Source organism: Carettochelys insculpta, chromosome 5 (assembly GCF_033958435.1).
Source record: "Carettochelys insculpta isolate YL-2023 chromosome 5, ASM3395843v1, whole genome shotgun sequence".
Taxonomy (NCBI): domain Eukaryota; kingdom Metazoa; phylum Chordata; order Testudines; family Carettochelyidae; genus Carettochelys; species Carettochelys insculpta.
Genome location: NC_134141.1, coordinates 121042136 through 121114224, shown reverse-complemented (window position 1 = coordinate 121114224; position 72089 = coordinate 121042136). Strand labels below are relative to the sequence as shown.

Sequence of the window (72089 nt, the reverse complement as noted above, 5' to 3'; positions counted from 1 at the left end):
CTTGCTATCTGTCCAGGCTGTAAATCATATAAAAGGTGATTATTAAACAAAGGTTCAAAATAGCACAGGTATCAGCTAAGAAGAGTTAGGTGAATTGAGCTAGTTTGCTTGGCAGATTTGTTGGCACAAAAATTTATTTTCTTGCTTATTCACAATTTGAATAATAACTTCCACTACTGCTTGTCACCTTTGGACAACACAAGATACCACTCAATATATCAGGGTGGAGAGCTTATGGTTTTAGGCAGGTTCTGGCCCATGGGGCTCTGGGCTCAGCCCCTGCACAGCTGGCAAGGGTGTGAGCTGGTGCTGGTGCTTCAACCACATGGTGGGTGTCATGGCTAGAGAACCTGAGCCAGATGGCTCACACGGCTGCAGAGGGGAGGAAGCCCCAAGTCTCACAGGCCCTGTCCAGGCAAGCCATTGCCAGATCCAGCACATGGGCTCTGCGTGGAAGGTGGAGAAGTGTCTCCCGCGCTACAGGGAAGACCTCCATGCTGGCACTGCTCCCTACCATCTCTCATCGCTCCCACTGGACAAATCATGACCAATGAGAGAGGCACATGGCAGTGCCGGTGAGGGCACCTCCTTCTGTACCTTCCCACGTGCTGCTCCTATAGCCCTCTTCCAGGGCTAGGAGGAAGGGACCTTCAGAGTTTATCAAGTCCAGTCCCCTGCCTTCACAGCAGGACCTATCACTGTCCCTGACAGTTTTTTTGTTTGTTTGTTTTGTTCTTGGCCATGTCCACAGGATGAATGATGGAAGGATTCCAAAAGACATCCTGTATGGTGAGCTAGCCTCTGGCAAAAGACCTCCCGGACGCCCCCAGTTGCGCTACAAAGATGTCTGCAAGAGGGACCTCAGAGAAGTAGATATCGAGCTGGACAACTGGGAAGAACTAGCAGACGACCTCAGCAGATGGAGGCAGGGGTTACACAAGGGCCTTCAGAAGGGTGAGATGAAGATCAGACAGCTAGCAGAGGAGAAGCGAGCGCACAGAAAGCACAATAAGGACTTGCCAGACACCCACTACATCTGCAAGAGATGCAGCAAGGACTGTCACTCTCATGTGGGTCTTCATAGTCACAATAGACGCTGTAAATGAAGTCCTCAATTGAAACTTTAAAGGGCGCGATCCATAGTCTATGCGGACTGAAGGATGCCTACTACTACCCAGAACCCTAAATAGCCCTTTAAAGGAATGGGTTTAGCAGGCCAATGCTCAAAACACTGAGCTATCCCTCCCCACTAAAACTCAGCCTCCCCACCCCCAGTGTGCTCCAGTGTCCCCTTCCAGACCTCAAGACCCACTCCTAGGCTGCTTCTACACCCTCCCACAGACCCCACACCCTCACTCTCAGCACACTCCTGCTCAGATTCCCCATTCCCAGCCCACTCCTGCACCCTACCTCCTGTCTAGAGCCCACATCCCCAGCAGCCCCCTCCTGTGCACTGAACTCATTTTTGACCTCACTCAGAGCCAAGGGAAAGTCCCCAAAATCTGCAAGTCTCTGTCCACCTAGGCTTTTGGGAGGAGCTTGAGGGTATATTTCCTATTTCTTCTTCTCAGTTGAGAGCCACATCTGTGAAGTTTTTTTGTTTGTTTGGTTTGTTTTGGTTTGGTTTGGTTTTGGTTTGTTTTTTGCTTCTCATTTGCATATAACCCTTAACTGATTTTTCTGTATATTAATGGCCCCCAGCCCAAAAGCCAACCCCCCAGCTGTATATGGAGCTAAAATGTACCAAAAAATGTTTGCTTAAAATTAGGTTTCCTGAATCCATAATCAGGAACTTATATAAAATCGCCCTTATCAGAAGTATTGAGCAGCCACAAAAGCCAATGACATCTGTGACAGCTTCAGATGCTCAGAAGTTTGCAAACCGGCTTTATTGTTCGTTTTGGCTCTTAAATCTGTATTGAGTCACCTAACCTTAGGTACCTGGTTTGAAAATGTGCCAGAATAGAAGTTTGCCATTTCAGCTGAACAGCGGGATGATCACAGTACCTGCAAACACTGCATTGTGTTTTTGAAACCAAATTAAAAATATAATGATGCGAGATCAAACAAGCAACATTTGGCTTTTTTATTTTCTTTTTTTTGTAAAGCCACAAAAAACATGGATTGATTTCAGGACCCGTAGTCTTCAACACCTGTCCTGTGCGTCTGTATGCATAAAACCTGCTTGCATATAGATTTTCCCTCCAGGGAAGCATATAAGACTCATTTACTATGTACTCTGAGTGAATTCTTTCCTTGGGGCTGACTCTTTCTCCCATTGAAATCAATGGGAGTTTTATGTTCTATTTCAGAGTACGAGTGGTCTGATCTATAATGGTATTTTATGGAATTGATCAAGAGTTAGCTGTGAAGATTTTAAGCAAAACCTTTGCTTATAAGTATAAATAATGTCTGCATTCATGTTAAGGCCTAGTTCAATTGCAGCCAGTGGAAAGATTCCAAGTGGCTTCAATGGACTTTGGCTCAGGGCCCTTAAGGAAGAGCTTTCATACTGGGAAATCATATTAGGTTAAACATTTACATTGCATACCTATTATTATTGTTTCTGTATCCAAAACCCTGATCCTGAAAAATTTTACATAGTCTTTCCTCATGCACTTGGCTCCATTGACTTCATGAGTCAGGTCTGCAAGGTATGGGCCATGTGTACACTAGCCAAAAACTTCGAAATGGCCATGCAAATGGCCATTTCAAAGTTTACTAATGAAGCGCTGAAATACATATTCAGTGCTTCATTAGTATGCGGACAGCCGTGGCGCTTCGAAATTGACGCGGCTCGCAGCCGCGCGGCTTGTCCAGATGTGGCTCCTTTTTGAAAGGACCCCAGCTACTTCGAAGTCCTCTTATTCCCATCGGCTCATAATATGTATTTCAGCACTTCATTAGTAAACTTCAAAATGGCCATTTGCATGGCCATTTCGAAGTTTTTGGCTAGTGTAGACGTAGCCATGGCCATGTGGTTGCTAGATGCAAAAAATACTTATTTTAATATTTAAAGCTATTTTTGTCTTCTTTAAAGTCCCTTTCCACTTTTTCTTAACATGGTTAGTAGGAGGAGGGATAGAAAAACTCTTCTTTACCTCTGAGGATAGGACAAGAAGAATTGCAGTAAGAGAGGTTTTGCTTGGATATTAACTATCAGGGTAACTAAGGATTGAAATAAATTGCCCAGGAAGGTTGTGGAATCACTGTCACTGGAGACTTTAACAGCAGTTTAGACAAAGGTTATGGAATCACAACCACTGGAAACTTTAAAAGCAGGCTAGACAAACACCTATCAGGGATGGTCTAGGTGGTGCTTAGTCCTTACATGAGTTCAAGGCACTAGACTTGATGACTTGACAAGGTGCCTTCCAGGCCTAGGAGTTGTTCCTCCAGGGAAGTGACAACTGTGATTGTGAACAGCTCCAAACTTTACATCAGAATAGTATTCATTAAGTATAAGGTAACCTGTACAAAATGCAGAGAAAGAGAAGGTTCTTTCCCTAAGGATTTTATAGTTTAAGGCCCAGACTCTGCAGTTTTATGCACATGCATAAATTCATGGATGCTGAGTCTCATTGTGTACATTTCTGCAAGACCAGGATTTAACACATGGAGCCCCTCCCCATGGCGCATTCATCCATCTGTGTTGGAGTCTTCTTTAGTGCTTCCTGTGAACTGCAAGTGCTTTGTTGGAGCCTAAGCAATAATAATATTCATTCAAAGGTTATTTACCCATCCCAATCCAAAATGCAAGAGAGGGATGTGGGGGGCAGTGCTGTGGGTGGAGTGTGGTGGGGTGGGGAGACCCACAGCCCTGCAGCTGGAAGCCAGCTGGGCAGCACCCAGCCAGCAGACCCAGCTGTGGGTCCCTGGTTGGGGGCAGGGAGACACACAGGTCCATGGGTGGAAGCTGGCTGGGCAGTTCCTGGCTGGCACAGCCAGCTGCAGGGTTCCCTAGCTGGGTGGCTGGGACACTGCTGGGCTCCAAGCCCAGGCCCCACTGGCAGCCCCAGATAAGGCTGCCACTTGGTTCTGTTCTCCTCGCTGCTTGTGGGGACCCGTGAGACTGACCAGCTCATGACTGGTCAGCTTCCCGGGTCCCACCATCACAGGGGAGCTGGGAACAAGGCTACTGCTTGGTTCCCAGCTCCCCACCTCTTGCGGGGCCTGGGAAACTGATCAGCCATGAACTGGTCAGTTTCCCAGGTCCTGCAAATGGCAGGAGACTGCAATTAGGCTGCCTCCTGGTTCCCAGCTTCCTGTCACTCTGGGAGCCAGAAAACTGACCAACCCACAAGGGCTGGTTAGTTTTCCGGGTCCTGCAAACCCAGGGGAGCTGGGAACCAGGCTGAAGCCTGGTTCCCATCAACCCTTGATTTGTGCAAAAATTTGAGTGATGTAGGGGTTGCAGGAATGCAAACCCCATGTAACTTTACAGTTTATGTATAGGTATAGATATATATCTCACAAGCCGTGTCTACACGTGCACGCTACTTTGAAGTAGCAGCACTAACTTCGAAATAGTGCCCGTCACGGCTACACGTGTTGGGCACTATTTCGATGTTAACATCAACGTTAGGCGGTGAGACGTCGAAGCCGCTAACCCCATGAGGGGATGGGAATAGCGCCGTACTTCGACGTTCAACGTCGAAGTAGGGACCTTGTAGTCGTTGCGCGTCCCGCAACTTCGAAATAGTGGGGTCCGCCATGGCGGCCATCAGCTGAGGGGTTGAGAGACGCTCTCTCTCCAGCCCCTGCGGGGCTCTATGGTCACAGTGTGCAGCAGCCCTTAGCCCAGGGCTTCTGGCTGCTGCTGCTGCAGCTGGGGATCCATGCTGCATGCACAGGGTCTGCAACCAGTTGTCGGCTCTGTGGATCTTGTGTTGTTTAGTGCAACTGTGTCTGTGAGGGGCCCTTTAAGGGAGCGGCTTGCTGTTGAGTCCGCCCTGTGACCCTGTCTGCAGCTGTGCCTGGCACCCTTATTTCGATGTGTGCTACTTTGGCGTGTAGACGTTCCCTCGCAGCGCCTATTTCGATGTGGTGCTGCGCAACGTCGATGTTGAACATCGACGTTGCCAGCCCTGGAGGACATGTAGATGTTATTCATCGAAATAGCCTATTTCGACGTCGCCACATCAAAATAGGCTACTTCGATGTAGGCTTCACGTGTAGACGTAGCCACACAGCCCCACATACACAGATTTCAGCATCTGATTAACTTCCTTCATCTCAAAGTTCCAGATAGGTTCAGTCATTGAGAAAGGGGACAGTTCAAAAATCAGATAATATTAATGTAAATTTGTTCTGAAAAAGAGAGAGAATGAGACAGAGAGAGCAAGACAGAGAGAGTGACAGATTTTAGGATGGTTCTGTTCTCTGAGCATAAGAGCTTTTTTCAGTTTCATACTCAAGTGTCCAGCTAACAATAAGGGATAGTTTCTCAGCGAATGGGCCTTTTTTTTTTGTATTTGACCTACTAAAAATAAAAATAAAGTGGGAGTAAGAAAAAAAAACAACTTCATTGCTGAGATGCTTCTGTTTTCTTCCATTTCTACTGATAAGAGCTCTCAATGTGTTCTGGATAAGAAGATATACTTTGTCTCCTGCAAAGATATGAGAGCGGGGTGTGGGGGGGGGGGAGAACAATGCCTTTTGTTAGAAAGGAAACTAGCTGCAATTTGAGGAGTGATGGTAATACACAGTTTTGCTGAAGGCAAACAGAAACTAAAAAGTAAGCTCTTTAGAATATTATCCTTCCTTAACATGTTGATAAAGTTCCTGAAAATGGAGCCAGTTTTGCCTGCGCTGCAGTTTAATTTCCTATAATCATCTCTGATGGAACAGATGATACACACAGTTACCCCAGGTATTGTTTAAGTGGGGACTGAATTACTTTTATACTATCACTAAATGGCAAAAAGAGGAACATTTTCAACATTGTTTTGCTGCCGCTCTGCAAGCCAGGCATAGGAACGTTCCTTCTAATCCTGTTTAAACTGCATTCCAGAAGTATTCAGGAGTCGATTTTTTTTTTAAAGCTGTTAGAAAGAATTTGAAGGCGACATGGGGCGGAAAGCAGAGGCAACGTTCATTATCAGCCCTAGAAGAAAGAGACTTTTTGAAGAAAAAAAAAAACACAAACTGCAAGACTTTGAGGAATTTCTTAGTTATCTTTTCCACTTCAGTGACTTTAGGCTTCGCCACCAGATTGAAACACCATTTTCTGAACAATAATATAGTACATTCTTTGACACCACAAAAGAATGCTTTTAAGGCATAAAAATGCATTTCCCTTATGTAATCAAAAACAAAAACTATATAAATTATAATGCAATGTACAGTCCAATTCCTCCATTCAGTGCATTTAAATGGTAGGCGCTGATTAAGCTCTTAGTCATCTATGTTAAATGTCTAAAGAAAAGCCTTTGAATTTGGTTTAACCCATATTAAATGCCCTAGTGGTGCCCCTGGAATTAAAAGAGAAGAAGAAAATTAATCCTATTCTTTGTTCCCTTTATACATTTTAATAAATTATACTGCATCTTCCTAATGCATTTATGTCTCAGACAAAATGCCAAATGGTTTGATCCTTTCAACAAAAAAAACAAAGAACAAATCTGCACATTAAAATGTTGAGCAATTCAACAATTCAAGGCACAGTGTTTTCCAGAAGGAGACGATGTGTTTTCAATGTTTCTTAATAACTCTGCATGATGATTTCTGCTTTGCATGAAGTAGATGCTACTGAAAGTTTGAAAAGTTTTTTTTTGTTTTTTCTCACACTGTACAAAACAAATGGGACTTTCAAAATGTGATAGATCTTGATTCAGAATGCAAGAACTTAACTGAGATGGAAGATGATCAGATGGACAAAATAAATGTTCTGTTAACAAGTGCATCCACTTTATATTTTGTTTCCAAGCACAGGAAGAAGGCCTCATTTTGGGAAGAATAGAATCTTTCAGAATAGATTTAGGTCTCCCAGGACTCTTTCTTCAAACATTCATAATACATAACATAATACAGCTGTTGACTCTGGCTCTGAGGGATGGAGAAGTTACTCCAAGCCAGTGGTCACTGACCAGTATATTGGGATATACTGGTAGATCCTGACTGGTTTGGCTGGGAGGCTATCAAACGCCGGCACTTCAGCTACCCCCCTCCATTGTGCTGCTCCTATCCTCTGCCTTGGAGCTGCCCCCCTGCAACCTCCTGGTTGCTGAGCAAGGTGGGAAAGACAGAAGAGGGAGGTTCGGATGTCAGGATGCCCCCATCTCCCCAGAGACGGGCATAACAGAGCCGTGGATGGAGGGAACTTGCTGAAACCTACTCCTGTGTCTGAACATGCTCAGTGTACTTAAAGAGGCAGTGTGAACCTCTATCACTCTGATATGGTGTGTGTCCGTGTCCCTGTCACTCACACAGAAACACTCTGCCTTTGACACTCATCCTCTGCCCGCACGCATACTTGTATTGCTGTTGTTCTTACTTCTTCTAGGACTTTCTAAATGTGCCATTTTAAGTTTAAAAGTGGTCTGTGCGGTTCACAATTTTTTATTTCTCTGTAATGCTTAGATTTAATTCTGTGGGTAGTGAGTTCTAAAATGCCTAACCTGTCATGACTGGAGTAATTATTGCGTGGTTATTTTTAAATGTGTGTGTGTGTGTGTGTGTGTGTGTGTGTGTGTGTGTGTGTGTGTGTGTGTGTGTGTGCTTGGTTTTCTATTGGTGGTGCACATCTGCACATTACTTCAGTGCTGGTGCACGTAAAAAAATTCATTCCCTTTAATTATTTCCACCCACTAGCCAGGAATCTCCTGGAACTGGGCTCAATCTCCTGGAGGCTCCTGTAGCTAAACTGGGAGATCAACTGTTAACTCTCCCTCTGTTCTGGCCTTGCGCTGCCCCTGGAACCTTCTCATGTGTCCCTGCAACACCTGGGAGAGGCTGAGCAGCACATCCCCACAGGCTGCTTGTGCCTGCAGGCATCATTCCCCCAGCTCCCACTGGCCAGGAATGGGGAACAATGGCCAATGGGAGCGGTGGGGGTGGTGTCTGTTGATGTGGGGCAGTACGCAGAGCCACCTGCCTCTCCCTCCAGACCAGGAGCTGCTGCCAGACATGTTGGCTGCTTTCAGGAGCAGCCCAGGGCAGGGTAGAGGAGAGCCATCCTCAGCCCCACTGGCATCACTACTTGAGGTTAGCAGTGTCCAGCCAGAGTCTGAACCTGCAACGCCTGCCCCTAATCTGAGTCTGTCCTGCGCTCAAACTCCCTCCTGGAGCTTTCATACTGAACCCCCTGACAAAGGCCTAGCCCAGGGCTCCTTCAGCCCAAGACCAGAGCCTGCATCCTCCTCACACTACAACCACTTGCTCCATCCTGGTGAAAATCAGTGATGGTGGGGGAGGGAAGAGAAGTGAACAGGGCATGGCCTCAGAAAAGGAGTAGGTCAGGGTCTCAAGAGAAGGGGCAGAGAAGGAGGTGGGGTGAGGGTATTTGTGCATGAGGTAGATCCTAGAGTGCATTTAACTTCAAAAGGTGGTTTTGTGCTTAAAAATGTTGTAGACCACTGCTCTACACTGACATCCTAACATGCGCTGTACTGAAGGTACCTCCTTAAATGACAGTGGAGCTCAGGCTCTGGTTTTCAGCCATTCCACAAACCACTTAGACCCCAGCTTTGGTCTAAACATTTTACACACACTACAGTGTTTTGTTAAACCCTCCACACTGTAAAAAGTACACCGAGCCCCCAACCTTGTATTGGTGATAAACTTACCTGGCCGAAGGCAAAGTCCACGGCAATGAATAGGAGCCTTTCTGCTAACACCCCTGAACTTTGGATCAAAGTTTTTTGTCACGTGTGTCTGGGAAAACACTATTTGGCTACGTCTACACGTGCAGCCAACATCGAAATAGTCTATTTCGATGAATAACGTCTACAAGTCCTCCAGGGCCAGCAACGTCGATGTTCAACTTCGATGTTGCTCAGCCCAACATCGAAATAGGTGCAGCGAGGGAACGTCTACACGTCAAAGTAGCACACATCAAAATAGGGATGCCAGGCACAGCTGCAGACAGGGTCACAGGGCGGACTCAACAGCCAGCCGCTCCCTTAAAGGGCCCCTCCCAGACACAGTTGCACTAAACAACACAAGATCCACAGAGCTGACAACTGGTTGCAGACCCTGTGCCTGCAGCATAGATCCCCAGCTGCCGCAGAAGCAGCCAGAAGCCCTGGGCTAAGGGCTGCTGCCCACGGTGACCACAGAGCCCCGCAGGGGCTGGAGAGAGAGCACCTCTCAACCCCCAGCTGATGGCCGCCATGGAGGACCCAGCAATTTCAACGTTGCGGGACGCGGATCGTCTACACGGTCTCTACTTCGACGTTGAACGTCGAAGTAGGGCGCTATTCCTATCTCCTCATGAGGTTAGCGACTTCGACGTCTCGCCGCCTAACGTCAAAGTTAACTTCGAAATAGCGCCCGACGCATGTAGACGCGACGGGCGCTATTTCGAAGTTGGTGCCGCTACTTCGAAGTAGCGTGCACGTGTAGACGCAGCTTTTAAGTCCAATGGGATTTCTATAGGATTTTACTCATGAACATGACAAAAAACAAAAACGGTGTATAAAAACCTACTAGAATGAACTGGTGGGTTGTGGGGATTAAGGATCCATGAATAGAGTGACCAACTTTAAAAATGTTATGTGTGTGAGCCATGCCCACACTAGTTGGGTGCGGCTACGCTACATTCCCCTTTCAGAAGGGGAATGCAAATGTGGCCTATTGGAAATGCAAATTAGGTGCTAATTTACATATAGTGTGCCTCATTTGCAAAATGGTGGCCACTCGCTCTTCCGGAAGTGCTGTTTTCAGAAAAAAGAAAAAAAACAAACAGTGTTGACGGGTTTCCTTCAAAAACAAACACAATTTAAAAAAAAAACCCTTCTTCCTGAAAAATATGAGGTAGAAGGGTGCTTTTGAAAGTGGAGTTTGTTTTCAAATGAAGCCCGTCTATCCCGCTTATTTTTTTTTCTCTGAAAAGAGCGCTTCTGGAACAGTGAGAGGCCACCATTTTGCAAATGAGGCACACAATATGTAAATTGGTGTCTCATTTGCATTTCCAATCCACAATATTTGCATTCCCCTTCTGAAAGGGGAATGTACTGTAGCCACAGGTTCTATGTCTACATAGCAACGTTATTTTGGAATGAGCTATTCTGGAAGGATGTTTCTACACTGGCCCCTCACTTCTGGAGGGGCAAGGTAATCAGCTGAGCAAAGATGCAAATGAGGTGTGGATTAAAATATCTCATGCCTCATTTGCATATTCCTGCAAGATTTCATTTCTGGTAATCCCCTTTTGGAAGCAAAAGCAGCCATGTAGATGGGTCTCCTTTGGAAGGAAATGGCGACTCTGCTGAGAGTAATCCCCTTTCTGGCAGTTCCTTCTTCCAAAAACATTTGCAGAAGAATATTCTTCTGGAAGGGGGATTTCCTTCGGAAGGACCCCCATTTCATTCTGAAGGGGCCCCATCTACACAGCAGCATTTGCTTCCAGAAAGGGAGCTTCCAGAAACAAGATCTCATGGGAATATGCAAATAAGTCATGGGATATTTTAATCCATGCCTCATTTGCATATTTTGCTCTACTCATTACCATGCCCCTTCTGGAAGCCAGGGAGGGAGGTGGAGTAGATGTGGTCAAATAGATCTGGAGTATCTTATTTCAAAATAGCTTGTCTACACCCAAAATGCACATTCAAATAATGTACAACTATTTTGAAATAGAGCCTCTACACTGATTGGCCAGCAGGGCACCCTTGGTGGGGCTGGAGGCACCCTATTTTGAAATAACCCCTACTCCCTGTCTCTACAGCCCTATTCAGAAATATCTATTTCAAAAGAGGTGCTATTCTTTGTAGAATGGGGTTACAGTATTCGAAATAAGCCATCTGCTAGTTTGAAATTATTTCAGAATTATTTTGAGATAGGCTTTGGTCTGTGTAGGTGTTTGCAAGGTTATTTCAGAATAGCAGAAGTTATTCTGAAATAAATGTGCTGTGTAGACACAACCGCAGTGTGATGTTTTGTGGTGTACATAAGCTGATGATTCTAGTAGACTAAGCTCTTGAGATCCAGTGTTTGATCCTTGCTAATGACAGCCCCCAGAGCTGCCAGGATAAGAGGTACTTGACTTGTTGGCTATGTTTACACAGGGAATGTTCAGATTCCCAAGGCATTATGTTGACAGTAAACCGGCAGAATGCGGCACTTTTGTCAACAGCATTCTGCCATTCCCCCATGCAGCAAAACCCTTCTGTTGACAGGGCTTCAGGGAGACCAGGCAGCCTCGTCTGCTGTGCTTCCGGTCAGCCATTTTCTTCAGAGAGTAGCAAGGCAGTGCAGCCGCTCTCTGTCGACAGAGCGGATCGCTTTTTTTAATCCATTTTGCAGTCTGCCTGTGATCTGCCAACAGAAGTTTAGTTGGAAGATCTCTTCTGACAGTAACTTCTGTTGACAGATTGCCCTAGTGTAGACGCAGCCTTTTAGCTTAATTCAAAAGAGATACACTCTCCTTAAAGATTTACTTGCTTAAAAACCCATTTCTTCTCCTGGGTGGTTTCTCTTGGCAGCTGTATTTGTTCAACCCAGATCCTCACCAAGCTGGTGGCTAATGCCTATTGAAAATCAGCAGGGGTAAGGTTCCTAAATACTTTGGGTGTGTCTACACTAGGAACTAACTTTGAAGTTAACTTCAAAGTTAAGCAGTGCTTTGAAGTAGCCACCAGAGTCTACACACATTTTGCCTTACTTTGAAGTGAACTTTGAAGTAGGGAGCTGAACTTTGAAGTCCTTACTCCATTCCTGGGAATGGAGTACTGCCCTACTTTGAAGTTTAACTCCAAAGTAAGGTGTGTGTAGAAGCTCAACTTCAAAGTTGCTTCCTTCAAAGTTCTACTTCAAAGTTATTTTTGTAGTGTAGACACAGTCTTTGAGTATCTGGGACTTAATGTGAAAGAATGATGGGTAGCCTGCAGGGCAAAAAAAAGACAAAAGGAGAAATGGGTTTGCTCCAAACATTTCAGCTCTGGACCCAAAGTCCTGCAATGAAACATAAAGCTGAACCACTAAGCATAGATTCAGAGTGAGGAACGACCACACGAAAAGGAATGTCCTTAATTTAAGCTTCTACAATACCAACGTCTAGTGGTAGAGGAATATAGCTTTAGCCCCTAATGTTGCAGGTTCAGTTTCACTTGCCAATAACCTGGGTCCATTGAGTTGACTGCTGGGAGGTCTCAGAAGCTTATAATGAGTTTCCTCAGTTGAGGAAAGTATGTAACCTGAGAGGTACTGAGATGACTGACAAGGGAGAGTGAAGTCGGCTCTACAGCCTTGGCTGAGAGCCAGCTGGCTCATGCAAGAACGTCACATGGCTTTAGCCCCTAAAGTTGTAGGTTAATTCTCTCCTGCTGATGAACAAGGTTCTTTAGCCTTTCACGTCTATGAAAAAAATCCCAAATGCTGCTGTAGATCCCAGAGGTCTGGTATTCCTGGCCCAAAATATGGATCCACATGAAAAACAGGAAATGCTGTAGACTAAAAAGCAGTCCAGTAGCACTGTAAGGACTAACAAAATAATTTAATAGGTGATGAGCTTTCGTGGGACTGACCCACTTCTTGAAGTGGATCTGTCCCACGAAAGCTCATCACCTAATAAACTATTTTGTTAGCCTTTAAAGCGTTACTGAACTGCTTTTTTTGTTTTGATAGAATATAGACTGACACGGCTATCTCTCTGTTGTTGTTGTAGACTGTGAGGCTCATTGCAACCTGCCCTCACTGGAGCAAAAAGCAGACTGGGATTCAGGAAAGGATTTAAGTGGATAAGAAGGACATGAAGGGTTATTAAAAATCTGTCATTTAGAAAAAATGTACAAAAACAAAAACAAAACAAAAAAAAGAAGAGTTTTGTATCTCCTGCTATAAACCCTCAAGCTTCAGCCAACCACTAATTCTTTCAGGATAGGAAAACTTTCCTCAGTGCAGGTTAGGTCTTCCCTGGCTGCTGAAGGCTTTCTTCCACTTTCCACCAAAACATGTGGTATTGTCAGGGACAGTAAACCAGCCCAGATTATACCCCCTTCCCAAAACCATTTTCTGGGATAACATGCATCTCCCTGTACCTCGTCTCCATCCAATGTGGGGAGAGGCCTGAACAATTCTGTACCCCACAGCTGACATCACCAGGACAGAGAGATCTGCACGTAGACTGCAGAGGTTAGCGAGACAGGTAAGTAAGTCTTGCCAAAACTGACTGACTTCCTAAAGGGCACACAGAGGAGAAGCATTGTGCATAAGGCCCAGGAAGACCTGACTCCCAGTATGGGGCTGTACCCAATGCAGCATACTCCCTCCCTCAGCAATTCTTCTTGAAGCTAGTGTGATTCCTTCCCCATCTGATTAGTGCACAGTATTGAGACCAAACACTAAGATTTACTCCCCAGAGCCATGAGCCAACCACATTCTGCAATGACAGGGGCTTTTATTTCTACTTCTCCCCATGAAATGAAATATTTGAATCTTACAGACCTGAATGATTTTCCCTTGCTCTTAATTAGATAATTAAACCCTGGGTTCAGATCATAACATGTCATGTTAACGATAGCTCTTTAATCAAAACGTCCATTTGTTTTCATTACATTAAGTTTAGTAAGAATATTTAAGTGCATTTCATGTTAATTGCTTATTTTTTGTTTGCTTTGTCCCTGTGAATTATATATAAATGCACAGCAAGAGCAGACCATGATAAGACCTGTCCAATTTCAGAGTAACATAACAAATTGGATCTTTTTATTGGACATCTTATGAAACATGAACAATTTGTATCCATGGTATAGAAAGCCATAGGATTGTTTTAAAAATTAAAATCTGTAATACTTCTCTATTAATATATATGATCAGGATTTTCACAAGTGGCTCGTTTCGCAAGTTTTCGGGGGGGTCCATTTATGGCCCCACAATTTAGCATACCTTTAAAAACCGCAGTTTGAGAAACCACTGAGCACCTAGCCTCTGAACATTGTGTCCCTTCCAAATCCAGCCAGGTGGGCACCCAGAAGTTAGGTATCTGAAGTCACTGGTCATATCTGAAAATCCTGCCCTCTAGGCTTGTAAATTCCACAGCACTATGTGCAACTTTTGTAGGAGTCTATAAGACTTTCCCAGGAAGGTTTTAAGACAATAGGTAATAAATTCTGGATGGCGGCAGTTGAAGCCAACTTGCTTTCAGCCACCAAGCATTTCCCACCCAATGCAGGACACTGGCAGTAATTCTTAATTTCTCAGCAGATAAAACTGAAAATGATGCACCCAAGTATGACACTAAAAGCACAGAGAAAATGAATAGCTACCCAGCCTCTGCCTTTCCTTTAAACAGGATTCCCTGCCCTTGCCAGAATGTTGGCAGATAATCATCCTTTACAATGACAACTTCATTAATTAATGCTTTGGCCCTTTCCCTTACCGAGGCATAGCAGGTGGCTTCTCTGACTGAATACCAAGCATACAGGCTCTTTTGTTCCATTGACACAACATAGGGGATTTTCTGCAGCCTCGTGCTAAATTAGGAGTGACACCAAAGCCTTGTGGAATGAAACAGAAATTCAGTATATGAGGAGCATTATCTGAGTGCCCTTAAAGTGCTTGTGGAGCCCTTAAAGAAAGTAAGGGCCTGTCAAGACACGGCAAATATCAATGTGATGCAGTTAGGCTGAGGCAAAACTGTAAAGAAGACTCCACGTGAAGCCACGCTTACACTTGTGCGACTTATCACAAGAGCTAAGTGGTGCATGACCTGCCTGGCACTGTGAAGCACATCGACACAGAGGGCTTACAAGAGAGTAGCTGAGCTGGAGCAGATAATAATATGAGTAATAATGATATATATAAAATAATATAGACAGGCACTAGGTGAGGCAAAAAAGCTCCATGGCTATGTCTACACAGCACCCTAACCTTGAAATAAGCCACGCTATTTGCGCTACCCAAATTCTGTAGCATAGTTCGAGTAGATTTCAATATAAGCTATTTTGGTATCTGGCGCTGTCTAAATGGTGCCACATGCCAAAATAAAACACTATTTGAGACATCCGTGTATTCCTCCTGTGAAGAGGTATACAGGGATGCTAAAACAGTGCACCAGTTATCTCGAATACTGCTTTGAGACAACAGGCATGTTTGTTAGACATGGGCAGCTATTTATCCCAAAAGAGTGCCTGCCAAGTAGACATTGGTCATGTTCTGTAGGATAGCCAGATGTATTAGAATGGCGGAGGTGAGACAAAAGATTTGCAGGAGGTCTGTATTTGCCCTCTACTCCTCCTCCCCACCAACACAGCCTGCTTTGAACTAGAATTCCTTTTCCCAGTAATGAACTTTAATTCTGGCAGCAATTATCTTCCCATACTCCTTGCCTGCACAGTCAACCTTGGCTATTTCTGAAGAGATGATTATGGTTAGTGGAACCCTGCAGGCAAACTATAGAGCTGTGCAGAGGACAGAAACACCATCTTTCCAAGGATTTCCAAATTTTGATATTTGGCTGTGTTCCAAACCTTACCAAACTCCAAAATTTCAATATTCTCCACAAAGAGAAAAATATGTTTAAGTCAACTGACACATTTTGTTTCCATTTTACTGTAACTTATTCTATTATAGAATACACAATAGATTTATACCAGCTCTCTCACATGACATAAAACAACATTTGGAAAACACATCAAAACAATAGTCGTGTTCAAATGACAAAGCTAATGTTTTGTTCTGACAATGTCCAAATGGGTTCTGACATTGATAGATTTGTTGTTGCTTTCTTCCAAAAAGTGAAATTCCAGCAAAACCAATCTGATTTTATTAAACACTGTGATAAAACTGCAAATTTAGATTGAATAGGTTCCTGTCAAAGTTTCTCCAGCTACTTGTCAGGCCAGGCCACCTGGGCTCATCTTTTAAGTAAATTATGGAATACCACAAAATAAACTGGCTGGTGAAAATGGGTAATATTGCCATACACCAGGTACAATCAAATTAATTTTAGAAGTGTGCTTTAGAACCCTTACCGGTGAGCATTCCCTCCTGAGTTCTCCTTTTTAAGCGCAAGTGGTAGTGTATGTTGAAGGTAGCTAGTCCACCACTCTTGGGACCTGACCAGTGCGAATGAGAAAATTTGCCGGTCCACTGGAGATCAATATTGCCTAGTGGCATTACCATCACTTTCACTGCTTATTGGGCTCTGAGAAGACAATTAGGTGAATTAAATCTAAATAACAACACAGAACACTGAGAATCATGACCTGTGGCTGTAAACAAACTTTATGGGACCACAAGAAACTTGCCCACATCCATGAAAAGTGGTAAGCCAGCTAGCTAAAAACATGTCGGATTGTGGATGTTGCCAAATGAGACAGTGCCAGTCGAACTAGGCTAATCCACTCCTGTGCTATCCCCTCACTTTGGCTTTCCTAGCTGCCATTGTAGAACATGCTATGAAGGCTCCTAGAGTGCTGATGTTACTTTTCTTACATTGGGAGTATATTCTAGCAAGGGTGATTATAACCCTGTCAACCTTGCAACAGTGCCTGGAAACCTCAAATGAAAACCCCAGGGGGCTAGCTAGGGTAAAAACACACAATAAGAGACAGAATATGCTCTAGAGAGTTTACAATGTGTATATATATAAGATAGAATACTCATGGGAGGGAAAGAAAGGTGAAGTGACTTACTCAAGGTCTTCCACCAAACCTGGGAATAGAGTCTATTGACCTACACGTTAAATATCACAGTCTCAAATTTGTTGTGCATTTGGTTAAAAGAACGCTGCTGCACAAGGATCTTTCCCAGACACATTCAAAATGACTACATGTTTCATAAGCAGATGGTTCTCCATGTAGGAACCAATGATACAGCTAAGAGCAACTCTGACAAGATCACGGGGGATTACGTAACCCTAGCTGTGTCTACACGTGCACGCTACTCCAAAGTAGCGGCACTAACTTCGAAATAGTGCCCGTCATGGCTACACTTGTTGGGCGCTATTTCGACGTTAACATCGACGTTAGGTGGCGAGATGTTGAAGCTGCTAACCCCATGAGGGGATGGGAATAGCGCCCTACTTCGAAGTTGAACATCGAAGTAGGGCACGTGTAGACGATCTGCGTCCCGCAACATCGAAATAGCGGGGTCCGCCATGGTGGCCATCAGCTGAGGGGTTGAGAGACGCTCTCTCTCCAGCCCCTGCGGGGCTCTATGGTCACCGTGTGCAGCAGCCCTTAGCCCAGGGCTTCTGGCTGCTGCTGCAGCAGCTGGGGATCCATGCTGCATGCACAGGGTCTGCAACCAGTTGTCAGCTCTGTGGATCTTGTGTTGTTTAGTGCAACTGTGTCTGGGAGGGGCCCTTTAAGGGAGCGGCTTGCTGTTGAGTCTGCCCTGTGACCCTGTCTGCAGCTGTGCCTGGCACCCTTATTTCGATGTGTGCTACTTTGGCGTGTAGACATTCCCTCGCAGCGCCTATTTCAATGCGGTGCTGCGCAACATCGATGTTGAACGTCGACATTGCCAGCCCTGGAGGACGTGTAGACGTTATTCATCGAAATAGGCTACTTCAAAGTAGGCTTCACGTGTAGACGTAGCTCCTAGGAAGAAAGATCAAAGAATATGGTGCATAAGTTGTGTTCTCATCTATCCTCCCTGTGGAAGAAAGGGGTCCGCGCAGGAAACGTCAAGTCACAGGAACAAACATTCCCACTGCATAGTAAGAAATGCAGACATGGTAGGCAACCAGATTGGCTTAACAGGGAAATCCTTAGTCAGCTTAAAATCAGAAAGGATGCATACAAGAAGTGGAAACAGGGACAACTGACTAAGAAGGAGTATAAATATACAGCTGGAGAATGTCGGGCAGTAATCAGGAAAGTGAAAGCATAATTGGAACTGCAGCTGGCAAGGGATGTGAAGAGTAACAGAAAGGGTTTCTACAGGCATGTGAACAATAAACAGGTTCTCAGACAAGATGTGGGGCCGTTACTGGATGAGGGAGGTAACCTAGTGACAGATGATGCAGGAAAAGCTGAAGTACTCAATGCTTTTTTTGCCTCATCTTCAAGAACAAAGTTAGCTTCCACATGATGGTCCTAGACAATGAAGTATGGGAAGGTGGACGGCAGCCATCTGTAGTGAAGGAACAAGTTCTGAGCTATCTAGAAAAACTAGATGTTCACAAGTCCATGGGTCTGGATGTAATGCACACGAGAGTACTAGGGGAATTGGCAGAGGTCATTGATGAAACTTTGGCCATTATCCTTGAAGACTCTTGCGAATCAGGAGAGATCCCAGATGACTGGAAAAAGGCAAACAAAGTGCCCATCTTTAAAAAAGGAAAGAAAGACAATCCAGGGAACTATGTACCGGACAGCCTTAACTCAATCCCCGGGAAAATAATGGAGGGAATCCTCAAGGAATCCATTTTGGAGCACTTGGAAGAGGGGAAAGTGATCAAAAGTAGCCAACATGGATTCACCAGGGGCAAGTCCTGCCTCACCAATCTGATTAGCTTCCATGACGAAGTAACAAGGTCTGTGGACATGGGGATGTCAGTGGTTGTGATATACACTGCCTTCAGCAAGGCTTTTGATACCGTCTCCCACAACATTCTTGTCCATAAGTTAAGGAAATATGGGTTCGATCTTTGGACTATAAGGTGGATACAAAGCTGGCTTGGGGGCTGGGCCCAACGGATAGTGGTCAATGGCTCAATATCTGGATGGTGGTCTGTTTCAAGCACAGTGCCGCAAGGCTTGGTTCTGGGGCTGGTGTTGTTCAACATCTTTATTCATGACCTGGATGAGGGACTGGATTTCATCCTCAGCAGGTTTGCGGATGACAGAAAGCTAGAGGGAGAGGTAGATACGTTGGAGGGTAGAGAGAGAATCCAGTGTGACCTGGATAAATTGGAGGACTGGGCCAAAAGAAATCTGATGTGGTTCAACAAGGAGAAGTGTAGAGTCCTGCACCTGGGGCGGAAGAATCCCAAGCATCGTTACAGGCTAGGGGCCAACTGGCTCAGCAGCAGTGCAATGGAAGGGGACAAAGGGGTTATGGTGGATGAAAGGCTGGATATGAGTAAACAGTGTGTCCTTGTAGCCAAGAAGGCTAATGGCACACTAGGGTGCATGAGGAGGAGCATTTTGAGCAGATCTAGAGAGGTAGTTACTCCCCTCTATTTGCACTGGTGAGGCCACATCTTGAATATTGTGTCCAGTTTTGGGCTCCCCAGTATAAAAATGATGTGGATTTACGGAAGCAGGTTCAGCGAAGGGCAACAAAAATTATTAAGGGGCTGGAGCACAAGACCTATGAGGATAGGCTGAGGGATTTGGGCTTGTTTAGTTTACAGAAGAGAAGACTTAGGGGTGATTTAATAGTAGCCTTCAATTTCCTGAAGGGGAGATCTAAAGAGGAGGATGAGAAACTGTTCTCAGCAGTATCAGATGGCAGAACAAGGAGTTATGGTCTGAAGTTGAAGAGAGAGAGATGTAGGTTAGATATTAGGAAAAACTACTTCACCAGGAGGGTGGTGAAGCATTGGAGTGCATTGCCTACAGAGGTGGTGGATTCTCCATCCCTTGAGGTTTTTAAGTCCTGACTAGACAAGGTTCTGGCTGTGATGACTTAGTGGGAGTTGATCCTGCTTGAAGAAAGGGGCTGGACTAGACGACCTCCTGAGATCCCTTCCAGCCTTATGATTCTGTGGTATGGTCTTGAGACCCTGGTGCTGGTAACTCAGGTCTGTCAGCATTACAACTGGGGGCTCATCTGGGATGAACTGCTGGAAGGTCTCAGAAGCTCGGGACGTTCTTCCTCAGCCCAGGGAATCATGTAGCACCCAGAGGCACTGAGACCTCATACTAGAGTGAGTGAAGTCTCTGTTCTACAGCCTTGGGTCAGAGCCAGCTGGCCTTTAGCTCATGTGGTAGAGCACAATGTTTTAGCCCCTCTGATTGCAGGTTCACTTCCTGGTGCTGGCAACCTTCATCTTTCAGAATTACACAACCATGGGCAAAATAATTTGTGTTATGTGCACCCAGGCTTATGTGGCTGTTCACCACCAAAAGAAACACATGGCGGCCGCTGTGAGCAGCTTCGGGAGCTCAGCTAATCAGATGGCTGGCATTTGAATCTCTTAGATGGTCACCCAGGCACTCAGTTTACAGGGAACTCCACTGTAGTGTAATTACATTTGTGAGGAAAATCAAAGACAAAGTAGCCACACAGTTAGAAGCCACTTCGACTGAAATGATACCAAACCTGTAATTGCAGAGCAGTGTTGAGGTGGAAATGAGAAACTAATGCCCAGATGCAAGAAAAATAGCAAAAAGTTATAAACTAATTTGTGTGACAAGGGAAGGCTGAAGTTGAGAAGGCAACTGTACAGCTGGATTGACCTGATGAGCTTGCCACTGGAAAAGGAGACACTATTTACTAGGGCTTTGCCTTAAAGATTTGTTAGACCCAATCACCCATCTTCATCTAACTTTTAAACGTCATTTAAAATTGACTTTGACATTTAAAATGTCAATGACCTTAGATACAGGTCACAAGATTGTAGTGACCCCTGTTATGGTGGCAACCCTGGATCTCACTAACCCACAAGTGATTTGTAAAGGATAATATGATTACATAACTACAGGGGAATGGTTGGTTTTGCACGAAAATCAGAGACTCATAACATCCCCCAATCCAATTACTGAAATATGATGTGTTTATTAAGACAGGCAACTTCAGGTTCAATCCTATTCAAAGGATTTACCATAATATGACACTCAGGTGTCCTAATTGATGGCATGGCATGACAGTGCTTAGGCTGAGGTGTGGCACGTGATGTTAGGCTACAGGGACCAGACTCACAGTATGAACTGTCTCTCGGAGCCATCAGCTTTCTTGCCAATCTTATTTAAATCTTATTGCTTCTCAAATTGGAAAGATTAGATTGCAATTAGCTCTTCCCCCAACAGTCTACATTGTGCTTTTCTAAACAACCTTCGATAATGATCACATCGTTCCTCTCAACAACTTCAGGGAAATTTCAGAGCCAAATATTAAGCAGGCCATTATGAAACTCTGCTCCACCACCTGTTCTCTTGACCCACGGCTGACCTGGGAAACAAAGGACCATATATCTCAATTAGTCCAGGTGATATCAGTGATTGCCATTCTATAATTAATGTTGGGCCTTCTCCCCCTCAAGTTATACTGTACTATTACCATAACTATACGCAATACACAATATTTGCTACTAGAAAAAAATATCCAGATGCTTCCTAAAACTTAGCTTAGATGACTGAGAAGGAGAAGTGGCACAGATATCCATGCCCCTGCTCAATTCCCATCACATCTTTGATCAAATTATCTGTGGCTGAGATGCCAAAGTAATAAGCAAGATGACAAGAGCTCACAAAAATGGAGGCTTATGGTTAGGCTCCTCAGTCTGTATTTAGGTAACAAAATAAATGCTCAGCAACTCCTATTGACAATAATACCCTGGAGGATATACACCAATGAGAAAGGGGAGAAGAGACATGCCAGGAGAAAGGTGGCGGGACATTGCGAAATGGAGGAAGGGAACATAAGAGTAGTTATGCGGGATCAGACCAAACATTCATCTGCCCAGTATCTTGTCTTCTAACAGTGGCCAAAGCCAGGTGTCTCAAAAGAAATGATCAGAACATGTAAATATCATTCACAACGTCTGGCAAAATTGAGGCTAGGGGTCCTATCCCTGCTCATCCTGGCTAACAGCCATTGATAAACCTCCATGAATTTTAGTTCTTTTTTAGAACCTTGTTATAGTCTTGGCCTTCACAATATCCTGCGGCAAAAAGTTCCACAGATTGACTGAGTGTTGTCTAAAGAAATATTTCTTTTTGTTTTAGAACTGCTGTTTTTAATTTCATTTGCTGACCCATCTTTTTTTTTTGTTTTTGTTATGAAGAATAAATAAGATTTACACCAGTCATGCTTTCATAGACTTCTATCATATGCCACCTTAATGATCTCTTTTCCATGCTGAGAAGTCCCAATCTTATTAATTGCTCCTCAGACAGAAGGAGTTTTATGCTGAAATCATTTTTGTTGTCCTTTTCAGAAAAGATTCCTCTCTCTCTCTCTCTCTCTCTCTCTCTATATATATATATATTAGATGGAGTGACCACATCTTCACATAGTATTCAAGGTATGGTCCTATCATGGAATTATATAGAGACAATATTAATTATTTTTCTTATTATATGCCCCTTTCTTAAGGATTCCAAACATTTTTGACTGCTGTTGCACACTGAGTGGATGTTTTTAAAGAACTTCCCACAGTGACTCCAGAATCTTTTTCTTTCGTGTTAACAGCTAATTTAAAACTAATTATTTTACATGTATTTCTAAGATTATGTTCTGCAATGGGCATTAGTTTGTATTTATCAGCATTGAATTTCTTCTGCCATTTTATTGCCAAATTATTCAGTTTTGTGCAATTACTTTGAACATAGGCACCAGCATCATAGCTACTCTGGGTCTGGAGAACCAATAGGGAACAATTGATGAGTGCAGAGGAAACACTGTCAGTCCCACATCAGCTTCCCCATCCCCACAGCACCTCTCCCGCCAACTATTATCAGGTGTTTTGTGAGAGGCTCTGTGGGGGAGGGAGAAGGAGAGGAGAGGGGGGACGTGGTGTACTGAGGGCAGCAGGTACAATTGGAGGGGAAGAGGTGAGGTGGAGTAGGGCCTTTGAACTTAAATATCTTGAGTAGTTTTGCATCATCTACAAATTTTGCCACCTATTTACCCCTTTTCTCCAGATCATTTACAAATATGTTGAATAGGATTGGTCCCAGAAGTGATCCCCATGGGACACGATTTAACTCTATCAATTTTGAAAACTGACTATTCATTCCTACCCTTTGTTTCCTATCTTTTAAACAGTAACTGCTCCATGAGAGGACCTTCTCTCTTACCCCATGACTGCTTACATTGCTTAAGAGCTTTGCTGAAACGTTAAGTACATCCTAGCCATTAGATCCCCCTTGGCCACATGCCTATTCACCCCCCTCAAAGAATTCTAGTGGATTGGTGAGTTATGGTTTCTATTTACAGAACTCATATTGACTATTCCCCCTGTTCATCTATGTGTCTGACTAATACCGGTCTTCACTATATTTTCAACTAGTTTGCTCAGTACTGAAGTCCAGCTTACTGGCTTGTGAGGTGTTATATGATGGGGTTTCCAGGCACAGCTAGATAAATCAATCCAGAGTTATCTTTGCTGAAAATCTGGGCCACGTACAGCCCCAGGCTGGGATTTCCTTCTCACTAAGGCAAATCCAACCAGCCACAACAGCACTTCTGCCAGCCCCCTGGCCAGACAGAAGACATGCAAGCAAACCAACAGACTTCTTAGCTGCTGTACCAGCCCAGACTGAACTCCTGTAATTCAGGTGAAAGGTTTTTTTAAAACCTATTTCACCAAATCCACACAGATTCTTCCGGGCCCCAAAGAGTCCAGGCCCCGTTCCTGGGTCACTATACACTTGGATCTTAATCAACATAACATGCCTACCAATTCTTCAGATCTAAATCTAAAAGGTTTATTCATAAAATAAATAAAGTAAGAAAGATCAGGGTTAGAGAGAAAAATTGTTAAAGCAGTACTTTATATACATCAGTTACAGCTATTGATGCAGGCCAGCGATGTTATATGGTGATTCTTGAAAGTCTTTGCAAAAATCCTTTTGAGGAATGGGCCCCTAGTCCAGACATCACTCATGATGGTGAAGAACAAAGAGAGTCCCTGACAGGGCCAATCTTATAGTTTTTCCTATGCAGAGGGAAAATTCCATTCTTCTGCCATAGGTCTTGTCTTACCACCTGACCTGGTAGGCCACTGTGCCGTGTTGCTATTCATTGCAGTTCCAGAAGGAAAACCACACCTTTACAGGATGTGTATAGGATGCCTGGGCTCTCCTCAGTCTATTGCACATTCCATAGTGAGCCTTAGCACTGAAATATTTCTAACACAGCTATAGAGCTAAAAACTGTAACTTTACATACATGCATGACACAGACATACACATAGCACACATAGATTCAGGGCATGATCAGCTTTCATTAGACACCTCACACAACCCCCTTGGTACAATACTTGGTGCCAACAGATACGACGGACACATAAAATGGCTTTCCTGCCATTTAAAATCCAGTCACATCACACATGACCTGGTGAGTTACCGTTTCTAAATTAATAATTTGTTTCAAAATCTACTGTAATGGCATCTCAATTTAATGAAGCTGAAGGGGGTCTTACCCATAAAATATAATTTTTAGTCTTCAAGGTGCTACAGGATGGCTTGTTTTCAGTCTCAGATAGGCCCTCAGATCTATCACCTAAACAGAGTGGCTCAACTTTGGGAATCTCCTCTCTTTCTCAGCTGTGATGACCAAGTTACTCTGTTTAGGTGTGTTAAGACTTCACTTTGCTTCTGTTTTCCAAGATGAAAAGACCCATTCTCATTAATCTCTTCTCCTATGGAATTTTTTTCCGTACTTCTAGAGATTTTTGTTGTCTTTCTTCATACTTCTTCCAATTTCAATACATCTGTTTTAGATTCGGGTGACCACATCAGAACAGAGTATACAACATATAGGTGTGCCATGTATTTATATAGAGGAAAGGTGATATTTTTCTGTCTTAGTATCTGACCATGGCCTAATGTTGACCAATATTCTAGTAACTCTTTTGACTGCTGCTGCACATTGAGTGGTTGTTTTCAAACAACCATTCACAATGGCCGTTTCTACACATGCCACTTTCTCGGAAAGTGTCACGCTAATAAACGGCCAGAAATATGCTAATGAGGCACTGATGTGAATTCCCAGTGCCTCATTAGCATAAGGTCACATGATCTGGAGTCCCGAAGAATTTCTGCCGGACTTCAAAACAGTGTGTAGAAGCGCGGCCCCTGTGGGATCTTCTGAAAGGAAGTCTTCCTTCCAGAGGCCCCTTCTTCCCGAAAATTTTCAGGAAGAAGGGCCCTCTGGAAGGAGGACCTCCTTATGGAAGATCCCCCGGGGCCGTGCTTCTACATGCTGTTTTGGAATTGGGAAGAGCTTCTTCTGGACTCCAAATCAGTGACCTTATGCTAATGAGGCACCGGGAATTTATATCCATGCACCATTAGCATATTTTAAGCCATTTATTAGCATGCCACTTTCTCCAAAAGTGGCATATGTAGAAACAGCCAATGACTCCAAAATCTCTTTCCTGATTTGTACTAGCCAATTTAGACTCCATCATTTTACATGTAGAGATGGAATTAAATTTTCCAGTGTGCATTACTTTGCTTTTATTTCATCTCCTATGTTGTTGCCCAGTCACCCAGGGAGGTACAGTTTTGTGAGAAATCAAGGAGGAAAGGAAGTACGGAGAACGAGGAAAAGAGATGAGATAAGTGGAAAGAGTAAGAGGAAGAGAGAGAAAAAATAGGCGGAAAGGCAGAGAAAGGTGGATAAATAGAAAGCAGAGATGAAGAAAGAGAAGGAAGGGAAAAACTAGGAGAGGGTAAAAAGAAGGAACAAAGACATGGAAGCAAAGATGAATAAGAATGCAAACACCAAGAACTGAAATGTTACAGTGCATTTAATTGTAGTTCCCTGAAAGGAGGGGATGATACTTTGGTTGGTGAAATGGGTTCTTCAGGCAAATAATGGTGGGATAATGGCATGGTTGGAATTGAGCAGACAGATCAAGCTCACTGTGAGTCAATAGTGGACACAGTATCAGCATCTTTTACACCTGTTTTAAACTTGGCCATAGCCAAAGTGAAAGATGCTAAGAACATACTGAAATTTCTGCTTTATGGAGCTACAGTTATTTCAAAATAATTAACCTAGCATCTACACAACACAATCACTATTTCGAAATCATCTCAAAATAGCAGTTGGCTTATTTTGAAATTGGTAAACCTCACTCTACAAAAAATAGAGCCTACTTCTAAATACGCCATAGTGTAGCCAATGGATCTATTTCAAAATAAGCTTTATATAGATAGATGTTGAATTTCAAAATACCTAGGTGCTATTTTGAAATGCATTTTTGTATGCAGCAGAGTTATTTTGAAATAAGCTATTTCAGAATAGCTCTTCTGGAACAGCTTTTTTCAAAAGCTACCTCTACACTACAAAGTCTTTCAAAAGAAACTTCTGGAAAATCTCTTCCTAAAGAGCTTCTTTCAAAAGAGTGCGTCCACGCACAAAAAAGCAGATCAAAAGAGTGATTTGCTCTTTCAAAAGACATCATCCACGCAGCTCCCGCTCTTTCGAAAGAATGGGCCAGGGACTGCAAATGAAGACTGTTCTTTTGAAAGAAGGGCCACGCAGAGTGTCAACATACATTTTCTTTAGAAAGAAGCTTTCAAAAGGCGGTGCTCTTCCTGAAACTGGAAAGGACGAATGATTTCAAAAGGAGCACCACATTCTTTTGAATTATCTTGGAGAGAATGTTTTTTGTGTGAAGACACTCCATGTGCTCTTTCGAAAACCAGAATGAGGCTGCCAGAATGTGGCTGCTGTGAAGACATACCTAAAAGGAAGAATGCTTCTTTCAGCAGAAACTAAGTTAATAGAAACAATGAGAAATCCTGTGGCAACTTATAGACTAACAGATGGCTTGGAGCATAACCTTTCGTGGACAAAGACTGGCTTTGTCAGATGCAATGCAGTGGAGGCCTGTGGAATCTCTATTACATTGCATCTGACAAAGCAGAACTTTACCCATGAAAGCTTATGCTCCAAAATACCTGTTAGTCTGTAAGGTGCCACAGAACTTCTCATTGCTTCTGTGGATACAGACTAACATGTCTATGCCTCAGATATAAGTTGACAGAGTGTAATAACCAGATTTATAATTAATGTAGGACACCTGGGCAATACCCCTGCTCTTGCATACAGTTCTAGTAAATCTTTCAACAATATAATAAGGATCACAGTTCAACATCTCATCCGAAACCTGGCATTTTAAAACATCACAGCATTCTTAGACAATTATTTAGTCTTATTTATCTGCTAATATTTTGGTAATGTCTAACAACCCCAAGCAGAGAACTACTGTTCTGTGTAATCTACGCATGATACTGACAGAGAATCCTGGCTCCAAGGAGGTCTCAATCTGCATATAAAATGAGAGAAAACACATTGGATGCAACAAATGGATGGGGGCACACAACGTAACAGTGAAACAATGATGATAAAGTAATGAGCGATGAAGGCTCAAGGCATGAAGTCCATTGCATTCCTGCGCTTGCCTCTTGGTTCTGTGTGTCACTTCCCCTTCTTATGCCTCATCTTCTCCACCTGTGAAACTGGGAAAATGATGCTATCTTGTTTTACAGAGCACTTTGAGCTCTATGGCAGAACAGCACCATACAAGAGACAAGCATTCTTCCTAACTGCAATATGAATATCATAGCGGAGCATTATTTTCCATGAAAGAATAAAATACGTTCTGCAGCACAGGGCATGTGTTGATATTCAGATCTCACAATACCTTCAACTATCTTATGAATTAATTGTCTTTTTCAAGAAGAAATGCGGCCTTCAAGTAGAAACCCATTGAAATACTAATCTGAAAGCTTTATTGCCCTCTACGATCAATGCTACTAATTCTTGGAGTATTTTTACATACACAATTGCAGTTCGAGGCCTACAGTCTCTAGTGTGTGGTTGGAGGCTGCTAATGGAAAAATCAAATACTAACACTGTTTTCCGTTTTGTTCCCTAGCTCAAGGGAGTCATTGTGACAAGAGAGTGAATGAGAAACTTTCCCGTGGCCTCTCCAACCATTGCAAAAGCAGTCTTTGTCTCTCTAGACCAGGAATTTTTGCATAGATGCCTCCAATGTAGCAAGTCACTATGGAAACATATTATGACAGATTAAGTTCCTAGCACATTTTCAGCAAATGTTAACCACACTCTAATCAGGCCAAAAGTCAAATGTTATGTAACCAGGCTCCTAAAGTATTTCTACATGTGGATTCGACAAACCCTTAGGATGAAGCTTCATTTCACTTCCAAAAAAGTTTCACTCCATTACAAAGGGCCCAACTGTACTATAGGAAAATGGAGTGAAAACCCAGGAGGCCACTGTTAAAATGTGGCCACTGAAAAGGGGAGTATTTTGTCTTTGCATCTGTTTTGGTTCTTTCCCTCAATTGGTTGGAAAGAGGAGCAAAGTCATTGGCACAACCTTTGCTGAAGCGGCAAAGTGAAATTTGATTCCAAATCAATATTTCTGTATGTTCAGCTCTTGAGTTTTGCTTCATCCTGTCTTTGAACACTTTATGTATATTTTTGTGGCATATGTGTTTAATTATGTATTCCTATTTAATTCCTCAACTATGTTGCATATGTTACATCAGTGGTCAGCAACCTTTCTGAGATGCAGTGCTGAAATTTGACCTTTTCACCTCTTTGTAAAGACTGACTGGTAATGATACTTTTTAAATCCACTAATAGTCCCACTTTCAACAGCTGCATTGACAAATAAATTAAGAGGCCATGTAGGTGGTGGTTGGTAGCATTAGCTGGTCTTTCGATAATCCACAGGTGACATGGCTCTGAGCAAGGTCCCATCTATGTGGGGGAGGAGGGCAGGGCTGATCTTCCACCTCACATGCCAATGAAAATCAGCTCACATGTCCTCTTGAAACCTGTGCCAGGGGTTGCTGACCCCTGTGTTATATCATGACCAGAGGTGACTGGTGAGGAGGTCTATGAGGAGAGCATCAGCCATGTTGCCTCCACAGCCCAGAGAAGGGCTGGAAAAATTCCCCTTCACCCCAAGCCCCACCCCTGCTCTGCCTCTGCCCCATCCTTTCTGTGTCCTTCCTCCACTCCTGTCCCACCCCTGCTCTGCCCTATACGCCCCTTCCTCTGGAAGCCTTGCCCACTAACAGTGAGTGCAAAAATGGCCCCACCCCTCCCACAGAGTGGTGTGGCCCTAGATCAGCACTGCTCTTGGTCCATACCATTCCTAGAGAGTGCACAGCTACCCCCAAACTCACTGGAAGCAGCCGGCTGGAGAACAGCACAGGCTGCGACCACCTTGCATCGCTTTCCTCACCGTGGCAAGGAAGGTAAGTGTGTGTGGGAGGTGCATGTGACCCCTCTCTCACCCACATGTGTCCCTGTAGGAGTCCTGGGACGCCCAGCCCTAGGCCCAGGGCAGGCGGCAACCAAAAGGGTTATAACACCGGCCCAGCCCCCAGTTCAGGGCGGGGCGGCCATTCATAATTTATAGTACAAGCCCAGCCCTCCATTCAGGGCAGGGCAGCAGTTCACAGTTTACAGCACAGGACCAGCCCTCAGTTCAGGGCAGGGCAGCAGTTCACAAGGGGTTTGGAGCCCAAGCCCAACCCTCAGTTTGGGGTGGGGCAGCAGCACAAGGGTTTGGAACACAGGACCAGCAAGGGCTTGCCCCATCCAGGAGGGTGTAGGGGGTCGCAGGCCCTCCCACTCCACTGCGACCCGGCCCGGGGCCCTGGGGGTCGTTCACACATGACCACGGTGGTGGGGATCCAGGCCGCAACACACTGCCATGGGTTCGGGAGCGTTGTTCCCTGGGCCACTTCCTACCTCTACCTCCACCAGGGGAAGGTCCCAGTCCATCTGGTCAGGGGTCCCACGGGGTCGGCTCCCTCCAGATCGTCCACCTTTGGGGGCTGCGGCCAGTCAGTCATGTCCACATCATTGGGGTAGTCTGGCGGCAGTAGCACGGTGGGCCCGAGGCGATCCTGGGCCTGGGGGCTGCACAGGTCTGCTGGAGCTCTGGGGCAGGCCACTCCTGGGGCCTCGTGGTCGCTCACCCTCACCGGTCTGGCAGCGTCTGGGGTTTCCTCCAAGGCGGGGGGTCTCCACCGGCGCGAGGGTCCTGGCAGGTCTGGGAAGTCCGGGTAGTCCCCCTGGGGCATCTGGCTCTGTGGTTGCTCTGGGCTGCTGGGGGCTTGCTCCTCCGGCCTCGCTGGGCGGCAGCGGGTCCTCTGTCCCTGGCGCCGGGGAGGTCGTGGAGGCACTCCCTCCCTGCCCGGAGGTCCAGGCTTTAATGGGTCCCAAGCCCCGCCCTTGGCCCTTCTGGCTCTAGGCCCCGCCCTCTGAGGGGCAGGCCATTGGTGTTCTGGCTCCGGGCCCGCACACCAGGGCCTCTGTGCAGCCTCCTCTGCCTCTGAGTCAGCAGGAGGCCATACCGGCTCACTACACTCCCCCCCACCACACATCTGTCTCCTGTGCCATGTGGGTGGACTCCTCCATCTCCCCCAGGCGGGAAAGGAAGTCAGCATTTGTATGGTCCTTACCTGACCGATAACGTACATCGAAGGCGTAAGGCTGTAATGCCAAATACCAACGCATGATTCGGGCGTTGGTGTCCTTCATCCGGGACAGCCATTGTAAAGGAGCATGGTCTGTAACTAGGGTGAAAGGGGCTCCCAACAGGTAATATCTAAGGGCGTCACAGGCCCACTTCACAGCCAGGGCCTCCCTTTCTATTACCGCGTAGTGTTGTTCTCTTGGAAAAAGCTTCTGGCTTATATAGACTACCGGGTGATCTTCTCCGTTAATCTCCTGGGATAGGACGGCCCCTAGGCCTACCCCCAAGGCATCAGTTTGCAGGATAAACAGACGGGTGAAGTCGGGGCTATAGAGGACGGGTTCCTGCATTAGGCACTGTTTCAATGTTCGGAACGCCTTCTCCGTAGCTGCAGTCCATACCACCCTTTGTGGCTGGGCCTTTGTCAACAGCTGCGTCAGGGGGGTGGCAATTGAGGCAAACTGCGGGATAAAGCGTCGATAGTAACTGGCCAGTCCCAAGAACCGTCGTACCTGTCGTTTGGTATTGGGGGCGAGGAGAGGCCACTAGGGCTTGCACCTTGTCCACGAGGGGCTTTACCTGTCCCCCTCCTATAGTATAACCGAGATGGGCTGTCTCTTGCCACCCGATGCGGCACTTCTTTGGATTCATTGTCAGGCTGGCTGCCCTCAGGGACCTAAGGACCGTGGCCACCCGGTCCAGGTGTTCCTCCCAATGGCGACTATATACCACGATGTCGTCGAGGTAGGCTGTGGCGTAGTCCCGGTGGGGCTGAAGTAGATGGTCCATAAGCCGCTGGAAGGTCGCCGGGGCGCCGTGGAGACCAAAGGGCATTCGGGTAAACTGGTACAGTCCTGACAGAGTGGCAAAGGCCGTCTTCTCCCGCGAAGAAGGTGCTAAGGGGATCTGCCAGTACCCTTTACTGAGGTTGAGGGTGCTGAAATAGTGGGCCGCCCCCAGACATCCCAACAATTAGTCAACCCGGGGCATTGGACACGCGTCAAACTTGGAGATCGCGTTCACCCGCCTAAAGTCAATGCAGAACCTCCGAGTGCCGTCAGGCTTGGGCACGAGGACTACAAGACTGCGCCACTCACTTTGGGATGGTTCTATCACTCCCAGGGCCAGCATCGCCTGTACCTCCTCCTCCACTACTTCCCGCATCCGGAAGGGTACTGGGCGCGTGGAGTCACAAACCACCTTTCTGGGCTCTGTACAGATAACATGGCAGACCAGGGAGGTGTGTCCGGGTAGGGCAGTAAAGTTATCCTGGAATGCTTGGAGGAGGCACCAGGCCTGCTTATGTTGTTCTTCTGTCAGTGTTGCCTCAAGGGCCGGTTGTACAGGTTCCTCCCCGTGAGGCACCTGGGGTCCTAATTCGGGGTCCGGGGGGCAGGGGTTTATCATGAAGCCCTCCCGGTCCCGCCACGGTTTTAAGAGATTGACATGGTATCACTGCGTTTTCTTTCGGCGGTCTGGTTGGTGAACTTCATAGGTAACAGGTCCCACAGCTCAAATAATCTCGTAAGGTCCCTGCCACCTGGCCAGCAACTTAGATTCACTGGAGGATAGCAGGAGTAGGACCCGGTCACCTGGCTCGAAACTGCGGCTCCGCACCTCCCGGTTGTAGGTTCGGGCTTGGGACGCCTGTGCAGCTTTCAGGTTTTCCTCCACGAGGGCCCGCACCTGTTCCAGGCACTTCTGGAGCTGGAAGACATACTCTAGTAGCCCCTTTGAGGGGGACGCAGTTCGCTCCCAAACCTCCTGCATCAGGTTCAGCACTCCCCGCGGCCGGCGGCCGTACAGTAATTCAAATGGGGAGAAATGCGTGGAGGACTGGGGAATCTCACAGATGGCCAAGAGTAAGTGGGGTAGCAGCTGGTCCCATCGGCGCAGGTCCCCCGGGGGGAACTTCCACATCATGTCTTTCAGGGTGCGATTGAACCGTTCTACCAGAACATCCGTCTGGGGGTGGTATACAGAGGTATGTAGCTGTTTAATCCCCAGGAGTGCACAGACCTGCTTCATCAGGCAGGACATGAAATTAGTTCCTTGGTCTGTGAGAAGCTCCTGTGGCAGCCCCACTCGGGCGAAGATCTTCATTAACACTCTGGCGATGGTGCAGGCGGTAATATTACGTAACGGGATGGCTTCTGGGAAATGGGTGGCATAGTCTACGAGGAGCAGCATGAACTGATACCCTGCCACGCTCTTAGGGAGCGCGCCCACCAGATCCATGGCCACCCACTCAAACGGGGTCCCCACGACAGGCATTGGGATTAACGGGGCCTTAGGGACCCACGGGGGGGCAGCAAGCTGACATGCGGGGCAGGAACTGCAATAGCTCTTGACCTCCTGGTGGACCCCTGGCTAGAAGAACCGGGGGAGTATCTGGGCTAATGTTTTTTCTTGGCCCAAGTGCCCGGCGGTGGGGATATCATGGGCTAACCTCATTACGCCCCGTCGGTGGCATTTCGGCACCAGTAGCTGTGTTCTTTGCTCCCGGGTCTAGGGGTCCCGGTCCACTCGGTACAGCCGTTCCTGGTGCAGCTCAAAGTGGGGCCACTGTGTCACGAGGTGGGGGTTCGTTGCCACCCCATCGACTGCTGCAGCCTGGGCGTAGGCCCGGCTTAGAGTGGGGTCATCTCTCTGGTCCTGGCAAAAATCCGAGGTCACCCCATCGTTGGTGCTGGTCCCCTTTGAGCCCTCGGCTGGTCCTTCCATCAGTGGTACAAGATCTAGCCCTGTCCTCTCCTCGGGTGGGTCCTCCGGTGTGTCTCCCTCCAGGACAGGGGCCACTTCTCCCTTGAGTCCAGCGACCGGGCGGAAGATACCCGCGAAGCCTGGCCAGTCCCAGCCTAATACCACTGGATACGCCAGTCGGGGTGCTAGGCCGACCACCAAATGATGGGTCACCCCCGCAACGGTCAGGGGCACCCGCACACTAGGGTATGGACGCACGTCGCCATGGATACACTGCAGTCGAATGGTCCCTAGATCGGGGTCAGCCCCCAGGCCGGCCTGTTGGCAGACCAGGGTCTGGCTGCATCCTGAGTCCACTAAGACGACCATGGCCTCAGTCCCCACGAGGACCGGGACCATAATCGTGGGTGCCTGCGGGGGTCGGGCCCTCTTTTGGCTGCCCATACCCGGCCAAAGCTGCAGAATTGTTCTGGACAGTTTCTTTGGAGATGTCCCCATTGCCCACAGATGAAGCAGCATCCCAGCGTGGGCTGGGGTCCCCTGAGGGTCTGGCGCCCCCCTGTACCGTGTGTTTGTAGCCGTGTGTTTGTAGTCCCCTCGGGTACCGTCTGGGGGTTACTGGCGCCTGGCTTCCGCGGTAGCCTCCGATGGGGACTGGTTGATTCCCGTAGCAGGCTGGGCAGTTTGGAGCGGGGCTCCCCTTGCTTCTCGACTCCACAGCGAGTGGGCTGTGATGACTGGGCTGAGCCCGTGGGTGCCTCTGGCTCCTCCGCGGTGAGGAAGTCCTCCAGGAGGCTAACGGCAGCCTGAACGGTGGTAGGTCAGTGGCACCGCACCCAAGCCTGCCCTCTTGGCGGGAGGATGCAGAGGAACTGCTCCAGAACGATCTGCTCCAAGAGCTCTGTGGGGGTCCTCCCTTCCGGTTGCAGCCACTGCCGGCACGCATCTCTTAATTCCTGTGCCATGAACCGCGGCCGAGCTCCCGGGGTATAGGCCAAGGTCCGGAACCGTCGGCAGAAGGTCTCGGGGCTAACATCCAGGGCATCAAGGATGGCCACTTTCACCTGATCGTAGTCTTGGGCGTCTTCAGTAGACAATGCCCGATAGGCTCTCTGGTCTCTCCTGGTCAAATAAGGGGCCAGCAGTGTAGCCCACTGGTTCCCAGGCCACCCAGCCACCACCGCCACACATTCAAAGGTGACTAGGAAGGCCTGCGGATCATCCACTGGTCCCATCTTTGTTAACCGTACTGGCAGGACTGATGCGGGGCCCTCCCCTTGGGGTCCCTGCTGTGGCTCTGCCAGCAACGGCGCCAGGGCTGGCAGTTGCTGCAAACATCGTTTCTGGTGCTCCTGGTTCTGGGCCATCAGTTCAGTTAGCAGCTGTGTCTGCTGAGCTCCCAGCTGTTGGAGCAGCTGCTGTTGCTGCTGTAGCTGGGCAGTCTGCTGCTTTTGCTGACTGTCCGCTAAGTATTTCAGCAGCTTGTCAATCTCCATCGTTGGATCGGGGATAACAACAACAACAAACAAAAAAAAAACAGGGTATAGTTACTCCCACTGTCTGGGGCTTCTTCTGCTCTGTGGGCCCATGGGCCCACTCCCTCACCCCTTACGTCAGGGGTGGGGACTGAGTGCCTGCATCCTCCACCACGTGTAGGAGTCCTGGGATGCCCAGTCCTTGGCCCAGGGCGGGCGGCAACCAAAAGGGTTATAACACCGGCCCAGCCCCCAGTTCAGGGTGGGGCAGTCGTTCACAATTTATAGTGCAAGCCCAGCCCTCCGTTCAGGGCGGGGCAGCAGTTCACAAGGGGTTTGGAGCCCAAGCCCAGCCCTCAGTTTGGGGCGGGGCAGCAGCACAAGGGTTTGAGCACAGGCCCAGCCCTCAGTTTGGGGTGGGGCAGCAGCACAAGGGTTTGGAACACAGGACCAGCAAGGGCCTGCCCCGTCCAGGAGAGGGTAGGGGGTCGCAGGCCCTCCCACTCCACTGCGACCCGGCCCGGGGCCCTGGGGGTCGTTCACACATGACCACGGTGGTGGGGATCCAGGCCGCAACACACTGCCATGGGTTCGGGAGCGTTGTTCCCTGGGCCACTTCCTACCTCTACCTCCACCTGGGGAAGGTCCCAGTCCATCTGGTCAGTGGTCCCACGGGGTCAGCTCCCTCCAGATCGTCCACCTTTGGGGGCTGTGGCCAGTCGGTCATGTCCACATCATTGGGGTAGTCTGGCGGCGGTAGCACGGTGGGCCCGAGGCGATCCTGGGCCTGGGGGCTGCAGGGGTCTGCTGGAGCTCCAGGGCAGGCCACTCCTGGGGCCTCGTGGTCGCTCACCCTCGCCGGTCTGGCAGCATCCGGGGTTTCCTCCAAGGTGGGGGGGTCTCCACTGGCGTGAGGGTCCTGGCAGGTCTGGGAAGTCTGGGTAGTCCCCCTGGGGCATCTGGATCCGTGGTTGCTCTGGGCCGCTGGGGGCTTGCTCCTCCAGCCCGGCCAGACGGTGGCAAACCCTCTGCCCCTGGCACCGGGGAGCTCGCGGAGGTGCTCCCTCCCTGCCCGGAGGTCCAGGCTTTAATGGGTCCCGAGCCCTGCCCTTGGCCCTTCTGTCTCTAGGCCCCATCCTCTGAGGGGCGGGCCACTAGTGTTCTGGCTCCGGGCCCACCCACCAGGGCCTCTGCTCAGCCTCCTCTGCCTCTGAGTCAGCAGGAAGCCATACCGGCTCACCACAGTCCCCCTAGTCATAATCACACTTCAGCAGTAGCTGTGTTAGCCTGTTTCAGCACAAACAACAAGGAATCCAGTGGTACCTTAAGACTAACAATTGTATTATGGCATAAGGTTGTCCTTTACCCTCCTATTGTAGAATCCTCTTTGGAGGAAATTCTAAACAACAAACATCTACTGGCTTGAAGTGACATTTTCAAAAGAACCTACATGAGTTAGGATCCAAAACAACCATTTTTAATTTTTCCCATTCACAAAAGCCTGAAACCCAAAGACGGTTTGGTGCCTATGCACTTTTGAAAATCCCCCTAGATATTCTTCTTCATTGCTAGGTAGCTATATTCCTTTAAAAATCTGGCATTTTGAAAATGATCTTTTGTGTTTATAAAAATATTACCCTGTGGCTGAAAGTAATTATTATATTTACTTGTATATCATGTTCTTAGCGAGCCTGATTTTGTTCACAGTAAGGCCCGATGACACTCAAACAGTGTGTGTATACAATACAACCACTTTAAGCCCATTCTATATGACCAGTGAAGTGTGAATAGGTCTTAGTATAAATGAGAATCATCTTGCAGTATAAAGTGCTGTAATTCAGGGAATGATACAACATATTTTGCCTTCACAGATGCTGAATCTCTGGCTTGCATGCAAAACTTTCAAATCAACCTTTATTATGAAGTCACCACCAATAAACCTCAGAAAACAAGATGAGTACCAGTTTATTCTTTATCTCCAACATTAAAACCAGAAGCCACTAGGATAAAAAATGAGTCAAATGAGCAGGAAACTTTTCTCGTTCTTCTTTCTGATTCATTCAACATCTGCTGCTGCCCTTCAGAGTCTTTCTGATTTGCTTTCAATTAAAATGAAAACCCTGACATCGTCTGATCTCTTTATTGTGCTTTCTGTGAGCCCTGAGTACCTCTGATGCCAGAGCAACAACCTATCAACCAAAAAAAATAAATAAATAAACACAAACAAAGGTATCCATTCCTACTAGTGTAAGCAGTTAGACCGCAATTAAATAACTGTGCTTATTAATATCCTTGGAATTCTAAACAATAGAGATAAAAATATGGGAAAGCCTTCTAGGGCTAAGATCAAGTGTAGTTTCTGTTCTTATCAGCGTAATACCTTCTACACCATGTCACTTGGTAAACTAAAGTGATGGGCCAGTCCTACAGTTGGTGTCCACTGGTATAATTCCAGCCTCAGTACAGGTATCGGTCACCAACTCCATTTATATCTTAGGGCAGATATACACTAAGGGAGAAAGTAACCTAAGATATGCAACTCTCGCTACAATCATAGTGTAACTGGAGTTGACACACCTTAAGTTGACTTTCGCCACCATCCTCAGAGTGGGATGTCAATGGGAGAAAGTTTCCTGTTGACCTCTCCTACTCCTTCTGACTGCAAGGAGTATCATGGTTGACAGAGAGGCCCTCAATATGCAATTTAGCATATTCCTGCAAGACATGCTAAATCGAACCTCAGACAATCACTCTGCACTGTGTCAGTGCTGTGGTTAGTATATATGGACCCTTACTTAAAAGACATTTCAGAGGATTACATAGCAGGATTTAGATGATTGAATTTCACTCTCTGAGCCCATGAAGGCTCCCCACTCCTTCCTTTACAAGGAAACTCAGCCACAATTAATAGAAGAAAAATGTTTTCACATGGAATGTCGGAAGAATGAGCCTTTCATGGGTGTAAATCATCCAAGCTCCAGTGTAAACCATTCAGCTTCCACTAGCTGAAGATCTAGCCCAACGTCTTCCACAAGTATCTCCAGAAGCCTGGAGAGGGCATGTTATAGGGTGACCAGACCTCCCCAGGCCACATACGGGACAGAAGGATGAGCTAGTATCCCAGCTGACACAGGACAGATGGTCACCCTACCAGTGAGGTGGTGGCTGCCCTGTGGGGGCTGCCACATTGCTGGGGAGAGGTGCTCCCTGGCTTTGGGAAGCAGCAGCAGCTCCTGGCTTCCCCAAGCTGTGGGGAGACAGGAGTCAGGTGGCAGCCACGCTGCTTGGGCTCCACCACCCGCAAGCAGCGGGGGGTCAGGAGCCAGGCAGTAGCTGTGCTGGTCCAGCTCCGATTTCCCCGAGCCATGGGGAGCTGAATCTGTGCCAGCAGTGTGGGCGCACTCCCAGGTCTCCGCAGCTCGGGAGCCGTGAGCCAGGCAGGAGCCGCGCCACTTGGGCACCAGCTCCCCTGAGCAGCTGGATCCAGGCAGCAGCCATGCTGGTCCAGCTCCAGCTTCCCCATACCACAGGGAGCAGAATCCAGGCCAGCTGTTCCAGTGATCTTCCCACCTCCCCTCAGGTGTGGGGAGCTGGGAACCTGGCAGAAGCTGTGCTGGTTGGATTATGGTTCCCCATGGGGTGGGGAACTAGGAGGCAGCAAATACGGGACAACAAGCCACTTTTTAGAAATAAATCGGGACGCTTTCCTGGTGCCCAAAATATGGGGGTGTCCCTGCCAATACGGGATGGATGGTCACCGCAGCAAAACACCAGATGAGTGGTATAATAAGTAGATGGTTGGGTATCACAGACAGCAGGAATCCTGAAAGAAGCTAGCCAGGAATTTTTCAATTACTTTTTTTTTTCCATTGAAAAATGCCAGTTTGTCAAAAATGAAACTTCTCATGGGAACAAGTTAGCTCTGACAAATTTCTTGACTCGAAAATTTTTGAATAAATAATGTTGAAGTTGTCAAAACATCTCACATCCACATTTTGTAAAATCATTTTCTGGTATGAATTGACTGTTTAAAAATTTAAGGTAATTGTAGTAACATCTAATCTAAAACTCTAAAAGAAATAGAACATTTTGAAATGAGAGTTTCAATTTTGTTGAATCAACATTTTTGGATTTTCAGTTCACAGATGTTCACTGTTATATTTTTGTCCCCAGGGTAGGTGGGGGCTGTTGAGGGGGACAGAAATTTTGAAAATGTTTACAGTAGAGAAAATCATTTCCTATCCAGCTCTATATGGGACCCACATGGAACCCAAGGCTAAGTAAAAGTCTTGTGGGTATAATTGTGACTCACCAGCTATTCCTACAACATGTAGAGACTGGAATTCTTAGATTTTAATGCCAGAAAGGTGGTACCACTGTGACTATTGAGCCTGAAGTTAGTATAACACAGGCCACAGCAGTTCCCTGGATTCGTTTGTGCTTCAGATCCAATAGGATTGAACATTTCAATGTGTTTCAAAAATTCTGTTCTGACCCTGACGAAGCACAAGAAGATCTTGATACACTGGGGAAGAAAAGACCAAACAAACGGAGGTGACATCTACCTTCATTTTTCATGAGCGTAACAAAAGCTGTCTTTTCAGATACAGGCAACAAGATGGTGAATAAGAGGTGGAACTCAATATATTTTTTCCTACCATACCACTAAAGAACAAATAAAATTGAGGGTAACAACTTTCTGTACACCCTTAAACTTACCTTAAATGTTACGGGAATGTGTTATTTTTGGGACAGCTCTTCAGTTGATATAAATTAACACAGCTTCACTGATGTCAACTAGTCAGTATATACTGCCTAAGAGTCCACTCCTGTACTCCTTGTTCTGGAACATTTGTGTTTCTCATATACGATCACCGTGTGTCGAGGAACTAAAAATAGAGATAAAATCATGAGGTTCATAGACATTATAAGGACCACTGTGAGCCTTTAACATGCACCGCCGCACAACCCAGAAGAATTTGATCTGAGGGAGAATAATCTGGTCAATCTGATTGTATTTTAGTTGGTAAATATGGTGAAAATACCAAGAAGAAAATTCCTGAATGGTCTCCAAGAAGAAGAAGAAGAAGAAGAAGAAGAAGAATGGAGAACATGAGACAGACAATGATGTAGAGATGCATGACTATACAGCACAGCTATGTAATGTTTCTGATTTTCCATATTTAATCACATATCAAATCATTTCAAGTAGTAGAAAAGTTCAGTCTAAATGCAACAGCCAAACCTATTAGAAAGTTACACACTGTTTGTTTAAAAGGTCTCCCCACAGGCAGGGCAGAAGCCCATGGTCTGAGAGGGAAGAGGTGAGACCTGAGGAATGGGAGCAAGCCAGAAGGTTGTGCTGGAGTGGGACCGACTTGCCAAGTACCTGAGGAAAGGTCGTGTGATGGCATGTTTGGGAAATGGCCTGGGGAGAAGCTATCAGACTGGGAACAGAGGAAACCCCATCAGTTGTGCTGCTTTAGGGTCCCTGGGCTGGAACCCTAGGCTATGTCTAGAGTTTTGCTGACAAAACCCATTTTAGAGTCCACATTCCCAAGGCGTTCTGTTGACAGTAAATTGGCAGAACACTGCACTTTTGTTGACAGCGTTCTACTGCTCCCCATGAGGCAGGATGTCTCTGTCGACAGAGATCTGTCAACAGAAATCCAGTCTGGACATTTCGGGCGGCCTTCTGTCAACAGAAAAGGCCTCCACGGCACTGCACAGCTGTCCCAGGGGACACCCTGTCCACAGCAATCAGCTCTCTATGGTCCATGCCTCCAGACATTCTTAAAGATGCAGGGAGCCCCAGAAACCTCACAGCAGGAAGCTGAAAGTGTGCAAGCAGCAGAGCCATAGGCCACTTGTCCCCATGCCCTCACAGCCATTCCTTTCTGCAGATATCTGAACGATGGCAGAGACCCAGCCACCCTGCAAGCCATGGGCCCTCTAGGGACCAGCCGGAACAGTCGCAGGAGCCACTTTGGGGCATGAAATACTGGGGCCTCCTCCTGGACCAGGCCCAAGGTCCAGGACTTACTGGGCACTGGTCTGAGGAAGAGCCCCTTCTCAACCCCTCTGCAAGGTGGAGGAATGCCCCAGGCGTGGGCAAAGGTTAAAAAACTCTGCCAAGGGTACACCCAGGGTTGCAACACCAGGTCGAGATCTGGGCTAGGACCTACCACCTGCCCCTACTACAGGGCACTGCATGAGCTCCTGGGGGAGATGACACCACCCCACCAACCTCCCCCTGTTGACACAGCACAGGAGCCTCTCCCTGACTCCTGCAGCCAGAACCTGAGGAGGAGGAGGAGGACCAGCGCATCTTGGGACCCGACTCCCTTTGGAGGAGGAGGTGGACACAGTGTCTGTGGCCAGCAGCAGAACCCTGGTCATCTCCCTGGACTCAGGACCCTTGAGCCAGGCCACCTCCAGTGCATCTCTGGAGCTGATTGAGAGACCCTCTGGAAAGTACCCCATGCATCACACACCGCAGGGCATGAGAGGTGGGCACAGACAGGGCGTGTTGTGAGTTTTGCCCGTCCAGCTCAGGAAGGACCTTGTGTTGCAGTTCAGTCACATGGAATCATGTGCAAGGCAGCATGTGCCACCCAGACCCAGCAGGCAGCCCCCAGGCACAGGTGCCAACCTGCTGCCAGCCTCACAGGAGGCCTGAGGAGCTCCAGGACCCAGAGGAGGCAGAGCCTGCCAGCCCATGCAACGGCTGGAAGCAGGTAAACCAAAGAGGTGCCAGACCGATCCAGACACACTGAGGAGTGCGGCTCCCAGCATGTGGGCATGCCTGCAGGTGAAAGGCAGCACCTACTCCTGCAGACAGCGCTGCAAACCGCATGTGTGTGCATGCTCCAGGGAGGGCTCAGCTCACCCACCACCCATTCAGGAACCCCTTTGTGGCTGGACACACCCCCTTGGCTGCTAGCCCTTTGAGTGTGGGACTCCCTGTGCAGGTCACACCTGCCTGTGCTCCCAGGGCTTCCCTGTCCCATGGTGCAGGAGGGGTGTTGGTTGGTGTTCATGGTGCGGGGCAGGATCTCAGGGGCTGTGTTGCATGAATGACTCACTCTATCCCCTCCTTGTTTTCCTTACAGTTGGATCCATATCGATTGAGAGCCGAGCCAGACCCTCCTGCCCACCAGAGTGAGCTGGTGCCCCTCACCAAGTGAGCAGGCCCACAGATGGAGGGGATGTTGCTGGGAAGATAATGACTGCCAGAGGGCCCACACTGCTGCCCTCTGGAGGCTGACTGACCTCCTCAGGCAGCGGCTGCGGAATGACTAGGAATGGCGGTTTTGGGAACTAAGAGTGGCTATCACTGGTCTGGGACCAACAGATGTCCTGCCTTGACACCACCACCAGTGTCTGGTGGGACCTGTTGGCCCAGCCACCTGTGGCTGCCACCTCTGCTCCCACCCCCTTCCCTGCCCCCACTGGTCATCCCCCAACCCTTCCCCAATTTTTGCCAATGGATGAGCGTCATGACCATCCTGCCTGCTCCCCAGGCTCCCCTGCCAACCCAGATACCACTGCAGCCCCACCGTCCCTGTATCTCCCCATGCTCCTGCCCTCAACCCAGCCCTGATGGGAACCCTGAAGTGCTATTTCAAAATGCATTTTTGTGTGTAGTGGCATTATTTCAAAATAGCGAGTCCATAATAGCTTATTTCAGCATAAGCTGTTGTGTAGACATACCCTAATATGCACTTCTGTGCCTGATCCTAGACACAGCTTCCTTCTTTAAACATTTACCAACAAACTGCCGAACAACATTTTCACTTAATTTCCTCCCTGAAGCCTTTTTCTGCCTCTTGTCTAGATCACCTCAGAGCAAGGTGGAGGAAGTCAGTCCAAGACCTCAGGCACTTGGAATATATCCTCAGTCACTGGTGACAAATTATAAAAATAGAACAACCAGTCCAGAAATTAAAGGTAGTCTAGACAGTTTTCAATATTTTCTCATCTGGAATACAGCTAATGCACTTGGAATTAGTCTATTAAAGCTATTTTGCCAACTCTCCTGATCTCACTACATACTCTTTCCCCTGAAATCTCTATTGTTCCAGACAACATTTCAATATTGGGTCAGACTATGAATATTAAAGGATTTCCTAAACCCATGCTAATTTTAAACAAGTGCTGTGCATTGCAAATGACCCAAGCTCCTTAAGCCTCCTCTTCTGTGTGACTCATCTGCTTCAAGGGAATCAGGTCATGAAATTCTCTGCTTTGCCGATCAAGTGACATGCTTGCAGTATGAAGTCAGAGCCGTGGACTTTTTTTTTTTTTTAACTCTCCTTTCTAATATTTTGAAAAGGAAATCAAGAGCTTGAGCAACTCAGAGGACTGACAATGCCCTGGAGACTGGAGGGCTTTCTCCGTAGATCAGGTACAACTCACAGAGCAACTCTGCTTCCCTCTACTCGGCTCCTCTTCTGACTTAAAAAAAACAGAAGTCCCATGGCACCTGATAGACTAACAGATATTTTGGAGCATAAGCTTTTTTGTGGGCATCTGAGGAAGTGTGTCTTTGCCCGCAAAAGCTTATGCTCCAAAATATCTGTTAATCTATAAGGTGCCACAGGACTTCTTGTTGTTTTTGAAGATACAGACTAACATGGCTACCTCTCTGATACCCTCACTTAGTAAGACATCCCCTAGGGGTGACAGGTTCATGGAGACTGACTTACCCTCTTATGACTCCCTCAGCCTTGAGCTGAGACACACTGAGAATCCACCAGATGTGCCAAATGACAGAGCCGTCCCATTCATAGGATGAGGTCAGGCAGCTGCTCCCAGCCCTGCACTTTTGGGGGTCCTGCGGCAGCTGCCCCAGCTAGCCTGTGGACAGGATGGGGGAGTGTGACTTGGGGCAGGGAGCAGTGCTGGCAGCAGAAGCAGGGGGTTACGTTCCCTGGCCTCTTCCACACCTCCTAAGTGGTCTTAATGGCAACCTGCTCTGCTGTTCTGGGCCATACCGCTCCCTCCCAGCCCAATGATCCCTGCTTCTCTGCAGCAGTGGCAAGTAGCCTCTGATTCTCACTGCCCATGGAGAAGCAAGGTTTATGGGCTGGGAAGGTGCTGTGAAGAAGGGGAGAGGAGTGGGGGTGGGCAGTGAGGAGGGAAGGGGGAAGCTTTCTGCGGCTTTCTTCCACCTCTCCGTGCCCCAGGAACCTGTGCCTGAGGTACTGAGGGGGTTGCCCCAGAAGCCTCCTCCTCCCACTCCTCAGGACCGCCTCCTCCTCTCCCCTAGATGAAGTTTTGAGGGGTAGACACCTGCCAATTGTATTAGAAGGCTACAGCCATGGGCATCAGGCAAAGCCTCTTGATATTAGTGGAAATCCCTCCCTGAGCTTTGGATCAGACTCCATATAGCCCATGCCAGCTATGATAATAAATGTGCAGGGCAAAAAAAAATCACAATTTTAGAATTCAAAGAAGTTCAGAAGGTTCCCACCTGAGTGCTAGTTCCCCTTAAACAGAGAGAAGACTGAGCAACAAATTGGGTAAGAGCTTCTATTGAACCAGCGAGAGAGCTAAGCTCGTCAGACACACAGAACGGAGAATCTGGGGGATATGACTGGGGAAAGGGAAGTCTAGTTTTGGCTGCCTTTTTTCTCTGGTGTGCTTGTCAGCAGAATTGTGAGAAACCACACTGACTTGTAACATACGCACGGGCCTTTCCTCCTGGTCTCAAACCTCTTTGCATAGTTTCTAATTAACCCTCTCTTTGTTCGGCCAACTAAACAAACAAAGTACCTTGCTTACATTTCAATTAGCTGGCCTTTTGCATGACTGAGGATCCAGGCAGCACCTTGCCTGGAACTCTATTAGCATTTAAATGAAGACAGGTCAGGTGCACACAGCACAGCTCCCTTCGCTAATGCAAGACTAATGATCAAGGGAGGCAGGCAAACATAAAAATCAGGCAGGTCAATACAGAAAGCGTAACAAAATCAGATAGCTTGGTCACACCCATTTTAAAGAGAGGTAAGGTGATACTGAAGATCACATATGAAATTAAACCAGATTAAAGACTAACACATTTATTTATTAAATAATGAGCTTCTGTGGGTAAGACCCACTTCTTCAGATCCTTACCCATGAAATTCAGATTCTTACCCATGGAAGCTCACTGCCTAATAGATTTGTTAGTATTTAAGGTGCTACAGGACTGCTTGTTTTTTGTGAAGGTACTGACTCACACAGCTATTACCTCTCTGAGACTATTACACTGGTAACTCTGCTCTCCTCTTTCCTGCCTTCCTAAGAACAAGCCCTGTTCTCGTTTGCAACAGTGTAAATATAGAATCATAGAATTCTAGGGCTGGAAGGGACCTGAGGAAGTCATCTAGTCCAGCCACCCCGCCCAAAGTAGGATCAGCCCCAACTAAATCATCCCAGCCAGGACTATGTCAAGACGGGACTTAAAAACCTCCAGGGATGGCGATTCCATCACCTCTCTCAGTAACGCTCCTGATGAAATAGTTATTCCTAATATCCAAATTACACCTCTCCCTCTGTAACTTCAGACCACTGCTCCTTGTTCAACTATCTGTCACCTCTGAGAACAGTCTCTCTCCATTTTCTTTAGAGCCCCCTTTCAGGAAGTTGAAAGCTGCTATCAAATTGCCCCTCACTCTTTTCGTCTGGAAACTAAGCCAGCCCAAACCTCTCAAGATGTGACCACAATTGGCCAAACTTTGAAATGGCCACGCAAATGGCCATTTCAAAGATTACTAATGAGGTGATGAATTGAATATATAGCACCTCATTAGCATTATGATGTTTCTGTCCGCGGTGGTTCAAAAGTGCCGCTTTCAAACGCTCGTGACTCGGCGTGGATACACGGGGGTTCTTTTCGAAAGGACCCTGCACTTGTTGAAATCCAGTTATTCCTCTCAGTGGAGGGGAATAAGGGGACTTTGAAAGGTGCGAGGTCCTTTCGAAAAGGACCCCCGAGTAGCCGCACCGAGCCATGAGCATTTGGAAGCGGCGCTTTCAAAGCGCCGTGGCCGGAAGTGTCCTAATGCTAATGAGGCACTGAACTGAATATTCAGCACCTCATTAGTAATCATCAAAATGGCCATTTTGAAGTTTTGGCCAAGTGTGGCCACAGCCTCTGCCTCTCCTCATAGGTCATGTGCTGTAGACCACAAATAATTTCCACTGCCCTCTGCTGAACCCACTCCAATGCATCCACACCATTTCTAGACTGGGGGGGGACGGGGCAGAACTGGGTGCAATGCTCCAGCTGTGGCCTCACCAGTGCCGAGTAAAGGGGAATAATAATTTTTCTAGATCTGCTGGAAATGCTTCTCCTAATTGACCCCAATATGCCGTTAGCCTTCTCATATCCAGCTTCTCATCCACTGTAACCCCCAGGTCCTTGTCTGCTGCACTGCTCTTCAGCCAGTTGCTCCCCAGCCTGTAACAATGCTTTGCAGTCTTCTGTCCCAAGTGCAGGACTCTGCACTTCTCCTTGTTGAACCGCATCGCATTTCTTTTGGCCCAATCCTGCAATTTGTCTAGGTCACTCTGGACCCTATCCGTACCCTCCAACATATCTACCCGACCCCCTAGCTTAGTGTCATCTGCAAATTTGCCAAGGATGCAATATGAAGCCGTCCTGTACATGGTAAACTGCAGGACAGCTACTAATAAATAGTGCAGGCTTCCATATCACATATAGACCTGCTACAGAATCTCTTCAGAGAGATATACCAGGAATGCATTTTCCATCACATCTTTTAATACACTGCAAGTCTAAATAAGGTCTGTTGCACACAGTGCCACCTAGTGGTGACATGATATAATACGAATTAGTACTCCATTACAGAAGTGGCAACAGATTCATGTTGATGTAAAAGCAGAGTTTGGCCCATACGATTTCCTTCACTGACTGAAGCCTCTTATACATCAAATGTAGTAAATGGCTTCCCTAATTGGACAATAATTGATAATTTGGAATCAGGGAAGGTGTAAAAACAACCATATTCTGTATTATAAATGGTAAAAACTGGGGTCTGGTCCCTTGGCAGGTACACTTTGTACAGGTTTGTGTAAAATTGTACAAAATCGGGGGTTCCCATTCCCTCACACCAGTGTTATATATTTATCTCTAGCCACTTTGCCCAGGTGTATGGGCTGCAAGTCTGCCAGGGTGGGTTTTGTATTGACTTCAGCAGAGATGGAATGAGTCCTACTGGACTACACAAGGTACAAGGCCCTCAAGAATCCAGTTATGAGACTGCTTATGCTGACCATTAAAATAACTATTTAATTTTGGAAAGGCCATTGTGCACCAGGTACCATGCCAACCGCTTTACCTCTGGCACTTCATCGGTCCATTTTCAAAGTACCTGAGCAGTTTGCCATCATTAAGGCATTTAGTCTCACATCAGTTCTGTGGGGTAGGATGGAACTCTTCTCCCCATTGTACAAAGAGCTAACTGACTGGCCTACAGTCATACTAGAGATGCACGGCACCTTGAATTTCTTGAGTTTATGTGCTAACCACCACACCAGTTTGCCTTCCTGTGAGGCAGCCTACCAGCTCCTGTTTTCCAGAGACTCCTCCTTATTTCATAGCATTTTGTCTCTACTGCAAAGCAGGTCTGATCCTGGGAGTTGGAGTCCTTTGCTCAACAGTTCACCTCTGTGGTCATCTCTGCAGTTGACTCTTGCTTACTGGTCCATTCTCATCCACTCATGCAAAGTCATCCATCACTTGTACCCAAATAACTCTCTCATAGTCCCCACCTGTCACCAGATGCCATTACATGAGAGGCCTGTTGGTGTTTTACCCTGACTTCAAAAGACTGCCAGTCAGCATTTGATGGAGACCTAATCCCTTTCTTGGAGGCATTCTCACCCTTTCCCTGTTTGTCACTCTTGTGCTTCTATTTTACACCTTTCCCTTGTTGCAGCCTTTAAGATCAATGTGAATGTTACAGATATTGTGATTCACCAGCCATGAGAACCGAACTGCAGCATCTCTCCAGCTTCCTCCAAAATCCCCTTTCCTCTTCACATCTTTTCCCAGGGATCTGATGTGTTCACTAGCTGCTGGCTTCTGAGGGTTTATTCTGCCTCAGCAGGGCCACCAAAAGGTGCTTAGACCTCCTCAGTATGTTTAAAAAGCAAATCTGCTATCACATCCCTGACGGAAGGGGACCTTAGGAATGACTCATGGAGGCCTGTTGTGCTGGCTGGTGTGGAGGAAGGACAGGTGAGGCATGGTATCAGCTCCACCATCTCCTCCCTGTCCTTATTTGTATTGGTGGGATTCACTAGGACTGCAGCCCTTCCCGTCCCCAAGCAGCAGTGCTATCCCAAGCATTGCTGATTGCTGTTGTGCCCTTCCACTTTATGCACGCTTAGATGCATTGCCACAGCCGGTGACAGAGAGCCCCCCAACTCCAGACAACAGGCCTTGCTCTATTGCTCTAGCATAGAGAGTGCTTCAAAACTACATCTCAGGTTGCACTTGAAGGTCTGGAGAGTGAGAGATGACCTTGGAGACATAAGAACATAAGAACATAAGAACATCAGAATGCCCATACTGGGTCAGACCAAAGGTCCATCCAGCCCAGCATCCCATCTGCCGACAGTGGCCAATGCCAGGTACCCCAGAGAAGGAGAACAGAAGACAATGATCAAGTGATTTATCTCCTGCCATCCATCTCCTGCCCTTGTTCTGATGGCTAGGGCACCATACTTTATCCCTGGCTAATAGCCATTTATGGACCTAACCTGCAAAAATTTATCAAGCTCTTTTTTAAACCCTAATAGAGTCCTGGCCTTCACAGCCTCCTCGGGCAAGGAGTTCCACAGGTTGACTGTGCGCTGTGTGAAGAAAAATTTCCTTTTATTAGTTTTGAACCTACTACCCATCAATTTCATTTGGTGTCCCCTAGTTCTTGTATTATGGGAAAAGGTAAATAATTTTTCTATATTCACTTTCTCCACACCATTCATGATTTTATATACTTCTATCATATCGCCCCTCAATCGCCTCTTTTCCAAACTAAAAAGTCCCAGTCTCTCTAGCCTCTCCCCATATGGGACACGTTCCAAGCCCCTAATCATCTTAGTCGCCCTTTTCTGAACCTTTTCTAATGCCAATATATCTTTTTTGAGGTGAGGAGACCATATTTGCACGCAGTACTCAAGATGTGGGCGTACCATAGTTTTATATAGGGGAAATATGATATCTTTTGTCTTATTATCGATCCCTTTTTTAATAATTCCTAACATCCTATTTGCCTTACTAACTGCCGCTGCACACTGTGTTGATGTCTTCAGAGAACTATCCACTATAACTCCAAGATCCCTTTCCTGATCTGTCGTAGCTAAATTTGACCCCATCATGTAGTACGTGTAATTTGGGTTATTTTTTCCAACATGCATTACCTTACACTTACCCACATTAAATTTCATTTGCCATTTTGCTGCCCAATCACTCAGTTTGCTGAGATCTTTTTGTAGTTCTTCACAATCCCTTTTGCTTTTGACTGTCCTGAACAACTTGGTGTCATCTGCAAACTTTGCCACCTCACTGCTTACCTCATTTTCTACATAAGAACATAAGAATGGCCATACTGGGTCAGACCAAAGGTCCATCAAGCCCAGCATCCCATCTGCCGACGGTGGCCAATGCCAGGTGCCCCAGAGAAGGAGAACAGAAGACAAGTGATTTATCTCCTGCCATCCATCTCCTGCCCTTGTTATGAAGGCTAGGGCACCATACTTTATCCCTGGCTAATAGCCATTTATGGACCTGACCTGCAAAAATTTATCAAGCTCTTTTTTAAACCCTAATAGAGTCCTGGCCTTCACAGCCTCCTCGGGCAAGGAGTTCCACAGGTTGACTGTGCGCTGTGTGAAGAAAAATTTCCTTTTATTAGTTTTGAACCTACTACCCATCAATTTCATTTGGTGTCCCCTAGTTCTTGTATTATGGGAAAAGGTAAATAATTTTTCTATATTCACTTTCCCCACACCATTCATGATTTTATATACCTCTATCATATCGCCCCTCAATCGCCTCTTTTCCAAACTGAAAAGTCCCAGTCTCTCTAGCCTCTCCCCATATGGGACCCTTTCCAAGCCCCTAATCATCTTAGTCGCCCTTTTCTGAACATTTTCTAATGCCAATATATCTTTTTTGAGGTGAGGAGACCACATCTGCACGCAGTACTCGAGATGTGGGCGTACCATAGTTTTATATAGGGGAAGTATGATATCTTTTGTCTTATTATCGATCCCTTTTTTAATAATTCCTAACATCCTATTTGCCTTACTAACTGCCGCTGCACACTGCGTGGATGTCTTCAGAGAACTATCCACTATAACTCCAAGATCCCTTTCCTGATCTGTCGTAGCTAAATTTGACCCCATCATGTAGTACGTGTAATTTGGGTTATTTTTTCCAACATGCATTACCTTACACTTACCCACATTAAATTTCATTTGCCATTTTGCTGCCCAATCACTCAGTTTGCTGAGATCCTTTTGTAGTTCTTCACAATCCCTTTTGCTTTTGACTGTCCTGAACAACTTGGTGTCATCTGCAAACTTTGCCACCTCACTGCTTACCTCATTTTCTAGATCATTGATGAACAAGTTGAACAGGATCGGTCCCAGGACTGAGCCCTGGGGAACACCACTAGTTACCCCCCTCCATTGTGAAAATGTACCATTTATTCCCACCCTTTGTTTTCTGTCTTTTAACCAATTCCCGATCCATGAAAGGACCTTTCCTCCTATCCCATGACCACCTAATTTACATAAAAGCCTTTGGTGTGGGACCGTGTCAAAGGCTTTCTGGAAATCTAGGTATATTATGTCCACTGGGTGCCCCTTGTCCGCATGTTTATTAACCCCTTCAAAGAATTCTAATAGATTAGACAGACACAACTTCCCTCTGCAGAAACCATGCTGACTTTTGCCCAACAATTCGTGCTCTTCTACGTGCCTTGCAATGTTATTCTTTACTAGTGTTTCTACTAATTTGCCTGGTACTGATGTTAAACTTATCGGTCTATAATTGCCAGGGTCTCCTCTAGAGCCTTTTTTAAATATTGGCGTTATATTGGCCGTCTTCCAGTCATTTGGTACCAAAGTGGATTTAAAGGATAGGTTACAAACCACTGTTAATAACTCCGCAATTTCACATTTGAGTTCTTTCAGAACCCTTGGGTGAATACCGTCTGGTCCTGGAGACTTGTTACTATTCAGCTTATCAATTAACTCCAAAACCTCCTCTAATGTCACTTCAATCTGAGTGAGTTCCTCAGATTTGTCACCTAAAAAGGCTGGCTCAGATTTAGGAACCTCTGTAACATCCTTAGCCGTGAAGACTGAAGCAAAGAAATCATTTAATCGCTCCGCAATGGCACTGTCTTCCTTGATCGCTCCTTTTATATCTTTATTGTCCAAGGGCCCCACTGCTTTTTTAGCGGGCTTCCTGCTTCTAATGTATTTAAAAAACATTTTACTATCATTTTTTGAATTTTTGGCTAGCTGTTCCTCAAAATCTTTTTTGGCTTTTCTTACTACATTATGACACTTAATTTGGGAGTGTTTATGTTCCTTTCTATTTTCCTCACTAGGATTTGACTTCCACTTTTTAAAAGCTGCCCTTTTCTCTCTCACTGCCTTTTTAACATGGCTGTTTAGCCATGGTGGTTCTTTGTTAGGTCTCTTACTGTGTTTTTTTATTTGGGGTATACATTTAAGTTGGGCCTCTAGTATGGTGTCTTTAAACAGTTTCCATGCAGCTTCCAGGGATTTTAGTTTAATTACTCTACCTTTTAGTTTCTGTTTAACTAGCTTCCTCATTTTAGTGTAATTCCCCTTTTTGAAATTAAATGCCAGAGTGTTTGACCGCTGCAGTGTTCTTCCCAACACAGGAATATTAAAAGTTATTATATTGTGGTCACTATTTCCAAGCGGTCCAGTAACAGTTACCTCTTGGACCAGATCCTGCGTTCCAGTCAAGACTAGATCGAGAATTGACTCTCCCCTTGTGGGTTCCTGTACTAGCTGCTCCAAGAAGCAGTCATTTAAGGCATCAAGAAATTTAATCTCTGAATCCCGTCCTGAGGTGACATGCACCCAATCAATATGGGGATAATTGAAATCTCCTATTATTACTGTGTTTTTTATTTTGATAGCCTCTCTAATCTCCCTTAACATTTCAGCATCACTATCACTGTCCTGGTTAGGTGGTCGGTAATATATTCCTAATGCCATATTCATATTAGAGGAATGAATTGTTATCCATAATGATTCTATGGAAAATTTTGATTCCTTTAGGATTTTTGCTTCATTTGATTCTATATTATCCTTCACATATAGTACCACTCCGCCACCCGCACGACCTGTTCTGTCTTTCCGATATAATTTATATCCCGGTATGATAGTGTCCCACTGATTGTCCTCATTCCACCATGTTTCTGAGATGCCTATTATGTCAACTTCCTCCTTTGATATGAGGTACTCCAGTTCACCCATCTTATTAGACAGACTCCTAGCATTAGTGTAAAAGCACGTTAAAAAACTACCACTATTTATATGTCTGCCTTTCACAGACGCGTTGGATTTTTTTATATGCGATTGTATCACATCTGATCTTGCCCATATATTATTTCCCACGTTCCCTATCTGACTAACTTCTAGGGAATCCCTATCTATGGAGCCTCGTGTAAGAGAAGTCTCTGTCCGATCCAGGTGCTCCCCCGCACCAATCGGCTTTCTCCCACCTCTTAGTTTAAAAACTGCTCTACGACCTTTTTAATGTTTAATGCCAGCAGTCTGGATCCACCTTGATTTAGGTGGAGCCCATCATTCCTGTATAGGCTCCCCCTACCCCAAAAGTGTCCCCAGTTCCTAATAAATCTAAACCCCTCTTCCCTACACCATCGTCCCATCCACGCATTGAGACTCTGAAGTTCTGCCTGTCTATCTGGCCCTGCGCGTGGAACTGGAAGCGTTTCAGAGAATGCCACCATAGATGTTCTGGATTTCAGTCTCTTTCCTAGTAACCTAAATTTGGCCTCCAGAACATCTCTTCTACCCTTCCCTATGTCATTGGTACCGACATGTACCACAACCACCGGCTCCTCCCCAGCACTGCCCATAAGTCTGTCTAGATGCCTCGAGAGATCCGCAACCTTCGCACCAGGCAGGCAAGTCACCATACGGTTCTCCCGGTCATCACAAATCCAACTATCTATATTTCTAATGATCGAATCCCCCACTACTAAAACCTGCTTCTTCCTAACAGCTGACCTCGACAAAACTTAAATAGTCCACCTATCTATAAGTTATTGTAGGTAGATATGATGCCACCCATTTTAGAGCTGCAGAAACTGAGACGCTGAAAGACTTGCCCAAGGTCACAGAGTGAGTCACTGCAGGTCTTGTACAAGAATGCAGAAGTCTCCATCCCAAATCCCATCTTCTATGCTACAGACATTTCCATTACCAATAATTCTGTGGCATATCCATTGCTCAAGATTTCTTTTCTGTAATTAAATAGTAGTCCATCTCTTTTTCAGTACAGACTACACAATTACCTTATGAGGTGGTCACCGTGTCCTTTATCAGTTGAGCAAATCATTTACAACAAATAATAGATTTGTTGTTGGCAGTCTGTACAGCACCTAGCACAATAGAATCTTGGGCCATGATGAGAGCTCTTGGGCATTACATAATTTACAAATAATAAAATAACTAATGGAAATTTTCTTTCTGCTTTTGAAGTATGTGAGCAGAGCATGAATTCCTTTCACTTAAACAATACCTTGATTTTTTTCAAGTGATTTTGTTGTTTTAACCCATTAGGCCGATGAAATAAAGTTTTGTGCAGAAACATTCATTATCAATTTCTTGGTAATGTCTGACATAAATCACAGGGATTAAGTTCCCTGATTGGAGGAACACACAAGAAAGTCCACCCTCATGATTTATGTAAGCAAAATTAAAATTCAGTTTCTGCTAAAACTTGTATGTTGCCTTGGAATTCAGTTTCTGTGGTAGTGAAACTCAATTGCTATAACATACGGGAGAAGGCAATTGATTCAGCATATGCCCCACGTTGCAAATTTAAGAAGTCTTTCATCTAGGGAACCATCCATCTACTGCTGCCCTAACCCAACAAGAAGTCCCTTCCATAAATGCTGCTGCCCAAATTAGCACTAAGTACAAAAAACACACAGTCCGCCTTCCACAATACGTATGGAATTTAGCCTACCTCCCACTCCCACTCATGAGTACCTCACAGAGGTTATTTATTTGTAACATCCTTGGTGGTCTCTGAATGAACATGTAAACAGAATCCATAGAAAGTGCAACTATTGTTATCTGAACTTGAAGAAGTTTGCCTGTCATATTTCTTTTCTATATTTTACCTAGATTTGGCTTGTCTGGAGAATGTCCCACAGTTGCTTTACCTTCTGTTAAGTACCTTGAGATGGTAGTAATGGTGAAACCAGGAGCACTGATAGTAGAGCTGGATGAAAAACAAAAATGGTTTTTGTGGGAATTTTCCTCCATAGTATTTTTGTCTAAAATTCCCTCCTGTTCCCCTCCCCACACACATTTTGGATTCTGCCCATTCTTCACTGATCACCCCCATCTCTCTTCAACCCCATCAACCCTATCTCAAAACAAGGATTTCTTCAGACAGCTAAGTGAAGCTTCCAAATCACAGGCCTTGGTTCTCATGGGAGACTTTAATCATCTGAGCATTTGTTGGGAGACCAATACAGCAGCACACAGACAATCCAGGAAGTTTTTGGAGAATGGTGGGGAAAACTTCTGGGTACGAGTGCTGAAGGAACCGACCAGGAGCCGTGCGCAACTTGACCTGCTGCTCACAAACAGGGAAGAACTAGTAAAAGAAACAGAAATGGGTGGAAACCCGGGATGCAGTGACCATGAGATAGTAGATTTCAGGATAGGGATAATAGGAAGAAGGGTGAGCAGTAACATACAGATCCTTGATTTCAAAAGAGCAGAGTTTGACTCCATGAGAGAACTAATGAGCAGAATCCCTTGGGAAATGAAGATGAAGGGGAAAAGAGTTCAAGAGAACTGGCAGTATTTTAAAGAATTCTTACTGAAGTCACAGGAACAAACCACCCCACTGCATAGTAAGAAATGCAAACATAGTAGGCAACCAGCTTGACTTAATAGGGAAATCCTTAGTCAGCTTAAACTCAAAAAAGATGCCTACAAGAAATGGAAACATGGACAGTTGACTAAGGATGAGTATAAACACATGGCTTGAGAATGCCGAGGAGTAATCAGGAAAGTGAAAGCACAATTGGAACTGCAGCTGGCAAGGGATGTGAAGGGTAACAAGAAGGGTTTCTACAGGCATGTTAACAGTAAACAGATTATCAGAAAAGGTGTGGGGCTGTAACTGGATGAGAGGGGTAACCTAGTGACAGATGATGTAGGAAAAGCTGAAGCAGTCAATGAATTTTTTTGCCTCAGTCTTCACAGACAAAGTCAAGTTCCACATGACGGTCATAGATAATGAGGCATGGGAAGGTAGAGGGCAGCCATCTGTGGGGAAGGAACATGTTCTGAGCTATCTAGAAAAAACTAGATGTACCCAGATCCATGGGTCTGTATTTAATGCACCCAAAGGTACTGAGGGAATTCGCAGATGTCATTGCCAGACCTTTGGCCATTATCTTTGAAGACTCTTGGAGACTGGGAGAGATCCCGGATGACTGAAAAAAGGCAAATGTAGTGCCCATCCTTAACAAAGGAAAGAAGGACAATCCAGGGGACCATAGACTGGTCAGCCGTACCTCAATCCCTGGGAAAATAATGGAGGGGATCCTCAAGGAGTCCATTTTGGAGCACTTGAAAGAGGGGAAAGTGATCAAAAGTAGCCAACATGGATTCACCAGGGGCAAGTCCTGCATGACCAATCTGATTAGCTTTTATGATGAGGTAACAGGCTCTGTGGACATGGGGAAGTCCGTGGATGTGATATACCTTAACTTCAGCAAAGCTTTTCATACAGTCTCCCACAACATTCTTGCCCATAAGTTAAGGAAATATGGATTGGATCCTTGGACTATAAGATGGATAGAAAGCTGGCTTAATAGTCAGGCCCAGTGGGTAGTGGTCAAAGGCTCAATATCTGGATGGTGATTGGTTTCAAGAGGAGTGCTGTAAGGCTCAATTCTGGGGCCGGTGCTGTTCAACATCTTTATTCATGACCTGAATGAGGAACTGGACTGCACCCTCAGCAAGTTTGTGGACAACACGAAGCTAGGGGGAGAGGTAGATACATTGGAGGGTAGAGAGAGACTCCAGAGTGATCTGGATAAATTGGAGGATTGGGCCAAAAGAAATCTGATGGAGGTCAACAAGGAGAAGTGTAGAGTCCTGCATTTGGGGCAGAAGAATCCCAAGCATTGTTATAGGCTGGGACCAACTGGCTAAGCAGCAGTACAGCAGAAACGGACCTAGGGGTTATGGTGGTTGAAAGGCTAGATATGAGTAAAAAGTGTACCTTTGTAGCCAAGAAGACTAACGGTGTACTAGGGTTCAGTAGGAGGAGCATTTCAAGCAGATCTAGACAACTGATTGTTCCCCTCTATTCAGCACTGGTGAGATCACATCTGGAATACTGTGTCCAGTTTTGGGCCCCCCACTATAAAAAGGATGTTGATGTGCTGGAGCAAGTTCAGCGGAGGGCAACAAAAATGATTAAGGGGCTGGCGCAGAAGACCTATGAGGATAGGCTGAGGGATTTGGGCTTGTTTAGTTTTCAGAAGAAAAGACTTAGGGGTGATTTAATAGCAGCCTTCAACTTAGTGAAGGGGAGTTCTAAAGAGGTGGGTGAGAAACTGTTCTCAGTGGTGTCAAATGGCAGAACAAGGAGTAATGGTTTGAAGTTGAAGAGGGAGAGGTGTAGGTTAGATATTAGGAAAAACTACTTCACCAGAAGGGTGGTGAAGCATTGGAACATGTTGCCTAGAGAGGTGGTGGATTCTCAATCCCACAAGGTTTTTAAGTCCCAGCTTGACAAAGTTCTGGCTGGGATCCTTAGTGGGAGTTGATCTTGCTTGAAGCAGGGGGCTGGACTAGATGACCTCCTGAGGTCCCTTTCAGCCCTATGAGTCTATGATTCTATGATTCTTACCTCCCCATTTCCCACTTTCTCCTGTTTGCCAAGGGAAAATAATAATAATAATAATAATGGACTGCTATTTAGTTAAGATCTAGACAAGCTCATCTTTCTTTTCAGGAGCATGAGACAAATAATCTGTAACACCTTCTTGTGACCATCAACTTGAGAACCCATGGCCCAAGTGATTAAAATTAGTGGTAACTGTGCTTTCAAAGGCTTCCAAAGGCCAAAGGGACAAGGTGATAAGAGATGAGTAATGCTTTGGAGTCGCACAGAGCTCTTCTTCAGGTCAAATACCTCCATCAGCTTTGAAAGCCTAACCTGTGCCACATCTAGCTTTGAGGATTGTTTGCATAAGACAGTTGTATCAGTTATACTGGTATGAAAATAGTATAGTTAAACCAAAATCTGGACGCTCCATGGGCTTTGTTGACAAAACCATCGTTTTGTCGACAAACCCTGTAGTCTAGACATAGCATTGGTAGCTAAGCTTCATCCGGGTAAAACAACATGATGGGACAGAAGGCAAGACTCCATTAGTTTGCATGTCAGCACATGTACAAGACAGAGAGGAATTACCTTTAATGATGTTTCCTTCCTTGTTAGTATGTAAAAATGGCAAAACCCTCATCAAGGTCATCCTTGGAAAAATATTTATTTCCCTTTTAGAATGGTGTTTGCCTTGGCAATGAGGATTCAGTTCAGTTGCCACCCACTCCTTCCTGCATTATCATTTTATTTTGTTCTGCCTCCTTCCTAGACTTATGCTTTGCCTATCGAACCCCCCACCAACACACACTCCCTTTGAAAACTCTAACTTTAGAGTCAACTAAAATGTCAACATTTGCAATTCCAGAGCTTCATTTAAGCAATAAAAATAATAATTAAAAGGGTAAAACCTTAGAGAAATTTCTTCATTTTCTATGTTTTGCCAGAGATGATACACATTCAAAAAAGCCAGTAAAAGAATTAATTAGAAACAGCTAAAGCTCAACAAGCTACGCAAGTTAATGAAGCAGAGAGAGAAATGTCATCTTTGAGACCCAGAGCTACTTCGGCTTGGATAATATATACTTGCTTACTTTCCTAACCAAACCCCTTTTAATCTTTCCTCTAAAAAAGTCAATGCTAATGACACTGATTTACCAATAAATGACTGGCAGATAATACTTGTGGAGTTGCTCTTGTTTAATGGTAACTTAGTTGTGGGGGTGGATGGCCAGGGTTTCATTTTGATACACATTTTATTTTAGGATTTTAATTTAGCTTTTTTTTTTGTGGTGATAGATCTGAGGCTGCTTCTAGATGAGAAAATGAATAAAGTCACCAGAGAGAAAGTTTATTTAGCAGTATCTGTTATTCACTGAGAGGTTGCCACATATTCAGACTTGTGACACCACACAGAGATCCTTAAGGAAGCAGTTCCACTTTTATGGGGATAGCCTCGACTTTCAATATCTTGATAATTTGCTATTTGTTTTGTGATAGGATCTAGGAGAATCGGTCATGAACTAATGCTAGGTATTATACCAAGAGCACAAAGAAGGTCCCTGCCCTGAACAGCTTACAGTCTTGGCCTGCCAGAAACTTCTTTTGAGACAATTGAACTGTACCAGTTTTTCATTTAGTCAATCAAACTATTTTGTTTTTTGTCAAGTCCTATTTCTATACAGAGTAGTTTGTTCTGAAGTCACTAATGTGGTTCTTTTTGCTCCATTTGAACATTAATGATGCTTTTTTTTTATTTTTCATGATAAAAAAAAACCTAGGAGACACAAGCGTACCACCATCCAACCATTAGAAGCAGAAAAAAGACAAATTCATACTGGCAATAAGGGACACGTGCCTGTTAAAAGTATGTTTAGAAGAATCCATTGGAATAACTTACCAAGTGTCATGGTGGATTCTTTGTTTCTAGTCATTTTTAAATCAAGACTGGGCATTTTATGGCCTGTTTTACAAGTAACCTGGTCAGGTGATCATAGTGTCCTAGTCTGGCCTTGGAATTGATCGACTTGTTTCACTGATGGTCAGGCGGGGATTTATTTTTATTTCTTCCCACAAACTCTTTGTCCAGGCAAGCGTAAATATGATCCTACTGTGTTAGTTTTGACAAATACTGTACCATTTTTGGAAATAACATGCATGAACTTAATACACCAAGGAACACGATAAATACTAAAATTGCAGTAAGTGAGGGTTGCAGACTCCTGTGACTTCCAAGGAAGCTTGCAATAAATATTTACCTTGACTTTTCTGCCATGGAATTGCTTTGTGAATCTTAGCATGAAGAAGATAGCATTTTCCCAGCCATTGCCAGTATCATTTCTCTCAGGGTCAGCTCTGCCTTTTTTCCTCCTGTCCTTTAACACTGTAATGTATATTAAAAATGTTTAAGCCATGCTCACGAACTGCAGAGAATTCAAAAGGCTAGTTATGTCAGCAAACAAAAAAACACGGAACCGCCTTCCCTCCATGTACACTACCACACCATTACCTGGGGCACTGGTAAGTTGTCCCTTTACATGTATTTTATCCAACAGAAAGAAAAACATATGTAAAGAATAATACTGGAGAAATCTTGACTCTTTCAATGCTGCCTATATAAAGTCGCAGTGCTTTTGCCGGATATATATTCTATTCCAATCTGCACAGCTATTTCCTTCCTTTAATAATAGGTTCTATTAGATCTACCTATATCCAAAGCATATAGGCTGATAAATATACGAACACAAAGAATACATTCCCATAAGGGAGCTACTGAGGGTATTTGTGATAGCCAATTTCTCTCACTCTTTTTTCCATTTTTAACCCAAGGCCAATCTCAACATGCAGGATGTGTCTCTGTCACACAGTTGCATAATTTGGGTGGAACCATGAAACCAAGGCAGTGCCACATTTTAGTACATTTCATGAAGTGGGACTTTAACAACGAGGAGTGCCTGAAATATAAAACCTGGCTATTGTTTGTAAGGGGTGAGGCAGCAGCACACGGCAATACCAGCAGTTCCTAGAAGCACTGGGCCTCCAGCTGTGCTAGAGACCAGCCAAAGAATTAACTGTTCCTACACACATTGACACAGCTCAGCACAAATACTCTCTTTGCTGGTTCAACTCTGCCTATCCTTGTGAAAGGGAGGCCTCTCTATCAATCAATGCAGATCTTCCCAAATAAAGGTTAATAAAATCCTTAGGTCTCCAGTTTCAGCCTGCACATCCTCATTACTATAGACTCTGCACACTTGCCAACCATTCAAATATTTACCCACATCTGCCAATTTGGGAGGGAAAATCAGTAGGAGGCTGGCACTTTTGTAAAGTCCTGTAGGTTCCTAAATATCTGTGAACATCTGGTACAGCTGCTGGAATATTTTTCTACTGCCTTACCAAGTCAGAGCCGCTCACTGTCTTTTGTAGCTACAGGTCTGGCAGCACGACCTGGCCAGAGGGTGGAGCCCAAAACCACCCACTGGCAGTGGGACCCAGCTGGTGGGCGGGGTGCTGAAGGCATGGTGCCCAAGGCTACTGCCATGCTTGCCTTCTCTTAAGGCTGGGCCTGGTGGGCTACATCTATTTTACATGTCATTGCTATTATAGACCATGTCCGAGCATCTCAGCTACATCTACACTACAGTGATCTGTCAACAGAAGTTGCTGTCAAGGGATATCTTCCAACAAATGGATCGCTCTGTTGATCTGCTCTACGGACAGAGAACAGCCAGACTGCTCAGCCCTCTCTTGAAAGAGCAGCCAACCAGAATCACAGCAAACAGAGGGCCCCTTGAAGTATCTGCATGATTTTTCTGCCTTGTGTAGGAGAGGCAGAAGGCTGTGGAGGAAAGTGTGAAGTTCTGTCAACAGGATGTTGACAGAATGCATTTTTAGTGTGGATGCTCCCTGGGTTTTGCTGACAAACCCCCCATTTTGTCAACAAAACCTTCTAGTGTAGACATAGCCATCATGTTTGACCAGCATCATAAGCCTGCAATCCTTCCACCTGAGCTTTAAATGAAGTAAATAGAATGATTTCCTGCTGAGGTAGGTACTGTCTTAATGACAATAAATATTGCCACCTCACCATACAATTGATCAAAAGACTTTAATGCCTGTATCTCTTAATAAAGCCTTTCTCCCTTTACATTGATACATGATGAAAGAATTCATTTAAGCTTGAGAGCTCAACTACTTTTTTATTTCCGCCCCCGTCCCCCGCTCCAAGTATCAGGTCTCTACTTCTTCCAAATTAAAATGTTCCTTGCAGTTAATTTTCTGTGAAAGGTAATCCTCATCCCAAATCCCTCTTCCGGCAACATCAGCATTTGTTACAGTAAATAAATTTCCAGTTATCTTCAAATTCTACAACTATCAAGTTTTGTCCCACTACAAAATGCAATGGAAGGTTAAAGACTCCTGAGAACTAAATGATCCAAACTGACAAGCATTGAATTCCACCAATAAATTACATAAAAGAGGCACTTGAAAGGAGTCTTAACTGATTTTGTCACTCTGAATGCCTCCATTTCAATTAGAGGTAACCAAAAGGCATGACACCAAGAGAGCAAAACTAATAATTTTCACTGATGTCAAGAAAGGTTATCAGAGGTAAGGGGATATAAGAGAGGATATCAAGCAAAATGAATTCAGATTCCCTTGTACCCATTTTTAGTCCTTGAAAGTGGCCATTGTAGTAGTTTCATTAGCTGGTTATAATACAACATTATGAGCCACATTTCCATGTGGTACAAATGTATCACTTTAAAGACTAACAAAATGATTTATTCAGTAATGAGCTTTTGTGGGACAGACCCACTTCATCAGATCAATCTCATTTCCAATACATACTGACATTTATAAATACAGAGGACCTATATATTATATATATATTACAAGCATCAAAGGAAGGGAAGCAGTCCTTGTAATGTGTGAGGTAATTCATGTCTCTGTTCATACCACATGTTAATGTGTCAAATTTAAATATGAATTCCAACTCTCAAATTTATCGCTGTAATCTGTTTTCAAATTCTTTTTGCTCCAGGACACAAATTCTTAGGACTTTAACAGAATAGCCAACTCCATTGAAGTGTTCAGTGACCGGCTTATGTGTATTGAGTCTCTTGATGTCTGCTGTATGTCCATTTATTCTTTGGCAAAGGTTTTGCCCAGTCTGTCTGATGTACATACTGACAGGCTTATTGTTTGGCACATAATGGCATATATAACATTGCTGGAAGTGCACAACAACGTGCCTTTGATCTTATAACTAACATGGTTAGGTCCACTGATGATATCCCCAGAATAAATATTTCAATAAAGTTGGCAGCAGGATTGTTTCAAGGAAAAGTTCCAGGATTCGTATTACTGTGGTGCGGCCTATGATTGCTGGTAAGAATGTTTCTTAGGTTAGGAGGTTGTCTATAGAAAAGGACAGGCCTGTCACTTAGGGCCTTCTGGGGTGTAGCATCATGATCCAGAATAGGTTGTAGGCTTTTAATAATGCGTTGCAGGGGTTTGAGTTGGGGCCTATAGGTGATAACAAGTGGTGTTCTGTTATTGATCTTCTGGGACCTATCTTGAAGTAGCTTGTTTCTGGGTTTTCGTCTGGTCCTGGCTATTTTTTTTTTTTTTTTTTTTACTTCTCCCAGTGCGCAATTAAATTTTATGAATGCTTGCTAGAGGTCTTGTAGTTTTCAGTCTCCGTCAGTTGGATGAGAGAAGATGTGATTCTATCTAAAGGCTTGAGTGTAAATGTTGGCTTGTGTGGTGTGTGCTGGATGGAAGCTGGAGGCATGTAGGTAAGTGTAACAGTCCATGGGTTTCCGGTAGACAGTGATGTCGATGTGGCCATCAGTGATTTGTACTGTGGTATCCAGGAAATATATTTCTCATGTGGAATAGTCAAGGCTGAGATTGATGGGAGAGTGCAGGATGTTAAAATCTCTGTCGAATTCTTCATGAGTATCTTTACTGTGGGTCCAAATGATAAAGATGTCATTGATGTAGCATAAGTAAAGGAGGAGTAACAGGAGACAAGGGCTAAGGAATTTTTATTTTAATTCAGCCCAAAAATATTAGCTTACTGTGGGGCCGTACAAGTACCCATAGCAGTGTCGCTAATCTATTTCCATGTGGTGGAATCTAATCTGTGCCTCCATTGTAGTTCTATGGAAAACCAGTAGCTGCAAGTCTGAGCAGTAATAAACCTTAGTGGTCCACTACAATTTGTGCCTGAAAAATGTTGTAGATCTACAGTGTCCCCCAGTGGTAAATTGTGGTATGATAATTGCTTGGCACATCAGTACATGTAAATCACCCTTCTGCTGAAGTCAATAGAGATGTCAATTTACACCAGCAGATGATCTGGCCCGTATATATCTAAAAAGCTGAGCTGGGGCTTGTAATTCCTACAGATTTTCATCCACAATTTATCTATAGATTCAAAAAAAAAAAAAAAAACCAAAAAGCAGGTACGGCTTTTGGGGAGTGAACCGCTAACCTGCAAATAGAGAGGTTAGGCCCTTATGCAAATGAAAATGGTTTCCACCTATTTCCTTCATCAGAGACCTAGGCTAAAGCTAAACTCCAATTTCTATTTCAGGACACATTTGTATGTCAAAATAGAAACCACGCAGCCAAACACAGCACTCAAAATAGTGGGGCATATGAGGGTTACCGGGAAGTTGGAAATGGCCCCTAACTTCAAACTCGTGTGCAGTGTAGCTTGTGCTGTGTTTGAAATAAGATAGCTCAAAATAACTTACATAAATTGGGCACTTCAAATTGCACAACTCACTTTGAGCTAGGGCTGTGGTGTAACCCTTGCCTTACAGTTTCTCTGTTGTGTTGACGGAGTTCCTCATTTCCTATCTTTGCCACATATTTTAAAAACCTGCATAACATATTTGGGCCCCTGAAGGCAGTAAAGCTAAAAGAATTATCCGGCAGTGTGGCAGCCTACTGTAAAATCAAATTATGCACCTTTACTGTTTCACTTGTGGAAATGTATAAAGTACTAGGAAACAGACTGCAAGGAACACTCTCGTAGTGAGTAAGGGGACAGTATCCTGTGTACACATATACTATTACTATATACATATTTTTCTAAAGGCAGTTAATTACAGAGAAGAAAGGTAACAACACAGAAGGAATTTTGGAAGATTCTAATGAGGTGCCAGCATGAATATTAGCATTAACATAATGGTGTCCGTACACAAGTTGAAAGTGCCACTCTCAGAACCCATGCTACCCATGCAGACGGAGGCCTTTCGAAAGGCCCCCCACCCCTGACTTCGAAAACCCTTTCTTCCTACGTGGTTTTAGGAAGAAGGGGCTTTTGAAGTCACGGGTGTTCTTTCAAAAGGCCCCCATCTACACGGGCAGCATGCGTTCCGAAAGCAGCACTTTTGAATTGCACGTGGCTGCCATTATGCTAATGATGTGCTGCATATTCATGTCAGACTGTCATTAGCATCTTCCAAAGTGCTTCATTAACATGACCCCGCTGAAAGGAGGGGACACATGTAGACACATCTAAAGAGTATTGCTACCAGAAAAGCATCTGCCAGCCTGCAAATTTCAGCTTTCCAGCTTTTTATTTCAATTTTATTGTGCATAAGACTTCCAATGAAAGCTTCAATGGCACCATCTCAGACTTCAGTTGCTAAGTTTATAGCATTACACAAGACAATTTGGACTCTTTGAGGAAAGCTTTTTCATGGAAAACTATATTCTACTTTTGAATATGTGCAAACTGCTCCCAAGACTGTGAATTGAGTAAACCCATCAGATGATATACTGTGGCTCCAAGAACTTTAGGAGGAAAGCTTACAGCATTAGAAAATGAAATAGCATAAACACAATACAGTTATATTTGCAAAAGCATTAGGGAAAACATGCTTGGAAGGTAATGAATTTTAGGGTAAAATTGTCTTCTCAGAAGCACGCAATGAACTTTACAGATGATTTTCTGACCATCTGTATATACCCTTTACTCATCCCATGGATGTCAAGTTTGACTTTATCATCACTGAGATAAGTGAAGTAGAATACTATTTTTTATTAACTACTAGAGGCCTCAACTGAGATCAGGGTTCCATTGTACAAGGTACTGTACAAATCTGTACTGGGAGTCAAGTCCAGCCCTAAGATGTTTATAAAAGTAAGAGATGGAGAACTGATGGTGGGAATGAGACATGAGAGCTCTGTTTTCAGTTCTTAGATCCACTGCTGTCTTCATGGGTAATCTTAGTCAGGTCACCCTCTTTCACATCTCAGTCCCCCTATGTCTGTAAAATGGGGGGTAACAGTACTACCCTACTTCCTAAGGGAGTCAGAAGATGAATTCATAAATAACAGGGCAGTGCCTGATGCTATGGTGATGAGAGGCATATGTAACTCCAGAGGCATTGACGCCACTGATAAGGATGAGTGAAGTCTGCTCTATAGCACTGGCTGAGAGCTAGTTGATCTGTAGCTCATGTAGTAGCACACAGGTCTTTCCCTCTTGAATTTGCAGATTCATTCTCTGCTACTGATGACCCATGTCTATCGGCTGTGTGCCTAGAGAGTTGAGGCAGGAGAAAGGAGGATTTTGTTCTTCAGTTCCTTGTTCCTGCACTCCCCAGTTAGACAAATATTCCATTAAAGCCACATGAGTTTTGCCTATGGTAAAATTACAGGACTAGGTATTTTCAATAGGTGATTAAACCCCAATTCATCAAGGTACTTACACAGCTACTTAAGTCTAAGCACATGAACAATTCCATTCAAGTCAATACTTAAGTATGTTGAACCAAGGCCTTCTGGAGCAGCTTGAATTAAAGTGGTAGGAATTGGGGAGAGAGCTATTTTAAATTCTGTCTTTTCTGCCCTTCTGAATCTTCCCAAATGAACCAAGTGTTTTGCTTGTCTAAACTCTGTTTGGTTTGTAAAGCAAACTGAAGTCTCAGTTTCACTGCATTTGACCTTGATGACAACTTTGTTGTTAAACTTTGCAAAGCTAACTAGACTCCTGAGTCTGTGTTATTAAACCTTACACAAATAGCACCAAGTACATGGGAAGAATACTAATAGATCTTAAAGCCAAACTTGATGGTATGCTTTCCTGTATTTGGGCCATTTGCAAGTTCCTTTCTGCTCTGATCCCTGCCACATGCCACTGTGCCAGCCAGTCCCCCATTCACACAACTACTGCAAATGGTATCATTTTGCAACTAATTTACTTGCTTAGTTTTGGCCATTAGTCATTCCCAATATCCTCAATCTGCAGGTAATTTTCCACATTATTAGTTACCCACCTGTCTCATTAAACTGGACTTTCTGAAACCCTGTGTGTCTGTGTTTCTGCACCTTCAGATCAAGCACAAAAAATTGCCTCTACCTGGAAGGAAGAATTTAATAGGAAGATTATAGTGGATTCCAAAAGTTAATAACTATAGCATCTGGTTTCTCTTTTAACATGTAACTGATAAATTCAGTGCTCTTGAGGAGGACAAAAGTGAGAAGACAGGAGAATAAAATCTTCTTATCTGTCGGAGAGGTTAAATATAGATGGGCAGAAGGTAGGTTTTGCTCTTCTCCACTTAATGTACCTCAACCTTGACCCAAAGGGACCAATCTTTATCACATTAAGAGAGAAAATTTCTCTGCACTGAGATGATACTAGGCTTCTTTTCCACTAAGAGTGCCAAGTATGCTGTATAATGCAAAATCTTAGGCATCTTTTTGGTTGCTCTTAATGATGGGCTAGAGCTGTTCAGAGATGTCTCAACTCATTTCTATTCAGCCATCTATAAAACCATCTGCACAGGAAGAGTTTTAAATATTGCTAGATAAAAGTGGAGGTGTTATTTTCCAAATCAGTGCAAAAGGGGGAAAAAACTCCAAATAGGACTGTGCAGACTTGAGATGTTCAGAGCAGCAGAGGAACCTAGCCAGGGACCTCAGAGCTCAACATAGTTTGCATATAAGTAGTCATTTTAAAAGCAAACAAACCAAAAAAAGAGAAATAAAATCACGTGGCAATAGCTGATCATTTTTCTTATTAGTCACATAGACACATGCTTACTGTTTAAGTCCATCGGCAAGGAAAGTAAGAAGCCCAACAGCTGCTCAATAGAAGTAACAGACTTGGGCTGCAGCCTGAGTGACTCATTAACTTTTATGGAGCACACATACAGCTCTAAGTGCATTCTGCCCACAGCCCACACTTCAGCTGCAGTACTTCTGAACACAGTTAATAACGGTGAGCACATTGGTGAGTTTTGTAATTAACCTACACTGGGGAATCCCTACTCACCAAGAGATTCAGCCCCTGAGTGCTATATGTCCCTTAAAATGGCCAACTCCTGGATTGGACTATTATACAGAGACTAATACCCACGAAAGGCCAACCTTTGAGTGATGGATTACAATTAAATTGAAGCACCAACAACCATGTCCTAGCAGTTAACTATGTACATTGAGGATGGATTTCAAGAGAAGAGGAAAACAGCTGTTGTCTCTTTTCACCTTAAAGCAGCCTTTGACACCATCTGACATTCTTATTTGCTCTACTAGATGTCAAGAGTCCTTCCTATGTGGGTTGTCATGGCAACTGCACGGATGTGCCAAAGTGCATATTTTCAGATGGCTCTGGGCCACAAAACCAGCACCTGGAGATTCCAGAAGAATGGATTCTCAGAAGGCTTAGTGCTGGCACAAACTTTATTTAATATATTCACCATACACTCTCTTCAAGCATGCATGCTCCTTGAAGCTATATCCTCAAGTAACTGCTTGAAGAGAACCTAAAGTGAAGTTTGAAGAGAACCTAAAATATAGATTCCATAGTTGACTATTGCAAGAATTGTAGACCAAAATCAATACATGAAAGACCATGTCAACCTGCGTCCATTTGCACCATGTCCAGAGCCATTTTGATCTTAGTATCTATTTGAGGTTGGAAGTTGGCGCATCCTCAATAGATAGTGTGCATAGTAATCACCCTAGACAGGCCTGAATGGTTTTGGAGCAGTGAACCATGTCCCACTGGAAGCTGACAAGATGGCTCCCAAGGCTGTGAGGGAGCCCAAAGCCTGTTTGGTAATGACGGGGAAATTCTGGCTGTGGCAGAGTCTCACATTTGTCTGCCAGAGTGAACATCAATGGAGGTGCATCTGTGGGACCACAGAGATTGCTGAACATACACTGGATAGTTATTGTTTTGTTTTGTATTTTTTATCTTTCCTTTTGAACTCCTGGAGATCTTCCAAAACTGAACATGGCTGATCAAGTCTCTACTAACAGACTATTTAACCTTTTTGTTTAAGACTACTTAGCCTTTTGGTTTAAATCTTGCCTTGCCCACACACAATTGCTTCCTAACTATGTACCCCACAAGTGATCCTATCAAAATCAACAGGCCTGTTTCTGATCTCACATTGATTTAACACAGTGTGAAATCTTGACCTTATTTAATTTCCAGTACATTTGTAGAAGCTGGGATTTCACCCATTGTTATTAATGGAATTATTCCAGATTTATACCGAGGCAGCCAAGATCAGAATCCAGGCTGAAAAGCCGATTTGCGGAGTAAGGTGCTGTCCGTCACCAGTAAGGCTGTCAGCGTCATGCCCTGTATCACCTGTGCACAGTCAAAATGCTTACCTGAGAAATGGGTACAATACTACGTAGCTGCTTCACAGATATTGTGAATATGAATTAATTGATATTTGCACAGTTCTTTGAAGAAGATAAAAAGATATGTAGATGTTAAATATTATCCTTGATGTTTGCACATCACTCTCAGCTCCATAGGTGAATGATTTTGTATAAATGTGTAACCCCTTTTTTCTCCTCCTTGGGTTACTCGGGAGTAGGCAGAACTCAGTTGTGTGTCTATGCATCTGAACAGTTCAATATTAAAGGACATCCTGAGTGTCCCAGTGGTGATATTGGATAGTTGGGATTACCCTTTCCACCCCTGATTTCTAAAGCTCTGTAAAATGGCGATGCCTCCACCTGGCTGGCCCCTGTACACACTCAATGGTGTGCCCTGGGAACCACCAGGAAACTTATTTCAGCTATAATCTGGATTTAACTCCCAAACAGTATAAATAGTATGTCTCATAGACCACGTAAGAATCAACACACACCTTTACTTAGCACTTTATGGAGAGAGGGTTACAGACTAAACACAAATGAAATGAATTATCAATGTACACAGAAATAAATGAAACATAACTGGCACGTGCACCAACGTGAGTTCTCCCACCCCAGAGTGCACACCCTTTAATTATCAAAGCTCCAGTTACTGGCCTGAGATGACATGTGGCTGTTCACTGGCTTGCAGACACTTCGGCAGGGATCTATGTGTCAATCCAGGAAAAGCAAACAACTGAACAGGGCCTGTGCCCTGCAGCTGGCCTCTGCAGCACTCTAACACACGCTGATCAAGTTCCTCCCCTGCAGGGTCTCTCATTAGCAGGCTGCAGCTTCCCAAAGCAGTTCCTGGCTGGGAGAATGCTTCCCCCTTGCCTTGAAGCAGTCTGTTCCATCAGCCTTAACTCTCCAACAACAAGAGACCACCACCTTCTTTTTCAGCGTCCCCCAAAAGCCCCTTTTCCTTCCCAAAGCCTCATGGGAGTTGTATTCTCTAGAGCCAGATTGCCACACAGAGCAACAGCTAGAGGCTCCCACATACAGAGGGGCCTACAAATGCAACGGGTTACCTCTCCCCAACCCCATTCTTTTCCCAGCATGCCTAAAAGTGCCGTGATATTTTGCAGCATGTAATTGATTGATATTGGACATAATTTGTTTTCTTTGTGTTAATGTAGCTGGGGCTAGATCTATTCCACAGAGCACTGGGGCCCTGCAGCATACACTGAAAAAAGGAGTTTTACTGCCACTGTAGGAGTACGGTGGATCCTGGAGTGACATAATCTGTGCTGACAGGAACATGCCTACTCCGCATAACTGCATCTGTGCTGTGGATTTCATCAGTCTAGCTGTGTTGGTCTGGTGTGTGGGGTTTTTCACACCCCTCACAGACAGAGGCTGATGCTTTATGTGTAGATGGGGTCTGTGAAAAAGTACAGTGGGGCAAAATTACATCTCCATTTTTCTGTGATCAGAATGAAGGCAGGTCTTTAGAAAAGAGGGAGGTAGTTGGAACAAAAGACCTACTGTATCCAAAGGGTAATTCTCCCCTGGGCAATAGGGCACTAAAATGACCTGTTCTGAGATTACTAAATTCCTTCCTCATTGCTAGTAAGAGTTGCAAATATAATAGTGGGTATTTTTATGGTGAATCTTATCTCCTAGCAGCTGGACTATGATCATTTTGTTAAGGGTCTTGAGCAGCCATTAGCTGGTAAATATTTCCTGTGAAATACACACCGCTGATGTGTGTACACACACATACACACAAAATCCTAACAAAAAAGCAGTCAAGTAGCACTTTAAAGACTAACAAAATTATTTTTAGGTGAGCTTTCGTGGGACAGAACCACTTCTTCAGACTTGACTGCTTTTTGGTTTTGACAGTACATAGACTAGCACGATTTTCTCTGTTACTGTTCAACACAAAATCGTGTTCAATTACCAAAACCTAAACACGCTTTCTTCTATTAGGGTGCATGAAGGCCAAAGCTCTAATTGCTCTAAAGACAGAACTCCCACTGAAATCAGCTGGAGTTTAGCTCAATTGCTGCTGGAGGCTCTTAATTCTGATGTTTGACATAAAAATGAAGGTTACCCGCTCCAATATTGAACACAAATCTATTCCACTGCTCTAATGACCCTTCCCTGTTCTCTTTGTTCTGATCTGTATTATACTGTGTTCTATCCACTTGTGCCTTTAGAATGTATATACTTTGCACAGGGACTTATTATCTGACACAGTTTTCTTGCCATCTGATCTAATGTCTATTAAAAACTTCACCGACTTCAACAGGCATTGAACTGGGCCCTTATTAACCTGCACCATGTTAATTAGGTTGGAGGGGGATGCATCTAAACCCATTTGGTGCTTTACAAAATGCCATTTTTATCACTATATAATAATAATAATAATAATAATAATGTTATTTCTTCTGAGAGTTTCTTTAGAAAGTGAAAGATTTTAATTATTCTCAAATGCCTGAACACTTAAAGTGGCTAGTCACAAAGGATTTCAGTTTATTAAGGTTAAGTTCCCCACCCCAATCCAAACATTGTATTTTTCTGATAATATCAAGAAATGATGCATTGTCCTCCCCACTTATTTCGAATCAGAAAAAAAAAAGTTACCTTGTATTTATAAGTGATCATTTTTTCCTGTCTCTCTTTTGACAAATAACATGGCAGAGAATGATTAAGGGTCTCATTTTACAATGTGACTTGGATGTTATTTATTGTCAAAATAAAAGTCACTTTGTGAATTGAAGTTTGTAATCATTGCCTCCCCCTTTCAACTTTCAGGAAACAGTTTTGTCAAAAAAAAAAAAACAATGATTTTGGAGAGTGCTGGTTTTGCTAATGACTCATGAGTGTCCCTGTTAGATGTGGGGCAGGGAAAAGGCATCACTAATTATTTCACAGGAAAATATTTTTCAAGAGTTTCAACATCAATAGCCTTACTATAGTAACCATTTTTATTATGGATATCACATTATTCTGACTACCTCCCATGTATGAGATGGGCAGATAGATGTTCCTGTAAAGATGTCCTCTTCTCCTTCCTGCGGAAGCTGATGCTGCTTCTGACTTCTCACAATTGCCAATGGTTATTGCAATTGAGTTTATTCTGTCTCCACTGAAACTGATGGATAAACCCCATTGACATCAGTGGATGAATATAGGTGGCTTTTTGAGTCTGTATGGAACTCATCACACTGTACGATCTGCTCTGTATCTGTCAGGACTGGGCCCTCAGTTACCTTCTAAAGGGATAAGAGAAGGAAGTGCAATATGCTGGTTTCATTCATAAACACATGACAATCAGGGCTTCTGTATAGTAGACTATATTTCTTTACGTGTTCAAACATGGATGCAGGTGCGTAACTTTAAGCAGAGAAGCTCAATAATGTTGCCCATTGTGTGTTTTCCACCAAAGGATATGTAACTGCTTTGCAAATAGCCTTTAGTAAAAGCCTTACAGAGCTTTGTGTGGTATGTTCATGAGGGTTATTAATATTTATGTGAGAAATGAAGCACAATGGCAGAACACAAATGGAGTAGTAAGTAGGAATCCTGGGTCCCTGATCCTAGCTCCAGTCAATAAGCAAAACTGCCT

The 72089-nt window shown here is 45.0% G+C and overlaps 1 long non-coding RNA gene across 1 annotated transcript; it reads right to left on the bottom strand.

The window, feature by feature from the left end:
- Positions 1–36665: 36665 nt before the first annotated feature.
- LOC142013293 (uncharacterized) lies at positions 36666–59219 on the bottom strand. The gene is made up of 3 exons (XR_012645597.1): positions 59083–59219; positions 39373–39542; positions 36666–36842 (listed from the first exon to the last, which is right to left on the bottom strand). It is a non-coding gene; the product is annotated as an uncharacterized LOC142013293 (long non-coding RNA).
- Positions 59220–72089: the final 12870 nt, after the last annotated feature.